The 50830-nt window shown below is 43.9% G+C and overlaps 1 protein-coding gene across 1 annotated transcript; it reads right to left on the minus strand.

Moving 5' to 3' along the window:
- Positions 1-16715: 16715 nt before the first annotated feature.
- On the minus strand, positions 16716-42909 carry LOC135533896 (smoothelin-like protein 2). Its single transcript, XM_064961097.1, has 8 exons — positions 42057-42909; positions 36559-36703; positions 36323-36427; positions 35326-35703; positions 34934-34979; positions 21660-21774; positions 21179-21330; positions 16716-21034 (listed from the first exon to the last, which is right to left on the minus strand). The coding sequence occupies exons 1-8, from the start codon at positions 42552-42554 to the stop codon at positions 20908-20910; spliced, it is 1566 nt and encodes a 521-aa protein (XP_064817169.1). The 5' UTR covers positions 42555-42909; the 3' UTR covers positions 16716-20907.
- Between the last annotated feature and the right edge of the window lie 7921 nt (positions 42910-50830).

Raw genomic sequence — 50830 nt, forward strand, 5'->3', positions numbered from 1 at the left:
GACACACCTCCTCCAATTTCTGACCTATCACAGTTCCTTCCCATGGTTTAAAAACCCCATTTGTTTGTTCAGCTCAATCTCTCTGTAAATGCCATGTCTGTAGGTCTCTGTGTTTCACTCTCGCTTTGTGTCGTAACCTCTCTCTTTGTTTAAGCCACCCCATAACTTATGCATCCCCACCTGGTGTGTGTTGTTTACTGGTTATGGTGTTTGTGTTTGGTTGTTGCCAGTGGGAAAAGGGAAACCGGGACAGTCGCCCATGGACATACACCACCCGTAGGTGAACTTTGTATAATACTGGTTAGAACTAGACGGACCACCCACCTGTATTTTGGCTGGTTGATTAGCTGTTGCTAAAGTAGGCTAGTCTAGCTTAGGGGTGTTTTTAGATACTTTATTGTTTCTTTCCTAGGTCCAACTGGCCCCTTTTCTCTATCTCCATTACCGGTGTGTCTATAAATAAACCTAGAGTCTGATGGTGAATTTCAGTTGTCGTGCTTATTTCGTTCCACTTTCCCTTTGTCACCAATAATAATTTGCATGAGTTATGTTAGTCTACATCTTACCATCCCCTAGACTGTCGGGTAGAAGGGATCCGTAAGATAAGTGGAGCCTCATCCGGGATCTGCTGCACTGGCCCTGCGCGCTCATGTAGATTGTTATAGTGGTATAGTTCGAGGTAGAGCGTCATAGCTGAAAGTAGCATTAGTGTTTGCTATTTCCTCTGGCACTTGTGAAGTAGTGTAAAAATGACTGCTTTTGATCTGAAATCTTTTTTGAGTAACCCTTCAGTGGAGGCTTTGACAAATGTCGTAGAGTTGATCTAATGACCTTGGCTGACCATTATCCAGCATCGATTCCGCAGAGTCGAGTTATGGCGGAGGTGGAAACGGATGAAAAGTAATATAAATGTACTGTTGAGAAGAGCAGGTTGCTTGTAAGTACGCATTGAGCCCATTTACCCCTGTGAGCGGATGTTGTGCTGCTCCTGTAAGACCATTGGTGTCTGATAATGAGGGAGAGAGTGCTAAAACACCAGCCAGCATTGTCCCATTTTGATCCACTCTCCCCCACCGTCAAATGGTGATGCCAGGAGGGATGTCTGTTTATGCACAGTTCCTAACTGGAGGTGGAAGAGAGAGCCCAAATTAGGCGAGTAGACTCTCCAGCTGGAGATGTGCAAAATAGAAGGCAGAAGAAACGAGAACAACGTGCATTTAGAGATGATGTAAAACTGAGTGCAGACAGAGAAAACAAAGGCAGTTGGGAGCCCAAAATGCGCCATGATGGAACTTGAGGCAGAGACATGCGAGGCTAGCCTCCGGTCCTTTACTGTGCCTGTTTGTAGAGCCGTCCCCACTCATGCTGTGTCCTCAAACACGTATTGACATTTAGTAGGCTGATTTGCCTTAGTACCTTTGTTCAGAGAGCTCAGAGGTTGACTCCTATTTCTTTTGTGCATTTGAGCGTATGAGCCGTAAAGCATTGAAATGGCCTGAAGGGTTTGGTGCCTATTACTTCATGTGCAAATTAACTGGCAGTGCCCGGGAGGGCTTTGTCATGCGCTACCTCTGGAGGAGAGTTTGAATTTTATGAAGTGGCTAAAGCTTACTGCTCCTCGTGGCCACATGAGCTTGTGCCTGAGGCAGCACCGACAGAGATTTAGGTCTCATAGAAAAAGTCTTCTAGTAAGACTTATGTGGAATCATGCTAGAGACAAGGGGAAATCTGTTTGATAAATGGCATGCTGCTAGTAAGGTAGCTGATGATTTCAACTCTCCGGGAGTTAATCTTATTGTTGGAAGAGTTTAAGGTAAAGTGCTTGCCCGAACGCATTTGTGGCGGTTTACCTAGAACGGACAGAAAGTATCCTCCTAGCCTTGGCGGAAGCGTCTGTGTATTCCTGTTGCAGATGGTGCGAGTTTGTGTTGACGCACAAGAGTGTGTTTCGGCTCAAACTGAGAGTAGAGCCACTGAGTTTCCTACCTTTAGTCCGTAGTCAGCCAGTAGTAGTATGTCAAGCACGCCAGAAGAATGAGCGTCCATGTTGCTATTCGTCATAAAGTAGGACATATGAGTATGATTGCTTCCTGCCTAAACGCAGACAAGGATGCCTCTTGGTGCCAAGCCACCAACAGGTGTTGCTCTAATTAAATGCGGTTGTAGGTCTGCAACAAAACAGGTGCCTCAGGTGCTGTAGTTTGAGAAGTCTCAGTCCGACCGCAGTTATGAGCCATTCTTTTTCGAGGGGTTTGTGTCCTAGCAGGCAAATCTCAGCGTCCGGTTAAAATCCTTAGAGATACTGGTGCGGCGCAGTCGTTTATATTGTCTGATGTGTTGCCCATATCTGATGATACATACTGTGGTTCCAGTGTGTTAGTGCAGGGTATTGAAATGGGGCGTGTCCCAGTGCCACTGCACTTTGTGAAAGTACACTCTGAGTTAATCAGTGGAATACCCAGAGTGGGGGTCGCCTATGTTGCCAGTGAAGGTGTGACCTTCATAATGGGTAGCGATATTGCCGGAGTGGCAGGTAGTACCCCTATTGGAAGCATTGGATAAAAGCGACCACTCTCTCGAGTCGAGCTGGCACAGAATTATGCACATGTGTTCCCCCGCTTGTGCTGTCACTCGTGCTCAGCGCATGACCTAAGAGTTGGGTGTATGTGATAGATTTCGTCGAACACTGTTCTGTTCAAGAGGTTGATCAAGAGGATGGATTGTGTGATACCTCTGAGAAGCATGGACAGGTGCGCCCTGTTAATGCCAAGGTCTTGGCTATAACTGCATTCCCTGCACCTACCATAGCAGACGGAAAGCTACGTGCCGCTTTGTAAGGGACGGTTGGACTACTACCGTAGCTTCTGTAAAAATTTATCTGCGGTAGTTGCTCCATTGTACCGATTTGCTTAGTCCGGCTAGATCATTTGAGTGGTCCCCTGATTGTAAAGAGAGCTTTTGAATCAGCGAAAGCTAACTCTTATGTGAGTACACCTGTACTTGCTGCTCTGATTTTGAACAACCGTTCAAATCCCGAGGTAGATACTGAGTTGCCAGAGGTGCTGGTGCTGTTCTTTACCGCAGCAGGACAAGAGTGGAGTGGATCATCCCAGTGCTTGTATTTTTCACGCAAATTTAATAAATGTCAAACAAACTATGCGACAATAGAACAAGAAGCTCTTGCTGTTGTTGGCTCTACAATACTTTAGTATATATTGGTTCCAGTGCCCTACCCGTGATTGTATATACTGACCATAACCCCTTAGTTTTCTCCACCGAATGTACAACAGAACCAGCGCCTTATGCGTTGAGGCTGATTGTACAAAATTATAATTTTGGAAGTCCATACAAAAGGGTTCTGATAATGTGTTGGCAGATGCTTTGTCTCGTGTGTGAATATGATTTCTGCATGTTTTGCAAGGTTGTTGCTTTGTTGGGAAGTATTCATTGAAATACTTTAGTTGCAACCCCTAAGTTTGCTCTTTTAAGTGGGGGTGGTGTTACGGATACAGTTATCCCAGTGTGTGTGTGTGTCCTGTGTGTGTGTTTCTTTTTCTCTCCTTCTCCCTCACAGGTGAAAATCATCACTCCCCATATCAGCAATCGATCATCAGTCAGAAGACACACCTCCTCATATTTCTGACCTATCACAGTTCCTTCCCCATGGTTTAAAAGCCCCATTTGTTTGTTCTAGAGCCCAGCTCCAAGCTCAGCTCAATCTCTCTGTAAATGCCATGTCATGTAGGTCTCTGTGTTTCACTCTCGCTTTGTGTCGTAACCTCTCTTTTGTTTAAGCACCCTCATAGCACTTTGTCATCACCTGTGAGTATTGTTTTTGGTTATGGTGTTTGTGTTTGTTGTTGCCTGGTGGAAAAGGGAGAACCAAGTTACAGTCGCCATGGGCATACATCTACCCGTAGGTGAACATTGTCAAATCACTAGTTAGAACTGGGCGGACCATCCACTGTATTTTGGTGGTTAGTTAGCTGTTGTTAAAGTAGTGGTTCATAAGTACAGTGTAGCTAACAAATTATTGGCCAACATAACGTGTACGGTAACTTATTTGAAAAGTCATTACATTCCTCAACATTTTCTTAACATTTGTCATAATTAGTTAAAGCACTGAATTTTTATCCGCTCTCGTACTTCGGCTGCATATTTTCCGCCATTTTCTTCAAATCTCTAAACGATGTGAAGCCACGCCCATTTCCTTAACAATTGCATTATGGGCCCTAAAGTACGGAAATAGTGTCCTCTGTGTGTATATTTCATATTTTGTTGAATTTAGCACGACAACCGGGAACTTTTGGCATACTAACTATATCCATACTATGACCAATAAGCTTACTATATTTTCAATTCACGTCACAAATAGTACGGTTAGTGCAGTTTGTATGTGTATTCAAACACAGCTCAGAACTATGTGTTTGTGCTTGTTGTTGTGACTCTACTTTCATTGATCTGATGACTGTTATTTAACTAATCAACTAACTATGTTTAATTGTTACTTGATTAAATTAATCATGTAATAATTAACTCATTAGGATTTGGGACACCACGAGAGCGGTTCTTTAAAGAGTTAACATGTCCTGAATTATAAAGGTCTTTACCTATTGCATCCATAAACAGTCAACTTATCAATCATAACCTCGTATCATATCATCATTCTGAACAGTTGTATCCTTTTTGCGCTTCTGCAAGAACCTGAGTCTTACTTATGATTCAGTACTACACAAATTGGTTTAATTATTTATTTACAAGCTAACTAAATGGTAACACAGGATAAACATACACACTTAATACATTAGAAACAGGTCCCTAGCGGACTGACAACAATATGGCGTCATGTTACAAGAGAGAGAGAGGGGGTGGATAGAGACACTTTACGTTGGTACATTTTGAAACTACTCTCACTTATACTTTGCACACGAACCGCCGCCCGCTTGGAGTAAAGAAACCGTGAATGTATTTACATGGAAATGCCTTGGTTCGCCATATATCTCTTTCGGAACCTGGCCTTCTTGGAAAGGGGGTTGGTTGGACCTTTTCGCAGCATGCTTGTAAGGCTCTGATTATCCAAAAGGGACCCGTCATCCACGGTTGTTCTCCTCTGCAGTCGTACGGTATCCGGTGACTTATTATGTAGTCCTGAACAGAACTACAAAGCTTATTCTACTTCCATTCGCTCTGGGAGATGCTTATTTGAAGATAGGCTAGCCAGCCGTGTCGATGGTTCTCAATGGGGTGATGAGAGTAGCGTACCACGGTGATTTGAGAAGAGTAATGGTTCCACATAAATTTGCTTTTCTAGATACTTTACTAATCAGCCGTACCAGTGATTATCTCAGTTCACTGGTCACGATGGCAACACCCATCCGTAGCACGCGCTCCAGCAGGTGTATCTCACTGATCATCCCTAAAGCCAACACCTCATTCGGCCGCCTTTCGTTCCAGTACTCTGCTGCCTGTGACTGGAACGAATTGCAAAAATCGCTGAAGTTGGAGACCTTTATCTCCCTCACCAACTTCAAACATCAGCTATCTGAGCAGCTAACCCACATATGTCAGAGTCAAGGCCCGCGGGCCACATCCGGCCCGCGAGAAGGTTTTTTACGGCCCCTGGGATGATCTTGATTTATTATTAGAACCGGCCCGCAGACCGCAGCAAGCCGGCAGCCCGCAGATCTTTTACACGCACCAATACTACATTTCCCACAATGCAACGGTGACGCACCGAGCAGTAGGCTGCTTCATTTCAATATTTATTGGCACAGCAGTCGTCAGCATCACAGTAAAATTAACTTTCAGATACCCATCAAAAATGGCAAAACGGAAGGTGGACACTGAGAACCGGGGTTTCAAACAAGGTGGGAGTCGGAGTATATGTTCACGGAGGTAGCTGGAAAACCTGTGTGTCTTCTGTGTGGAGAAAGTGTGGCGGTACTGAAAGAGTATAATCTGAGACGACATTATGAAACGAAACACGCGGACAAAAACAAGAATATGGACATGGAACAAAGGCTACAAAAGGCAGAGGAATTAAAACGAGGCCTCAAATCTCGACAGGCTCTGTTCAAAAAGCCAAATCACAAGGTATTTCAATCCAATTATATTTTAAAAATATTTCAGTTGAGTGGATGATAGAAAATTGCTATTATTGTTTTTTTCTTTGAAGTAAATTTAGCCCACTTTTGCTAAAATAGAAAATATAGGCTACTGATGGTGCCTTGAATACCGGTTTCTTTCATTTAATGTTCATGTTATGGGGATTTTTATATAAAGGAAATTTGTCTTTTGTGTCTGTTGAAAATTAAAGATTACTGACAGAGCCATAAGAAAATATTGCTTTATTTATCTGATCATATTGGAATATATTTGTTAGGTTTTCAGTAGGTTCAATTAGGTTCACTAGACTATATGCGTCATTTAAAAAATTTTCAATGAACATTCGAACAGTCCGGCCCTCGGCTTGTAGCTAAATTTTTTATTTGGCCCTCCGTCCATTTGACTTTGACACCCCTGAGCTAACCGATCGCTGCAGCTGTACATAATCTATTGGTAAATAGCCCACCCATTTTCACCTACCTCATCCCCACAGTTTTTATTTATTTACTTTTCTGCTCTTTTGCACACCAATATCTCTACCTGTACATGATCATTTATCAATCCAGTGTTAATCTGCAATATTGTAATTATTCGCCTACCTCCTCATGCCTTTTGCACACATTGTATATAGACTCCCCTTTTTTTTCTACTGTGTTATTGACTTGTTAATTGTTTACTTCATGTGTAACTCTGTGTTGTCTGTTCACACTGCTATGCTTTATCTTGGCCAGGTCGCAGTTGTAAATGAGAACTTGTTCTCAACTAGCCTACCTGGTTAAATAAAGGTGAAATAAAAAAAATAAAAAAAAATTGTCCGGAAGGTGACTTTATCATCTCTACCTCGTATTGAGTGGTTTCAGAGTTCAAACTACTTTAAACGTGAGCTGCAGCTCAACGTCTCTCTGGTCTGCTATGTTAATTCTTAACCCATAATTTTATACAGTTCATTCAAAAGGGTGGTTCCGTAAGGCTCACTAACCTCACTCAGGGGTGTGGCTTGTCACTTGTACAAAGTCACGTAAAACTATTATCTCTTATGGCTCCTAAAATCATATCCCTCTCTTAACAAAAACTCAAATCATTTTTCATATTTCATGCACAATTCAGAGGATGCAACTTTGTGCATGTAGTATAACTTTAAGTTACAGTATTTCCTCTACAGTATAACATTTTTATTTTTATGACATCACAAAATAACAACCAAACCAACATCAGTGTTCTTTTAGGTCACCTCTGACCATTCCCCACGTTCTATATTTGTAACGGTGTTCTTCGTTTGTCGAAAGAAAGTCGGACCGAAATGCAGCGTGTTGGTTACTCATGTTCTTTAATGGAACAAATGACGATACACGAAATAACTTATAAATACAAAAAACAACAAAACGGAACGTGAAACCTATTACAGCCTATCTGGTGAACACTACACAGAGACAGGAACAATCACCCACGAAATACAAAGTGAAACCCAGGCTACCTAAATACGTTTCCCAATCAGAGACAACGAGAATCACCTGACTCTGATAGAGAACCGCCTCAGGCAGCCAAACCTATGCAACACACACCCCTAATCAGCCACAATTCCAATAACTAAAAAACCCCACTAAGAAATACAACAAACATAAACCCATGTCACACCCTGGCCTGACCAACTAATTAACTAAAACACAAAATACTAAGACCAAGGCGTGACAATATTAGAAATATTGTTCCAGTATTCGCTTTAGAACGTGTTAGAGTTTCGGCAGGAAAATGTCTGTGAGGCAAAGGCACATTCCTGTGGTGAACATTGGAGATAGAGATGCTGAATGTTCTGTCCTTGATTTACAACAGGGTGTGAGCTGTCAACCCCCACCAGTTCCCTTCTCCCCCCTCTGCGGGTGAGAGGGGGTTGAAGTTATTTTTTGCAAAGCTGATCTGATCAGTTTGGATCCTCACAGTACAGTCATGACACTGTAGTGAATACGGTGTAGATTACACATACACAGTGGTGTAAAGTACTTAAGTACTACTTAAGTCGTTTTTTGGGGTATCTGTACTTTACTATTGATATTTTTGCCAACTTTTACTTCACTACATTCCTAAAGAAAATAATCTTAACATTCAGTGAAAGTTAAGGACGTTATTCAAAAAACTATAACCAATCATTTCCATTCTCAGAGCGTGAATAAAACTTTTAAGGATCCAGAGTAAAATGTTCTTAGAACCTCCCTGCAACCTAAAAATAAACATTCCCAGAACAGTTGAAATGTTCACTTCTGTTCTCAGAACGTTTAAAAAACGTTTGGTTTGACCGGTCAGGAAACGTATGACTTTGTTTCCACAACCAATGTGAAACTAAAAACATACGTTCCCAAAACTTCCAAAGAACCACATGTTGGGGAGACTGTCAGTTTCAAATCAAATCAAATTTATTTGTCACATACACATGGTTAGCAGATGTTAATGCGAGTGTAGCGAAATGTTTGTGCTTCTAGTTCCGACAATACAGTAATAACCAACCAGTAATCTAACCTAACAATTCCAAAACTACTACCTTATACACACAAGTGTAAAGGGATAAAGAATATGTACATAAAGATATATGAATGAGTGACGGTACAGAGCGGCATAGGCAAGATGCAGTAGATGGTATCGAGTACAGTATATACATATGCATATCGTTTCTCTCTTGGAGAGGTGGGTGTGGAGTCAGGCGCAGGAGAGAGCAAATTGCAAGAAAAGGGTGTTTTATTTACAAGTCCAAAGAACAGGAAAAGGACCACAACAGTAGCGACAAAACAACAGGAACGTGGTCCCGAAAAAACACATGCTCAACAGAACAATCCAAAACGCAACCCAAATAAATGACAGCTACACGAACAATCCCGCACAAAACCAAGAGGGTAGGGCGAGATTAAATACCGCCACTAATAACCTCAACTATAGTTGGTGCACAACAAGACAGACAAAAAAAAACAAAAAAGAAAAGGGATCGGTGGCAGCTAGTAGACTGGCGCGGACGACCGCCGAGCGCCGCCCGAACAGGGGGAGGAGCCACCTTCGGTGAAAGTCGTGACAGGGCGAGGCGCAGGGCGATCTGGATAGAGGAAGTGGAACTCACCCAGCAGAGATGGGTCCATGATGTCCCCTACCGGCACCCAGCACCTCTCCTCCGGACCGTACCCCTCCCAATCCACGAGGTACTGCAGGCCCCTCACCCGGCGCCTAGAGTCCAGGATGGAATGTACAGTGTACGCAGGCGGAGGGGCAGGTTTTGAGTCGAGAGCCAGACCCGGTCCCCCGGTGCGAACATGGGGGCCTCATTGTGGTGGAGGTCACCGCTCTCCTTCTGTCACCCACCAGCCCGTTTAAGGGATTCCTGGACGGATCTCCAGGTCTCCTTTGAGCGCTGCACCCATTCCTCCACCGCAGGAGCCTCGGTCTGACTCTGATGCCACGGTACCAGGACCGGCTGATAGCCCAACACACACTGAAACGGAGGAGTGAATTCTTATCCATCTTGGCCCATGGGACGAACTTCGCCCACTCTCCAGGCCGGTCCTGGCAATACGACCTCAGAAACCTGCCCACATCCTGGTTGTCTCTCTCCACCTGCCCATTAATCTCGGGGTGAAAACCCGAGGTGAGGCTGACCGAGACCCCTAGACGTTCCATGAACGCTCTCCAGACCCTGGACGTGAACTGGATCAGAAATGATGTCCTCAGGCACCCCGTAGTGCCGGAAGACGTGTGTAAACAGGGCCTCCGCAGTCTGTAGGACCGTGGGGAGACCGGGCAAAGGGAGGAGACGGCAGGACTTAGAAAACCGATCCACAACGGCCAGGATCGTGGAGTTCCCCTGTGACGAAGGAAGATCTGTGAGGAAGTCCACCGACAGGTGTGACCATGGCCGCTGTGGAATATGTATGTATTATGTATATCCACTATCATTAAAAAAACAATAGGCTGGGCATTAACTCCTACTGGAGAATTGATCTATCTACAGCTACCGTTTGATCTCTCATCCAGGGTTTTAACCAAGCCCAGCCCAATAGCTATGTGATGTCGTGAGAATGAATGTTGAGAAATATCCAACTAAATTGATTCATTGTTACTATCGAATTCATTCCAAAGGGTAGGTTTAGCAGAGCAGAGTAAATGTGACCATACTTTATCACTCATAAATCATCAATGATGCTATTTAGGCCTATATAGCATTTGCAAAGTCATGAACAGCTATTGTTTCAATTCAACCCAGGGTTCAACTAAAAAATAGACAATACGTTCTGCTCTCAGGCCTAGGGTTTAAAGCTCTGGTTGATTTCAAATGTAATGATATTTAGTGAAATCTATCACTATGGCCGGTAGTTCACACGCCTATCTCCTCAGAGGAGGAAGGGGAGGACCATCCTCCTCAGTGAATTTCATAGAAAATAAAAATTGTAAAACATTTAAAAAGTTTTCCTTTTCGATAAAACTATACTAAATACAAATCACATCACCAAATAATTGATTCAAACACACTATTCTTCAAAGTGGGTCTACAGTAGCCTCAGCAGCATTCTGTAGGGTAGCACCATGGTGTAGCCGGGGGACAGCTAGCTTCTGTCCTCCTCTGGGTACATTGACTTCAATACAAAACCTAGGATGGTTTGTATTTAATAGGCTAATGTATACAAATTAATAATTGATATGTTGAACTCACATATCCATCACATCCAAAAATCTAAGTTAAAGAATAGGACTTGCTTGGTCTCTCATCTAAAACGTGTATTCAGCAGAGTGTGAAGTCCCCACAGCATCCACTGTCTTCACCAACTCTCTATTCAGAGATCTCGAAAAAAAGAGTGAGCAAGCAAGAGGTACTGTACAGTACGTGATGAGTGCAGTACGTCTCTCTATCTCTCATTTTCATGTGCCAAGTTCTTTGTGTTCTAGTTGGGTGTGATGACCGACAAAATCACATGTTATAGCTTCCATTCCAGTTCTATCATACTGCAATGCACATTGAATACAGCTTATTCTCTGGTCCTAAATATGCTGCATACAGTTGGATCCATCCCACTTAGAGAGGGCATGGACACACAGGGCACATCAATGATACATTCAGTGAGTTGAAACGTCAAAACGTTTCATTTTTTTGTAATGATACATAGAGCTGACATGATTCCCAATTACACAAGGAAAAATCCTTTCTGTTCTACAAAATGCATTTTTATCAGAAAGTTTTGTAACGCTGCACCCTTCTGAACAGAACCCTGAAAGAACAGGGAGTCTAAATTCGCAATGTTCCCGGTAGAACATCGAGGGGAGCCCCCTGTAGAACATCGAGGGGAGCCCCCTGTAGAACATCGAGGGGAGCCCCCTGTAGAACATCGAGGGGAGCCCCCTGTAGAACATCGAGGGGAGCCCCCTGTAGAACATCGAGGGGACTAATACTTCTTCCCACTCAAACACCTCTGTGCGTACCCTATTCCCTACATAGTGCACTACTTTTGACCACACTACTTTTGACCAGAACCTCATGGGCCTTGGTCAAAAGTAGGGCAATTTGTAGGGAATAGGGTACGCACAGAGGTGTTTGAGTGGGAAGAAGTATTAGTGAGTGTTTTCCCCACCTGTGTGGCGGGGGTAGCTGCGGGGGTAAAGTGATGATCCATTAACCTGTGAAGAACTATTGTCGTATCTGTCTCTGAGCTCCCCATTGGTAGAAAGGATCAATTGAGGCCATGCCTATAACCAGACGAATGAGACACACACGTTTGACAGACTGTGTGTGTGTGTGCCTGCGTGAGTAAGTGACTGAGTAAGTGGATTCGTGAATGAGTGCATGCATGTGTGTGATGAGTGCAGGTGTTCTGTCATAGGGGCAGTGGCCTCACCTGGGCTGAGGATTGCTCTCCAGGAGCCCCTGCCTTCGCCACTTGGAGTGAGGGCTCAGGTGTTACATCAACTGATGACACACCTTCTCCATAGCACCCAGAGGCAGAGAGAGAACATTTAGAAGTGTGTCGGAGCATGTGATGGAAAAGGTTATTGTGTGAAGAGACTTTAGTCTTTTGTGTCATAAATAATACTTGGTTCCTGTCTGTGCTTGGTAAAGATATGGGGGGGACAACATGACCCCCTCCTTAGGACCATTTGGCAGAACGCCCCGATTATGTTTTATATGTTAAAATAGGAGACAGTGCAGATGCAGGAACCAACCTATGAACCATGCAAATATAACTTGTCTGTTTAAGCAGTATACTGTATAAGAGAACTAACGGGACTCCCCTACAGAGCTCACTTCAGACCGGTACTTTATGTATCCATGTTTGACTGACCTCTCCAGCTTGCTGTTCATAAACATTGATTCATTTAAGATTGACTTCAGGTGTCCCTAGAGGTCATTTCCACAACCAGCGAATGAGAGTGAGTGATGTTATTGGACCTTCCTTTTCATAACAGCCTTGACTTGTAGCATGTTTTCTTTCCATGTCTGTTGCCAGAGCATATATTGACTGGGCCTGTATTGATCCCTGAGGATCCCTCTGTCTTGACTGGTTCTGAAGAGGATTTACACACAGCCCAGCTAGCACATTTGGTTCCTTGGAAGTTCTGGGAACGTACATTTTTGGTTTCCGATTGGTTCGGAGAACAAAGCCATAAGTTTCCTGAATGGTAAAACAAGGTTTTCTTAAACATTCTGAGAACAGAAGTGAAAATGGCACCTATTCTGGGAACATTCATTTTTAGGTTGCAGGGACGTTCTGTGAACATTTTACTCTGGTTTAATTAACATTCTGAGAAGAGAAATTATAGGTTTAGGTTTTTGAATAACTTCCTTAACTTTCACAGAACGTTTCAATAAGACTTAATAACAGTCCTAGCTTAGGTTTACTATTTTGAAATCCAGGCACAGATAAGACATGGAAATGAATTTGCTTAGGCATTAATCATGCAAACACATTTTATTTTTTTGTGGCATGGAGTCAGTGATATTAGAACGTATGATCTTCTGTTCTCTATCCCTGGAATTAGTCCACTGTGCCACCAGGATGAAGCTAGCATGCCATGTTCTTTTTAAACTCAAACAAAGCTCTTCAGCTTAGTCTATTCAAACAGATCCCATTACAAAGGAAACAAATCACTTGTTAGGTGTGTTGGCAGTGCCCACTAATCTTAACAAGATAGAGGATAGAGAGTTTTGTTGACGCTGAGAACAGAATGTACAGTGCCTTCAGAAAGTATTCACAACCCTAGACTTTTTCCACATTTTGTTATGTTACAGCCTGAATTCAAAATTGATTACATTTAGATTTGTCACCAGCCTACACAATGTGAAAGTGGAATGATCAACCCATTTGTTATGGCAAGCCTAAATAAGTTCAGGAGTAAACATGTGCTTAACAAGTCACAAGAACTCACTGTGTGCAATAATTATTTTTTTAATGACTACCTCATCTCTGTACCCTACACCTACAATGATCTGTAAGGTTACAAAGTCAAGCAGTGCATTTTTAACACAGATTCAACTACAAAGACCAGGGAGGTTTTCCAGTGCCTCGCAAAGAAGCAATTAACATTTTGTCCTGAATAAAGTGTTATGTTCGGGCAAAATCCAACAAAACACATTACTGTTAATCAGTGCGCTGAGAATTTGGAAGCAAGTACAGGGAGTGAGTGTTTTAAAAAAATAAACAAAACTAACAACGCACCGACATGAAACAGAGTCAATAACACCTGAGGAAAGAACCAAGGGTAGTGACGGATATAGGGAAGATAATCAAAGAGATGGAGTCCAGGTGAGTGTCATGAGGCGCTGGTGCGCTTGACGATGGTGTCAGGTGTGCCGGATAATTAGCAGCCTGATGACCTAGAGGCCAAAGAGGGAGTAGATGTGACAATACCCACTCCCCGACGTGCGGCTTTGGCCGCAGGACGCCGACAAAGGACACGAACCCGGGGGGATCAAAAGCGGACGGTCCCTGATGCTTTTCCTGGAGAGAAGTGGCTTCTTTGCTGCCATTCTTGACACCAGGCCATCCTCCGAAAGTCTTCACCTCACTGTGCATGCAGATGGACTCACACCTGCCTGCTGCAATTCCTGAGCAAGCTCTGTACTGGTGGTGCCCCGATCCCGCAGCTGAATCAACTTTAGGAGATGGTCCTGGCGCTTGCTGGACTTTCTTGGGTGCCCTGAAGCCTTCTTCACAACAATTGAACAGCTCCCCTTGAAGTTCTTGATGATCAGATAAATGGTGGATTTAGGTGCAATCTTACTGGCAGCAATATCCTTGCCTGTGAAGCCCTTTTTATGCAAAGCAATGATGACGGCACGTGTTTCCTTGCAGGTAACAATGGTTGACAGAGGAAGAACAATTATTCCAAGCACCCTCCTTTTGAAGCTCCCAGTCTGTTTTTATAACTCAATCAGCACGACAGAGTGATCTCCAGCCTTGTCCTCGTCAACACTCACACCTCTGTTGATGAGAGAATCACTGACATGATGTCAGCTGGTCATTTTGTGGCGGGGCTGAAATGCGGTGGAAATGTTTTTGGGGGATTCAGTTCATTTGCATGGCAAAGAGGGACTTTGCAATAAATTACAATTCATCTGATCACTCTTCATAACATTCTGGAGTATTTGCAAATTGCCATCATACAAACAGAGGCAGCAGACCTTGTGAAAATGAATGTGTCTTTCTCAAAACTGACACTGGAGAAGAGAAGCAGGTACAGGGAGTTGGCCATTTAATGTGGGACAGACATTGATCATCGTCAGAACCAGGTAACAAAATGACAAACGAACATTAATCCTGAAGCGGAGAACAGAGCTAGGGAACAGACAGATATAGAGGAGGAAATGGCACAGGTGATTGAGTCCAGGTGAGTCCAATAATTGCTGATGCGTGTGAAGGGGGAAGGCAGGTGTGTGTAATTATAGTGGCAGGAGTGCGTAATGCCGGGGAGCGTGAAAGAGGGTTTAATTGTGTAAGAATGTTTGGAAGTATGAAATGACCAATTAAAAGTAAACCTGGGACAACTCGATTAAGCTTTTGAATATGTAAAACTGCATAATCACACATTGAAGTGCAGAAACAATACATGAATCGATTCACACACATGGACACACCCCTCATCCATTCACACACACACACACACACACACACACACACACACACACACACACACACACACACACACACACACACACACACACACACACACACACACACACACACACACACACAGGGAAGTAGTTAAGTCATCAGGAACTGCAACCATGTGCTATAATGTCCTCTGACAGCTGACACATGGGCCATACTCTTACAATGCTGTAACTTTCAACATTAGTTAGCAGTTGTGTGAATAGGACGCTCTGGCAGCATATTTGTCATCCATGTCATAAGTCTACTATCACGGAACACTGGCCACATGCCTACTTTATTACTTTCCCAAACTTTAACTGGCCAATGAGAACCACACATTAATAACATGGAAAGCATACATGGGAAACAGACAATCACTACAGCAGTGGTGACCCATCATTCAGGGCAGGTGGGGCAGCGGAATTATGAAGAGAAATTATAGATATAATGTATTGGTACTCGTCAGCCATTGGACATAAACATTACACAGTTGGAAGTTGGAAAATTGCAAATTCATCAATGAGTGGTTTGGAAGGAATCAGTGGCTAACTGCAAGCATTGCAAAGCAATCACTAGCCTGCTATTCAATAGAGTGGGCGTGTGGTCCAAGTCTGGGTTTAAGGGTCTCTTTTCCAAGCTTAAAAGGATAAACATTCAACATTGGTAATGCTTTCAATAATGCATTACTACTGCTGCATTCAAAACAACTGGAAACTAAGAACTGGGAAATTTCAGACTTCAGTGAGTTCAAGACAATTGGGAAACTGAAAAAAACTAGCTCCAACTGGGAAAATACGTTTTGTACTGTCATCCAACTCGGAACTCCAAGTAGGGAACTCGGGCCTCTTTCTAGAGCTCTGACCTGAAGATTACTGACGTCATGATTCAACCTTGTTTTTTTTCCAAGTTCCCAGCAGTCTTGACAGCACCATCTATCCACAGAATGGCAGACTTTAATGACAAAGTTTGATGATTTGCCCACGAAGGACCGCCGCGCCACCTTTCTGTTCAAGTGAGCACAACACAACAAGGTGAGTCCAAAAATGTCTTGTATGCAGCTGCATAAATTATGTGATATGCCAGGGAGATATGTATCCCATAGCTAAGAAAGCAATAGTAAGTGTATGTTGTGTAGTAAGCTGTTAGTAGCCCATGTGCCTCAACCTAATAATTTGGTCCCTTTTCCCCCTCATAACTTAGCCTACTGTCCTGACTTGGTGGTGCACATTTAGCTTATAGCCTGTTTTAGAGAAATGTCATCATCGAATACTGTAAGAGCTTTTATTGTCAGCTTTATATGCCCCCTTAGCTTTTATTGTCTGCTTACATGCCCCCTTTATTTATCGAATGGTTCTGACTTGGTGTACAGGGAGAATACTGTAAGAACGGACCATGTTATAAATTCTGCCACTGTACATTTCAAACGTGCTAAACAAATATTTATATTCACTACGTATGTACTAGCTCGCTCCTTAATGTCTTAATCGAACTTACGGATTGCCTCTTAACAAATAACATTTTATTTGTCACATGCACCAAATACAACAGGAAGACCTTACCCTGAAATGCTTACTTACAAGCCCTTGACCAACAATACAGTTCAAGAAATTGAGTTAAGAATATATTTACTGAAGTAAAAAATAAAATAAAATGAACACAAATAAAATAACAATAACAAGGCTATATACATGTACTGAGTCAATGTGTGAGGGTACAGGTTAGTCGAGGTCATTTGTACTTGTACAGTAGGTAGAGTTAAAGTGACTATGCATAGATAATAAACAGAGAGTTGCAGCAGTGTAAAATCAAAGTGGGGGAAGGGGTAGAAGCTGTTTTGGAGCTTTTTGGACCTAGACTTGGCGCTTGCCGTGCGGTAGCAGATTGAACAGTCTATGACAGTCTATGACTTGGGTGACTGGAGTCTTTGACAATTTTTGGGGCCTTCCTCTAGCACCGCCTAGAATATTGTTGTTAGCAATGTTACTGTACACTTATTTAAGTGATAATGCCCTCGAAGCTGGTGTTTGGAGGATGTATTGGAATGAGTGTTGTAAGGTCCTAGACAAAGTCGGACCTACCAGCATTCAAATGATGATTTAAATATTTTCACTTTTTTTTAAATGAATTTATTTATACTATTTCATCCTTCCACAAGATATAGTCCCGACACAAATCTAGGGTTGCAACCCAAGCCAGCTGGTCATTCATTCTATCGGTTCAGTTGCCAGAGATGCGACCCAGTCATTCAGTCTTTTTGTTCTGTATCTATGTTCACGACCCAGTCGTTCAGTCTTTTTGTTCTGTATCTATGGACGTGACCCAGTCGTTCAGTCTTTTTGTTCTGTATCTATGTTCACGACCCAGTCGTTTGTTCTAAATGTTCCATTGCCATACTGTCTGGCAACGTTCTTATCCCTTGCTTGGTAGCTAGCCAACAACGGGTAACTTACAGTCACGTCAAACAGTGCAGATAGAATAACAGCAGTAGCTGCCTTTGCATTTGTTTTAAGCTGTTTTCTAGTGACATTTATGTGGATACATCCATAACAATGAGCTAATGAGGCACGATTTCGCCTGGCATAGAAAATGTGCTCTCTTGTTGCTCAGAGGAGATAGCCAACAACACAGCTAACACAATCACATTTGACTGCATGTTGTTTCGTTTGACCTTTTTTCAACTGACATTTCTTTGTATATATCCATAAAAATGATACCATGCTTTTGACTGGCTGAGAAACGCTGTCTGACTGTCTGTCTCGTCCTGACACCTGACACGTTCATTACTGTTGGACAGCTGGAGATCTAATTTGAATATTGAAACAATGTTGCAAACGTCGGAAAGACAGACAGCAAGGCTTACACAAATCTCCGCTGTTGAAAACTAAATATTATTCTAAAAGAAGTGTGAGATAACGTCTAGATGCTTTTTATGGTGGAGAATCAATACATTACCTGGCTGGGCTGATAAGACCGTTTCACAGTCAGATGGAACACAGTAAATAGGCATTTTAACGTCATTGGTTAAGCCGGTGGTAACAAGTGATTGTTAAATACATTTGAACTATTTGGTTTTAATATCACCACCTCTTGAAGAGCATAGTCAGAACTACAAATTCCCGATTATTCCATGCAAAACAATTGCGCACATTTAGCTCTATCATTAGAATTATACAGCAAGGAACTGTATGCTTTTCATAAGCAGTAACAGTATATTGGAGCCAGGGTCAAAATTAAACTGTGGGTCTGGTGTTATACTATGTATTTCATGTTATAGAGAAGCTTCTCAGAAACACAGAACACTTCATTTCATGAGGATATGATTGACTTGAAGTTGCGGACTGGTCAACCTTAATCCCTAGTCAACTGTCTGGATTCTTCATTTCAACATGTTTTGTCCAATAATATGCAAACGAGGCAGTACTGAATGTATAATGACAGTAATTTAAGACCAATATGTTCATGCTTTATACAAAACTGATTTTGTAACTATTTGAAACAATTGATAAAACTAAAATGCATCTCTTTTTTTGCCTCTGCGTGCCTCCGCAATTGCGTAACACTATCTATACAGTGCCTCCGGCCACATTTTTGGATCAAGCATAAATTGTCTCGTATAGGCTGACCACACCGCTCGCGTCACATGTATGAGCGTTGCAAAATAAATGTCCAAATCTATGTTATTCCATTATTGCACCCACACTGCTCGCGCGCGTCTGCGTTGCCAAGTGCTAAAATAGAACTCCTTTCTATTTATGAAGCAGATCGCGCTGCAAGTCCTGCCTCTCCCGTCTCTTCATTGGTTTATAGAAGCAGGTACCCACGTGCCATCTCCTCATTGGTTATACCCACGTGGGTGATTGAAAGACGAACTGTGCTGCCGTAGTAATACTATGAAAGTTTAGATGCCAATCACCATATAAGTTCAAAGATGAAAAAGCCTGGAAGGAGGAGAGATGACTAGAAACGATTCGGTTGACCGTTTTATGTGTGGATAAATTATCGGGTAGAGGACCTTGTGCATTTCAGGTAAAATAACAACTCAATGTTTATATCCCAGGACAAATTAGCTAGCAAGTGCAAGCTAGCTAAATAGGGCAAATTAGCTAGCAAGTGCAAGCTAACTAGCTAAATTACCATAAATGTTTAATGCTTTTCAACCTCTTCCCAAATTAATGTAACGTGTTGTGATCGCGTTTGGTGTAGGGGGACAAAATAAATGTATGTACGATGGCGTACAATGGCGCACGATGGCGCACACGCGCAGCCGGTTTGGGTTCCGCGTTAGGCTCCTTGTCCAATATTGGGCTAACAGTTAGATAGCTAAGTTAGCTGTTATGTAATTAATTAACTAGCTAGCTGACTAAATATAAAGTTGGTATGATACAATGGATACAGTGACATAAGAGTAATTGGGAATTTGATCTTGCCATGCAGTGAGATTCCTCAACTGCAGTCAGAAAACAACCTGTTTGCTAACGAGTTAATGTAGCCAACCTAGCTAACTACTGCTATCTAACGGTATTACGTACACAGCGCATTCAAATGGGGTTGCAATGAAAACTAATGGAACTGTAGCGACTGTATTAGCATCAAAATCTGGGGTGTTAGCAACGTTGCTATTCAAGAGTTGATTGACATGGTAATGGACCAATAGTATTCAAGAAAAGACAAACAACCTAACCCCTCTGATGCTATATGTTGCATCATGGGGTGTCAATAAAATCTTTGAAATTGTTGCGTTTAATATTTTTTTGTATGATAATTATTTGTTTTTACCCCTTTTTCGTGGAATCCAATTGGTAGTTAGTCTTGTCCCATCGCTGCAACTCCCGTACGGACTCGGGAGAGGCGAAGGTCGAGAGCCGTGCGTCCTCCGAAACACAACCCAGTCAAGCCGCACTGCTTCTTGACACAACGCTGGCTTAACCCAGAAGCTAGCCGCACCAACCATACACCTGTTGACGGTGTCAGCATGCATTGCGCCTGGCATGCCACAGGAGTCGCTAGTGCAAGATGGGACAAGAACATCCCTACCGGCCGATGCTGGGCCAATTGTGCACCGCCCCGATTGCGGCCGGCTGCGACAGAGCCTGAACTCGAACCAGAATCTCTAGTGGCACAGCTAGCACTACCATGCAGTGCCTTAGACCACTGCGCCACTCGGGAGAAATGCGTTTCATATTTTTGTTGAGTATTTGAACCTCTTCTTATATTCACATAGGAAAGATCAATGTTATTCATTTCTCCACAACACAATAGTCGTAGTCACCAACTCAGATCTGGCCACTCTGGTACCAATGTTACATCATTGATCCTGGCACCTTTCTTTAAATTTACACCTTTCATTTGCATTGTCTCCTAAAGTATGTCTTTCAGGTGTTTTGCTAGCTTCATGCTTAATAAACACTGTTTTATAGATCTTGTTCTATTTCTTTTATGATATGCATCCATATCATACCACTAGAAAATAACCAGCATTTGGCTCGGAGTCAAAAAATATCTTTGTAAAACTACCAATACTGAAAAATAAATCCCCCAAACCATATGAATTCAAATAGAATTCTACAGGCACAAATGTCATATACAGTTATCAAGATTTGAACAAAGTAGGGAGTAGTGCTTTGGTTTGCTGACGACATGAGTCAATGTAACTGGTGATGATAGGGGTGCTCATCTCTGCATGGGAGTGTCATTCAAACTTCTTGAGGTGGTTGTAGAGGGACTGGACGTAGGTGAAAATACACATAGGGTCTGGTCTGCTACCCATCACCATCATATCCTCCACCTCTATGAGACGCACACAGTCGGCTTGCTCCCTGAGAGAGAGAAGGAGAGAGAGAAGGAGAGAAAAAGCCATGAACCAATAATTAAAAATAACGTTTCCAATAGATCTATATTATGATACCGTAATCCACAGAGCAGTCCCAGGATCACATGTGCACACACACACACACACTTACTCTGCTGTGGTGAAGGCCACTTCAAAGTTGTGTTTGCGATTGGCAGGGTTCAGTGTGTTGTAGTCAAACACCAGGGGGAAAAAGGAGTGGACCAGGGCAGCGAATGCCATCCCATCACACCAGCTGGACGAGAAGTTGTGGATGTCTATGTTCTGGTGGGTGAGAGAATGGTAGGAGCCAAATGCAGTGTTACTTCCATGGGAAAACAGTTAAAAACATGTGCATTCCTATACATTGACTAACTAAGGGCCAAATTTGAGAGCAGATCCTCTATTAACATAAATACATGAATAACACACATGGTCCAGTTACGAACCAAAGTGAATGGTATCAGAATATGGAGCCTCCTATGGTGTCTAAAGTCCTGGCAAGGACTGGGATGGACTACTCGCTGGAAACCAGAACCAAATCTCACGTTTGCTAACTAACATGTATATCACATTGTGAACAGTCCGTCACGAGGGACGAAGGCCGGACTCACCTGGTAGCCAATGGTTCTGGAGTGGCACCATTCCAGGAGCATTGCCTTGATGTTGCTGGCGCTGTTGGAACTCTGAGAGTGCTGCAGTTTGGGTTTGGGTCCTGCAGCCTTGAACCTGCAGAGTGGAACATGGAGGTGTTCAGTTGTTTGTGGCTGTGTAGCTCAGTTGGTGAGAACATAGTACCAGCAACATCAAGGTCATGGGTTCATGTATGCACCTGTTGTGCTGTAAGTCGCTTAGTTTGCGTTGTTTGCTAAGGGGCATATACACAGGACCCAACAGTCTGACATGTCACACAATAACTATGTTACTATCCAACTAGTGACAGATTTTCATGCAAATATTCTAAAATCTGCATGTAGAATTTTCCTGCGAATATTCTAAAATCTGCATGAAGAAAACATGCACATTTTCCCATCCGTGGTGTGTTTCCACCAAACAGATTTGTTGTGGATGACGTAGTGCACACAAAATTGACTTTTTCCCTTTAGTTTTCATTTACCAAATAAAAATCTAAATTTCAATGCGTTTCCATTTTCTTACTCAACAGATAGTTATGTAAAAAAAAACTTTTGCGTTAAATAGCGAACGTGCCCACTCTAGTCTTGGCACGTGCGCTCCAGCCAACAGCTCACAGATTGTGTGGGTAGGCTAGTCTACATGATGAGATTATTATGGATAAGAGCAAGAATATCAAGAATATCAAGCTCATCACTGTGCACTTTCACCACCCTGTGAAGTTCATAACTAAATTTAATCTGGAGCCTAATAAACTGCATAATTTCCCAAGTCATAGTGGGGGACCACACACACCAAGTCATAGTGGGAGGACCACACACCAAGTCATAGTGGGAGGACCACACACACCAAGTCATAGTGGGAGGACCACACACACCAAGTCATAGTGGGAGGACCACACACACCAAGTCATAGTGGGAGGACCACACACCAAGTCATAGTGGGAGGACCACACACACCAAGTCATAGTGGGAGGACCACACACACCAAGTCATAGTGGGAGGACCACACACCAAGTCATAGTGGGAGGACCACACACCAAGTCATAGTGGGAGGACCACACACACCAAGTCATAGTGGGAGGACCACACACACCAAGTCATAGTGGGAGGACCACACACCAAGTCATAGTGGGAGGACCACACACACCAAGTCATAGTGGGAGGACCACACACCAAGTCATAGTGGGAGGACCACACACCACGTCATAGTGGGAGGACCACACACCAAGTCATAGTGGGAGGACCACACACACCAAGTCATAGTGGGAGGACCACACACACCAAGTCATAGTGGGAGGACCACACACCAAGTCATAGTGGGAGGACCACACACCAAGTCATAGTGGGAGGACCACACACACCAAGTCATAGTGGGAGGACCACACACACCAAGTCATAGTGGGAGGACCACACACACCAAGTCATAGTGGGAGGACCACACACACCAAGTCATAGTGGGAGGACCACACACACCAAGTCATAGTGGGAGGACCACATACCAAGTCATAGTGGGAGGACCACACACACCAAGTCATAGTGGGAGGACCACACACACCAAGTCATAGTGGGAGGACCACACACACCAAGTCATAGTGGGAGGACCACACACACCAAGTCATAGTGGGAGGACCACACACACCAAGTCATAGTGGGAGGACCACACACACCATTTGTGGGAGGACCACACACCAAGTCATAGTGGGAGGACCACACACCAAGTCATAGTGGGAGGACCACACACCAAGTCATAGTGGGAGGACCACACACGAAGTCATAGTGGGAGGACCACACACACCAAGTCATAGTGGGAGGACCACACACCAAGTCATAGTGGGAGGACCACACACACCAAGTCATAGTGGGAGGACCACACACCAAGTCATAGTGGGAGGACCACACACACCAAGTCATAGTGGGAGGACCACACACACCAAGTCATAGTGGGAGGACCACACACCAAGTCATAGTGGGAGGACCACACACCAAGTCATAGTGGGAGGACCACACACCAAGTCATAGTGGGAGGACCACACACCAAGTCATAGTGGGAGGACCACACACCAAGTCATAGTGGGAGGACCCCACACAGCAAGTCATAGTGGGAGGACCACACACCAAGTCATAGTGGGAGGACCACACACCAAGTCATAGTGGGAGGACCACACACACCAAGTCATAGTGGGAGGACCACACACCAAGTCATAGTGGGAGGACCACACACCAAGTCATAGTGGGAGGACCACACACCAAGTCATAGTGGGAGGACCACACACCAAGTCATAGTGGGAGGACCACACACCAAGTCATAGTGGGAGGACCACACACACCAAGTCATAGTGGGAGGACCACACACCAAGTCATAGTGGGAGGACCACACACCAAGTCATAGTGGGAGGACCACACACCAAGTCATAGTGGGAGGACCACACACCAAGTCATAGTGGGAGGACCACACACCAAGTCATAGTGGGAGGACCCCACACAGCAAGTCATAGTGGGAGGACCACACACCAAGTCATAGTGGGAGGACCACACACCAAGTCATAGTGGGAGGACCACACACACCAAGTCATAGTGGGAGGACCACACACCAAGTCATAGTGGGAGGACCACACACACCAAGTCATAGTGGGAGGACCACACACCAAGTCATAGTGGGAGGACCACACACCAAACTTCCTGTTTCCATCACAGCTGTCGTGATTTCTTTTTTATATATGGTATGACTTTAACAACATAAAAACTGTGGCTGCAGACATGGTTAATGACAGTGATAATATACATGTAGTAAAGGGTTGGGGAACATATAACATGGTTAATGACAGTGATAATATACATGTAGTAAAGGGTTGGGGAACATATAACATGGTTAATGACAGTGATAATATGCATGTAGTAAAGGGTTGGGGAACATATAACATGGTTAATGACAGTGATAATATACATGTAGTAAAGGGTTGGGGAACATATAACATGGTTAATGACAGTGATAATATACATGTAGTAAAGGGTTGGCGAACATATAACATGGTTAATGACAGTGATAATATACATGTAGTAAAGGGTTGGGGAACATATAACATGGTTAATGACAGTGATAATATGCATGTAGTAAAGGGTTGGGGAACATATAACATGGTTAATGACAGTGATAATATGCATGTAGTAAAGGGTTGGGGAACATATAACATGGTTAATGACAGTGATAATATACATGTAGTAAAGGGTTGGGGAACATATAACATGGTTAATGACAGTGATAATATACATGTAGTAAAGGGTTGGCGAACATATAACATGGTTAATGACAGTGATAATATACATGTAGTAAAGGGTTGGGGAACATATAACATGGTTAATGACAGTGATAATATACATGTAGTAAAGGGTTGGGGAACATATAACATGGTTAATGACAGTGATAATATACATGTAGTAAAGGGTTGGGGAACATATAACATGGTTAATGACAGTGATAATATACATGTAGTAAAGGGTTGGGGAACATATAACATGGTTAATGACAGTGATAATATACATGTAGTAAAGGGTTGGGGAACATATAACATGGTTAATGACAGTGATAATATACATGTAGTAAAGGGTTGGGGAACATATAACATGGTTAATGACAGTGATAATATACATGTAGTAAAGGGTTGGGGAACATATAACATGGTTAATGACAGTGATAATATACATGTAGTAAAGGGTTGGGGAACATATAACATGGTTAATGACAGTGATAATATACATGTAGTAAAGGGTTGGGGAACATATAACATGGTTAATGACAGTGATAATATGCATGTAGTAAAGGGTTGGGGAACATATAACATGGTTAATGACAGTGATAATATACATGTAGTAAAGGGTTGGCGAACATATACCATGGTTAATGACAGTGATAATATACATGTAGTAAAGGGTTGGGGAACATATAACATGGTTAATGACAGTGATAATATACATGTAGTAAAGGGTTGGGGAACATATAACATGGTTAATGACAGTGATAATATACATGTAGTAAAGGGTTGGGGAACATATAACATGGTTAATGACAGTGATAATATACATGTAGTAAAGGGTTGGGGAACATATAACATGGTTAATGACAGTGATAATATACATGTAGTAAAGGGTTGGGGAACATATAACATGGTTAATGACAGTGATAATATACATGTAGTAAAGGGTTGGGGAACATATAACATGGTTAATGACAGTGATAATATACATGTAGTAAAGGGTTGGGGAACATATAACATGGTTAATGACAGTGATAATATACATGTAGTAAAGGGTTGGGGAACATATAACATGGTTAATGACAGTGATAATATACATGTAGTAAAGGGTTGGGGAACATATAACATGGTTAATGACAGTGATAATATACATGTAGTAAAGGGTTGGGGAACATATAACATGGTTAACGACAGTGATAATATACATGTAGTAAAGGGTTGGGGAACATATAACATGGTTAATGACAGTGATAATATACATGTAGTAAAGGGTTGGGGAACATATAACATGGTTAATGACAGTGATAATATACATGTAGTAAAGGGTTGGGGAACATATAACATGGTTAATGACAGTGATAATATACATGTAGTAAAGGGTTGGGGAACATATAACATGGTTAATGACAGTGATAATATGCATGTAGTAAAGGGTTGGGGAACATATAACATGGCTTTAACAATCGGTCCGCAGGTAGTATAACTTTTCATTACATTTCGTTATAGTACAACGGTTTGATTTGTCTAATCTTAGCTATTTCTTCTTAGCCAGCTACATAGCCGTCTTTGTATCAACGACAATTGCATAATTATCGTATTTCGTCGTCCTAACGTATCTGCCCAGCAGCTAGCTAAGCAGCTAGCTAACATCCACTGTCCACTAGCACTGTAGAAACTATTACACTCAACTGAACGACTCGATTAGCGTAGTGTCAGCTAGCTACATAGTTGTCTTCGTATCCAAGATAATTGTGCAGTTTAGAGTGTGTAGACTTAGAGTGATTATCTTAATTTACCGAGGTTAGCTAGCCAGCTATTTGTCGTCCTTAACGTAGGAAATGCTGCTAGCTAGCTAGCCAACAGCTAGCCAACCTCTACCGAATTGAACTCCAACTACCCGGTCAACATTCCGTCGCTCCACAGGTAGTATCACATTTTCATTTCACTTCATTACAGTACAACGGTTTGATTTGTTTGATCGTAGCTAGCCAGCTACATAGCCGTCTTTGTATCTAAGACAATTGTGTAGTCTAGAGCGATTTTCTAGGTTAGCTGGCCAGCTATTGTCGTTCTTCTAACGTAGCTAGCCAGCTAGCCCCCGAATAGCAGCACTGTAGTAACTATTACAGTACAACGGTTTGTTTTGTTTGATCGTAGCTAGCTAGCTACATAGCCGTCTTTGTATCTAAGACAATTGTGTAGCCTAGAGCGATTTTCTAGGTTAGCCAGCCAGCTATTGTCGTTCTTTTAAAGTAACGGAACGCAATCAACCTTGCTAGCTAGCCCCCGAATAGCAGCACTGTAGAAACTATTACACTCGACGGAACGACTTGATTAGTGTAGTGTCAACATCGCAGCCACTACCAGCTAGCCTACTTGTTACGGATACAGTTATCCTGTGTGTGTTTCTTTTCTCTCCTTCTCCCCTCACAGGTGAAAATCATCACTCCCCAATCAGTCAACAATAAATCATCAATCAGAAGACACACCTCCTCATATTTCCTGACCTATCACAGTTCCTTCCCCATGGTTTAAAAACCCCACCATTTGTTTGTTCTAGAGCTCAGCCCAGCTCAGCTCAGCTCAATCTCTCTGTAAATGCCATGTCTGTAGGTCTCTGTGTTTCACTCTCGCTTTGTGTCGTAACCTCTCTTTTGTTTAAGCACCTCATAGCACTTTGTCATCACCTGTGAGTATTGTTTTTGGTTATGGTGTTTGTGTTTTTGTTGCTGGTGGGAAAAGGGGAAACCAAGACAAGTCGCCCATGGGCATACACTACCCGTAGGTGAACTTTGTTAAATACACTAGTTAGAACTGGGCGGACCACACACTGTATTTTTGGTTAGTTAGTTAGCTGTTAAAGTAGGCTAGTCTAGCTTAGGGGTGTTTTTGAATACTTATTGTTTCTTTCCTTGGGTCCAGCTCAGCCCCTTTTCCTGCTCCCCCCATTACCGTGTGTTTATAAATAAACCTAGAGTTTGACGGTAGATTTCTGTTGTCGTGGTTATTTCGTTTACACTTTTACTTTGTCACAATAATAATTTGCATGAGTTATGTTACGAGTCTCATTACCATCCCCCCTAGACTGTCGGGCCAAAAGGGATTCGTAACATAAGTGGGGGCTCGTCCGGGATCCTGTCATAACTGACACCCATGCCGCTCATGTAGATTGTTGTAGTGGTATAGTTCAGTGTTGAGCGTCATAGCTGAAGTAGCATTAGTGTTTGCTATTTCCTTTGGCACTTGTGAAGTAGTGTAAAAATGACTACTTTTGATTTGAAATCTTTTTTGGATAACCCTTCGTGGGAGGTTTTTGACAAATGTCGTAGAGTTGATTTAATGACCTTGGCTGACCATTATTCAGTATCGATTCCGCAGAGTTTAGTTAAGGCGGAGGTGAAACGGATAGTATTAAATGTATTGTTGGAAGAGCAGGTGCTTGTGTTACCGCTGCCTGAGCCTACTACCCCTGTAGCGGATGTTGCTGCTCCTGTAAGACCATTGGTGTCTGATAATGAGGGAGAGGCTAAAACACCAGCCACATTGTCCCATTTTGATCCACTCTCCCCACTGTCAAATGGTGATGCCAGGAGGGATGTCTGTTTAGCACAGTTCCAACTGGAGGTGGAAGAGAGAGCCCAAATTAGGCGAGAGACTCTCCAGTTGGAGATGTGTAAAATAGAGGCAGAAAAAGAACGAGAACAACGGCATTTGGAGATGTGTAAAATTGAGGCAGACAGAGAACAAAGGCAGTTGGAGTTCAAAATGCGCCAGATGGAACTTGAGGCAGAGACAGCGAGGCTAGCCTCCGGTCCTACTGTGCCTGTTTGTGAGCCGTCCTCACCTGCTGTGTCCTCAAACACGTTTGACATTAGTAGGCAGATTGCCTTAGTACCTTTGTTCAGAGAGTCAGAGGTTGACTCCTATTTTTGTGTATTTGAGCGTATAGCCGTAGCATTGAAATGGCCTGAAGAGGTTTGGTGCCTATTACTTCAGTGTAAATTAACTGGTAAAGCCCAAGAGGTTTTGTCAGCGCTACCTCTGGAGGACAGTTTGAATTATGAAGTGGTCAAAGCTACTGTTCTTCGTGCCTATGAGCTTGTGCCTGAGGCATACCGACAGAGATTTAGGTCTCATAGAAAGTCTTCTAGTAAGACTTATGTGGAATTTGCTAGAGACAAGGGAAATCTGTTTGATAAATGGCATGCTGCTAGTAAGGTAACTGATTTCAACTCTCTCCGGGAGTTAATCTTGTTGGAAGAGTTTAAAAATTGCTTACCCGAACGCATTGTAGTTTACCTAAACGAACAGAAAGTATCCACCCTGGCAGAAGCGTCTGTGTTGGCAGACGAGTTTGTGTTGACGCACAAGAGTGTGTTTTCGGCTCAAACTAAGAGTAGAGCCACTGAGTTTCCTACCTTTAGTCCTAGTCGTCCAGCAGTAGTATGTCAAGCACGCCAGAAGAATGAGCGTCCATGTTTCTATTGTCATAAAGTAGGACATATGATTAATGATTGCTTCCTGCTTAAACGCAAACAAGGGATGCCTCTTCGTGCCAAGCCACCAACAGGTGTTGCTCTAATTCGTACGGTTGTGAGGTCTGCAACAAAACAGGTGCCTCAGGGTAACTGTAGTTTGAAAGTCTCAGTCCCCGACCGCAGTTATGAACCATTCATTTTCGAGGGTTTGTGTCCCTAACGAATGACGAAGCGTCTCAACGACCGGTTAAAATCCTTAGAGATACTGGTGCGGCGCAGTCGTTTATATTGTCTGATGTGTTGCCCTTATCTGATGATACATACTGTGGTTCCAGTGTGTTAGTGCAGGGTATTGAAATGGGTTTTGTCCCAGTGCCATTGCACTTTGTGAAAGTACACTCTGAGTTAATCAGTGGAATATTCAGAGTGGGGGTACGCCCTATGTTGCCAGTGAAAGGTGTGACCTTCATAATGGGTAACGATATTGCCGGAGGAAATGTAGTACCCGTATTGGAAGTATTGGATAAAAGTGACCACTCTCTCTCGAATGAGCTGGCACAGAATTATCCACATGTGTTCCCCGCTTGTGCCGTCACTCGTGCTCAGGCACGACAAGAGGGTGATGAGATAGATTTGTCGAACACTGTTCTGTTCAAAGAGGTTGATCAAGAGGATGGATTGTGTGATACCTCTGAGAAGCATGGACAGGTGCGCCCTGTTGATGCCAAGGTCTTGGCTATAACTGCATTCCCTGCACCTACCACCAGACGAGAGCTACGCCGCTTTTTAGGGATGGTTGGCTACTACCGTAGCTTCTGTAAAAATTTCTCTGCGGTAGTTGCTCCATTGACCGATTTGCTTAGTCCGGCTAGATCATTTGAGTGGTCCCCTGATTGTAAGAGAGCTTTTGAATCAGCGAAAGCACTCTTATGTAGTACCCCTGTACTTGCTGCTCCTGATTTTGAACAACCGTTCAAACTTGAGGTAGATGCTAGTGCCAGAGGTGCTGGTGCTGTTCTACTGCAGCAGGACAAGAGTGGAGTGGATCATCCCGTTTGTTATTTTTCACGTAAATTTAATAAATGTCAAACAAACTATGCGACAATAGAACAAGAAGCTCTTGCTTTGTTGTTGGCTCTGCAATACTTTGAAGTATATATTGGTTCCAGTGCCCTACCCGTGATTGTATATACTGACCATAACCCCTTAGTTTTTCTCCACCGAATGTACAACCAGAACCAGCGCCTTATGCGTTGGGCGCTGATTGTACAAAATTATAATTTGGAGATCCGCCACAAAAAGGGTTCTGATAATGTGTTGGCAGATGCTTTGTCTCGTGTGTGAAAATGATTTCTGCATGTTTTGCAAGGTTGTTGCTTTGTTGGGAGTATTAATTGAAATACTGTAGTCGCAACCCCTAGGGTTGCTCTTTTAAGGGTGGGAGTGTTACGGATACAGTTATCCTGTGTGTGTTTCTTTTCTCTCCTTCTCCCCTCACAGGTGAAAATCATCACTCCCCAATCAGTCAACAATAAATCATCAATCAGAAGACACACCTCCTCATATTTCCTGACCTATCACAGTTCCTTCCCCATGGTTTAAAAACCCCACCATTTGTTTGTTCTAGAGCTCAGCCCAGCTCAGCTCAGCTCAATCTCTCTGTAAATGCCATGTCTGTAGGTCTCTGTGTTTCACTCTCGCTTTGTGTCGTAACCTCTCTTTTGTTTAAGCACCTCATAGCACTTTGTCATCACCTGTGAGTATTGTTTTTGGTTATGGTGTTTGTGTTTTTGTTGCTGGTGGGAAAAGGGGGAAACCAAGACAAGTCGCCCATGGGCATACACTACCCGTAGGTGAACTTTGTTAAATACACTAGTTAGAACTGGGCGGACCACACACTGTATTTTTGGTTAGTTAGTTAGCTGTTAAAGTAGGCTAGTCTAGCTTAGGGGTGTTTTTGAATACTTATTGTTTCTTTCCTTGGGTCCAGCTCAGCCCCTTTTCCTGCTCCCCCCATTACCGTGTGTTTATAAATAAACCTAGAGTTTGACGGTAGATTTCTGTTGTCGTGGTTATTTCGTTTACACTTTTACTTTGTCACAATAATAATTTGCATGAGTTATGTTACGAGTCTCATTACCATCCCCCCTAGACTGTCGGGCCAAAAGGGATTCGTAACACTACTCCAGCAGTACTGTATCATTTCAATCATTTTAGTCAATAAGATTCTTGCTACGTAAGCTTAACTTTCTGAACATTCGAGACGTGTAGTCCACTTGTCATTCCAATCTCCTTTGCATTAGCGTAGCCTCTTCTGTACCCTGTTAACTATGTGTCTATCTATCCCTGTTCTCTCCTCTCTGCACAGACCATACAAACGCTCCACACCACGTGGCCGCGGCCACCCTAATCTGGTGGTCCCAGCGCGCACGACCCACGTGGAGTTCCTGGTCTCCGGTAGCCTCTGGAACTGCCGATCTGCGGCCAACAAGGCAGAGTTCATCTCAGCCTATGCCTCCCTCCAGTCCCTCGACTTCCTGGCACTGACGGAAACATGGATCACCACAGATAACACTGCTACTCCTACTGCTCTCTCTTCGTCCGCCCACGTGTTCTCGCACACCCCGAGAGCTTCTGGTCAGCGGGGTGGTGGCACCGGGATCCTCATCTCTCCCAAGTGGTCATTCTCTCTCTCTCCCCTTACCCATCTATCTATCGCCTCCTTTGAATTCCATGCTGTCACAGTTACCAGCCCTTTCAAGCTTAACATTCTTATCATTTATCGCCCTCCAGGTTCCCTCGGAGAGTTCATCAATGAGCTTGATGCCTTGATAAGCTCCTTTCCTGAGGACGGCTCACCTCTCACAGTCCTGGGCGACTTTAACCTCCCCACGTCTACCTTTGACTCATTCCTCTCTGCCTCCTTCTTTCCACTCCTCTCCTCTTTTGACCTCACCCTCTCACCTTCCCCCCTACTCACAAGGCAGGCAATACGCCGACCTCATCTTTACTAGATGCTGTTCTTCCACTAACCTCACTGCAACTCCTCCAAGTCTCCGACCACTACCTTGTATCCTTTTCCCTCTCGCTCTCATCCAACACTTCCCACACTGCCCCTACTCGGATGGTATCGCGCCGTCCCAACCTTCGCTCTCTCTCCCCCGCTACTCTTTCCTCTTCCATCCTATCATCTCTTCCCTCTGCTCATACCTTCTCCAACCTTTCTCCTGACTCTGCCTCCTCAACCCTCCTCTCTTCCCTTTCTGCATCCTTTGACTCTCTATGTCCCCTATCCTCCAGGCCGGCTCGGTCCTCCCCTCCCGCTCCGTGGCTCGATGACTCATTGCGAGCTCACAGAACAGAGCTCCGGGCAGCCGAGCGGAAATGGAGGAAAACTCGCCTCCCTGCGGACCTGGCATCCTTTCACTCCCTCCTCTCTACATTTTCCTCCTCTGTCTCTGCTGCTAAAGCCACTTTCTACCACTCTAAATTCCAAGCATCTGCCTCTAACCCTAGGAAGCTCTTTGCCACCTTCTCCTCCCTCCTGAATCCTCCTCCCCCTCCCCCCCTCCTCCTCTCTGCAGATGACTTCGTCAACCATTTTGAAAAGAAGGTCGACGACATCCGATCCTCGTTTGCTAAGTCAAACGACACCGCTGGTTCTGCTCACACTGCCCTACCCTGTGCTCTGACCTCTTTCTCCCCTCTCTCTCCAGATGAAATCTCGCTTCTTGTGACGGCCGGCCGCCCAACAACCTGCCCGCTCGACCCTATCCCCTCCCTCTCCTCCAGACCATTTCCGGGGACCTTCTCCCTTACCTCACCTCGCTCATCAACTCATCCCTGACCGCTGGCTACGTCCCTTCCGTCTTCAAGAGAGCGAGAGTTGCACCCCTTCTGAAAAACCTACACTCGATCCCTCCGATGTCAACAACTACAGACCAGTATCCCTTCTTTCTTTTCTCTCCAAAACTCTTGAACGTGCCGTCCTTGGCCAGCTCTCCCGCTATCTCTCTCAGAATGACCTTCTTGATCCAAATCAGTCAGGTTTCAAGACTAGTCATTCAACTGAGACTGCTCTTCTCTGCATCACGGAGGCGCTCCGCACTGCTAAAGCTAACTCTCTCTCCTCTGCTCTCATCCTTCTAGACCTATCGGCTGCCTTCGATACTGTGAACCATCAGATCCTCCTCTCCACCCTCTCCGAGTTGGGCATCTCCGGCGCGGCCCACGCTTGGATTGCGTCCTACCTGACAGGTCGCTCCTACCAGGTGGCGTGGCGAGAATCTGTCTCCTCGCCACGCGCTCTCACCACTGGTGTCCCCCAGGGCTCTGTTCTAGGCCCTCTCCTATTCTCGCTATACACCAAGTCACTTGGCTCTGTCATAACCTCACATGGTCTCTCCTATCATTGCTATGCAGACGACACACAATTAATCTTCTCCTTTCCCCCTTCTGATGACCAGGTGGCGAATCGCATCTCTGCATGTCTGGCAGACATATCAGTGTGGATGACGGATCACCACCTCAAGCTGAACCTCGGCAAGACGGAGCTGCTCTTCCTCCCGGGGAAGGACTGCCCGCTCCATGATCTCGCCATCACGGTTGACAACTCCATTGTGTCCTCCTCCCAGAGCGCTAAGAACCTTGGCGTGATCCTGGACAACACCCTGTCGTTCTCAACCAACATCATGGCGGTGGCCCGTTCCTGTAGGTTCATGCTCTACAACATCCGCAGAGTACGACCCTGCCTCACACAGGAAGCGGCGCAGGTCCTAATCCAGGCACTTGTCATCTCCCGTCTGGATTACTGCAACTCGCTGTTGGCTGGGCTCCCTGCCTGTGCCATTAAACCCCTACAACTCATCCAGAACGCCGCAGCCCGTCTGGTGTTCAACCTTCCCAAGTTCTCTCACGTCACCCCGCTCCTCCGCTCTCTCCACTGGCTTCCAGTTGAAGCTCGCATCCGCTACAAGACCATGGTGCTTGCCTACGGAGCTGTGAGGGGAACGGCACCGCAGTACCTCCAGGCTCTGATCAGGCCCTACACCCAAGCAAGGGCACTGCGTTCATCCACCTCTGGCCTGCTCGCTCCCTACCATTGAGGAAGTACAGTTCCCGCTCAGCCCAGTCAAAACTGTTCGCTGCTCTGGCCCCCAATGGTGGAACAAACTCCCTCACGACGCCAGGACAGCGGAGTCAATCACCACCTTCCGGAGACACCTGAAACCCCACCTCTTCAAGGAATACCTAGGATAGGATAAGTAATCCTTCTCACCACCCCCCCTCCCCTTAATGATTTAGATGCACTATTGTAAAGTGGCTGTTCCACTGGATGTCAGAAGGTGAATTCACCAATTTGTAAGTCGCTCTGGATAAGAGCGTCTGCTAAATGACTTAAATGTAAATGTAAATGTTGTCCGGACCACCAAACTTGTCCAGGCTCCTATAGATTATGTAACAATTTACATAATTGCACTTTTATAGTATGTAATAGTATGTTTCTAGAATGTTAAATACTGACCTGTCTGTGCCAGGGGGAGGCACTTTCCTGGGTGGTAGGAGTTTTTCTGAGAGCGAGAAACAGACAGACGGAGGGGTGGGGGAGAGAGAGAGGACAATGCTAACCTGACAACGAAGAAAAGACTAGGAGAGGCAAAGGCAAAAAGAACACAATGAAGAGCAGAAGACTACTATGCTATGCCTGGAGACCAGCTCCTACTTTTACCTGTGGTTGCTGTGAAGCTCATGCTCCAGGTAAGACTCGCTGCCTTAAATGCATGTAAAAGAAGGAAGGGAAAGAAACTGGCATAGAGCTGGAGGTCAGACAAAGAAATGGGAAAGAACAGAGACGGGAAAGATGAAAGATACTGTAGCAGTGAGAGAGAGGAGTCCTTGTGTCCCTGTGGTACTCACCACGTTCACTACGTTTGGAAGGAAATTCTCCTGATGCTTTGGGTTTGGTCTCCTCAAATACTGATTGTCTAGGTGTTTTGGGGGCAGGAGATGGAGGGACTGCAGGAGACTGAGATTGGGCAGCAGAAGACTGACTTGGGGCTAAAGAAGACCTGGTTGGGGCTGCAGGAGACTGAGTTGGGGCGTCAGGGGCCCAAGATGGGGTGGCAGGGGACTGAGTTGGGGCTGGTGCAGTTGGTACCTCGGGGCTAGTTTTGCTCATGGCACTGACAGAGGCATAGGACGGGGCCAGAAACACAGGGGTGGGGTGCTCTTGCTGAGCTGCATGACTGCTGACTGGTGACCTCACTTCCTGATGTTGTCTAGGCAAAGTCTCTGCTTTGGTGAGAATAGACAGAAGAGGAGAAAATGTTAGCTGGTAGGGTTTAGCTAGAATGCAAAAATTAGGTTTGGACGAGAGGGTGACATCAGGTCAGATGGACCGTGTCAATCAGACCTGGGTTCAAACAGTATTAATTTTCTTTCAAATTCTATTTGAAATTGGACAGGTTTCAACGAGTGTGGCTGACAGACACATAAAATATATAAATTGTTACACAATCTCGGGCAAAATGCTGATCTTTAAGCAAAATGATTATGCATCTGATCCTTGTAATAGGCCTGGAGGGGTAAATGTATGTATTTGCACAGGGTCTCTCTCTTTAATGCTGGTGCTGAAACAACCAAGACAAGTCCACAAAGTCAGCCATGGATATGTTCCTTAATTTAACTTTAGATTCTTCAGAGCACAACTTAAAGAGATATTCAATTTTGAATTAACTACAAAATTACCCAGAAGGGCTGCATACAAGTTAAGGAAACAAAAATGTAATTTGGGTGAACTATCCCTTAAAGAATAGAGAGCTGAGTCCGGTCCATGTTCCACTCACCGGGACTAAACAGAACATCAAGTGCTGTTTTGGGAGTGGTGAAGTCTGCTATTGGATAGGCAGGACACTTTTGGGCCAAAGCAGGAGATTGTGCTGGCGGTTTGGGGCGAGTGGGGAGTCCGTTTTGGTCATGGCAGTGCAGGGAAGATGAGGATTGCCGAATGACGAGCCCTCTGATATGTTAGGAGTGTACATACAGTAAGAGGAAAGGTGAGAGTCAAAGAAGGAAGAAAATTGTGTAAAAAGATGTCTTGCAAAATTGTCCACAGCCTGGAAACAAGTATGTTACATGTATTTTACTCACCAGATTTATACAAATAATCCGATTTTGCTTTGGGTGAGGTGACATCTACTAATGAATGACCAGCAGACTTCTGTTCTTTGTCATGTCCATTCTCCAACACAGCAGCAACATTTTTCTCTTCCATTTGGTCAACAACCTTATGTCCCTAAATAAGAGAAACAGAACACACTAAGGTGCCCATTATTACACTCGAGGCAATCTAAAATACCATAAAACAAACCTGTACAATAAATGTAAGTTGCATCAGAAACAGTAATCAAATCAAGCTTCATTGGCACAGCACATTTCTATATATTTATAACACAACAAACATAAGAGGATAAAAAAAACGAAAGAATAAAAACTGATTGATTAAAAAGCACCCTAATGAAAAGCTCAGCTAAAAAGGAGTTTTTTCAGATTTATTTGAAACATGTCCACAGATTAGGCCCCTCAGGTTCTCTGGCAGGCTGTTCCAGAGGCTGGGGCTATAGTAACTAAAGGTTGCCTCTCCATGTCTCTTGGCCCCCCTCAGGTTCTCTGGCAGGCTGTTCCAGAGGCTGGGGCTATAGTAACTAAAGGTTGCCTCTCCATGTCTCTTGGCCCCCCTCAGGTTCTCTGGCAGGCTGTTCCAGAGGCTGGGGCTATAGTAACTAAAGGTTGCCTCTCCATGTCTCTTGGCCCCCCTCAGGTTCTCTGGCAGGCTGTTCCAGAGGCTGGGTCTATAGTAACTAAAGGTTGCCTCTCCATGTCTCTTGGTCCTGGGCTTTGGGATAGTTACAAGGCCAGTACCAGAGGACCTGAAGGACTAACTTGGTGCATCATTTAAAAGCATGTCTGACATGCATTGGGGTGTAACAATCATGGATTGATTTAAAAACCAAAAGAAGAATCTCAACATGAATTCGAAAACTCACAGGCAAAAAGATCAGTGCACCCACCACTCCAATCTGTCCAGAAGGACATCATGGTCAATAGTGTCAAATCCAGCACTTAAATCCAAGAGTACAAGGACAGAGAGCTGTTATAAATGATGCGGACACGGCTCATGGCCCTGTACCATTTCACTGACACCGGCCCAAAATGGTCCAGAATTGCCAGGGCCGGTTTATGGTCCCTGTCCACCCCTGAGTTGCATCCATCCAGAAAGAAGAATCTGATGGTCCCAGGAATCCTCCATCTAAAACCATTCCAATCTTTATCGGAGTTTTCCTTGATATGTGTTTAGAATCAGTGCAGGCGTCTTGTCTTATCACTTGTTCAATCCTGATAAAGGTTCTCAGCTCAGCTGACTGCCTCAGTGTCTGTATCTAAGTACAGGTCTGTGCTTGCCTTAGTGACTCTGGTTCTCTCTGGCTCGCTCTGTCTAGCTGTATCTGAAGTTTGAGATCTCCTGCACTCTACTCATCCTCTGTCTATCTCTACCCTCCTCCGTGAGGAAAGTGGATGATCTCGATCACAACCACTGGATGGATATGTGACAAAATGCTCTCTTTCAAACTTGTTTGAATTTCATAACAGCAGAGCAACAACAACCGTAATGTCTTTATGACATGGCCGTTATTACGGCTGCAGTACCAAACCCATATGCAGGGACCATTGGTGTTAGCCATAGATCCACCATAGTAAGACTGTGTGTGTGTGTGTGTTCAAGTGCAGCACTACCCTCGTGGCAGACGGCCTTTGGCTTCGTGCAGCCAGCCCAAACACCCCACCCCGGAGGGAACCAGCAACTTATCAAAGGCCAAACCAACTGGACTCTGCTACAGGCTCAAAATGTCACCAGGAGCATAGCCTTAGAATCTAGCATAGCCTTAAACGTCCAGATTAGCAAATTGAAAACGGGGTCCAACTTGTGGAAACAAACGTAAGAGCAGCTTTAGGTCTTTTAGGTGTCCCAAAGAAAAAAAACAGCCATTTTGACTCCCCTTGACAATAACAAAATTGGACATTTGGTCTGGAAATGGTATTATTCTTACTGGTCTTTGGGTCTCCATAAGTCCCCATTGTGACTCTGGTCTTTAGTGGCACTGGGGCTCAAAGCGTGGCTCTAACTGACAGGTGTGGAGAGACCAGGCTTAAATCCTGAAGCTATTTTGGATTTGTAATCAATCCCCCACTCTTCTTAGATCCTAGCATAGCCCCAAAAGGGGCCTTTTGAGATCAAGAGTTAGCATTGGAACGGTTTGGCTTTCCCAATACTATCATTCAGTGCCAGAGCTCCGTACTTCAGAGCCTGCTGGACTGGCAGTCTCTCCTGCTATCCCCCCATGGCTGTGTCTGCCAGCGATAGAGCCACAATGAGAGCCCAGTCAAGACCACTGGCTCTACTTCAGAGCCTGCTGGACTGGCAGTCTCTCCTGCTATCCCCCCATGGCTGCGTCTGCCAGCGATAGAGCCATAATGAGAGCCCAGTCAAGACCACTGGCTCTACTTCAGAGCCTGCTGGACTGGCAGTCTCTCCTGCTATCCCCCCATGGCTGCGTCTGCCAGCGATAGAGCCACAATGAGAGCCCAGTCAAGACCACTGGCTCTACTTCAGAGCCTGCTGGACTGGCAGTCTCTCCTGCTATCCCCCCATGGCTGTGTCTGCCAGCGATAGAGCCACAATGAGAGCCCAGTCAAGACCACTGGCTCTACTTCAGAGCCTGCTGGACTGGCAGTCTCTCCTGCTATCCCCCCATGGCTGCGTCTGCCAGCGATAGAGCCACAATGAGAGCCCAGTCAAGACCACTGGCTCTACTTCAGAGCCTGCTGGACTGGCAGTCTCTCCTGCTATCCCCCCATGGCTGTGTCTGCCAGCGATAGAGCCACAATGAGAGCCCAGTCAAGACCACTGGCTCTACTTCAGAGCCTGCTGGACTGGCAGTCTCTCCTGCTATGCCCCCATGGCTGCGTCTGCCAGCGATAGAGCCACAATGAGAGCCCAGTCAAGACCACTGGCTCTACTTCAGAGCCTGCTGGACTGGCAGTCTCTCCTGCTATCCCCCCATGGCTGCGTCTGCCAGCGATAGAGCCACAATGAGAGCCCAGTCAAGACCACTGGCTCTACTTCAGAGCCTGCTGGACTGGCAGTCTCTCCTGCTATCCCCCCATGGCTGCGTCTGCCAGCGATAGAGCCACAATGAGAGCCCAGTCAAGTCATCAACTCATAGCAGGGGAACAGCAGAGGCTAGGGATTAGCAGTAGCAATGATCTGTGTGTGTAACTCGCATACAGTATATCACAAAAGTGAGTACACCCCTCACATTTTTGTAAATATTTGAGTATATCTTTTCATGTGACAACACTGAAGAAATGACACTTTGCTACAATGTAAAATAGTGAGTGTACAGCTTGTATAACAGTGTAAATTTGCTGTCCCCTCAAAATAACTCAACACACAGCCATTAATGTCTAAACCGCTGGCAACAAAAGTGAGAACACCCCTAAGTGTGTTTTGTTACATTACAGCCATATTCTAAAATGGATTAAATACATTGTTTTCCTCATCAATCTACACACAATACCTCATAATAACAAAGCAAAAACAGGTTGTTAGACATTTTTGCAAATGTATTAAAATTAAAAAACAGATACCTTATTTACATAACCCTTTGCTATGAGATTCGAAATTGAGCTCAGGTGCATCCTGTTGTCATTGATCATCCTTGAGATGTTTCTGCAACTTGTTTGGAGTCCACCTGTGGTAATTTCAATTGATTGGACATGATTTGGCAAGGCACACACCTGTCTATATAAGGTCTTACAGTTGACAGTGCATGTCAGAGAAAAACCAAGCCATGAGGTCGAAAGAATTGTCCGTAGAGCTCCGAGACCAATTTCTGCAAAATTGGAGGTCCCCAAGACCAGTGGCCTCCATCATACTTAAATGGCAGAAGTTTGGAACTGTAATGCTCTGGGTGTTGTGGGTGTGGAGTCAGACGCAGGAAACAGAGAATGCTGTGCTTTTTAATGCACAAACGCACCACAGGGTGCTCACAACAATAACGGGCCCCAAACACGGGGGACCAAAAATGTACAACTGAAATATACGACCAACATTATTTGTATTTAATCAATTTTACAATATGGCTGTAACGTAACAAAATGTGGAAAAAGTAAAGCGGTCTGAATACTTTCCGAATGCATTGTACATGCAGTGGTGTAAAGTACTTAAGTAGTACTTTAAAGTATTTTATTTAAGTAGTTTTTGGGGGGGTATCTGTACTTTACTATTTATGGTTTTGCCAAATTTTACATTACTACATTCCTGAAGAAAATAATGTACTTTTTACCCCATACATTTTTCCTGATACCCAAAAGTACTTGTTACATTTTGACAGGAAAATCTAAATTTCACACACACTGAATAATTTTGCACTCCCAATTTTTCAGTTTTTGATTTGTTAAAAAAGTTTGAAATATCCAATAAATGTCGTTCCACTTCATGATTGTGTCCCACTTGTTGTTGATTCTTCACAAAAAATACAGTTTTATATCTTTATGTTTGAAGCCTGAAATGTGGCAAAAGGTCGCAAAGTTCAAGGGGGCCGAATACTTTCGCAAGGCACTGTATGTCCGTCTCTTCTTCCAGCCTTTCTCTCTGTGACATGTTTATATTATATGATTCAGGTAGAGAGGATGGGTAGCTTGCCCTTGTCCCATTACTGCCTAACGCAATTAGGTTTCACAGTGAAGCTGCAGAAATGCTGTAAAACCTATTGTTATTCTTAGATCATTTTTCCCTTGACATGGTCAAATAACTCCAAGCATAGATTGGTTAACTCTTTTTTGTAAACTAAATCACATCACTGCAACCTTAGATGACTGCAACAGAGCAGTTGGTGCCACTATCGATGTCATTGGCACCATAGGATACTAGAGCAATAACTATCAATCAAGTGGACTTTGTCTCACGCAAATTAATGTTAGATGAGATACAAATTATGCAGATTAACAATGTGAAATATTGTGATTAGTACATCTGTATAATCGCATATTGTTGCCCTGTTATGTGGTCTGAACGTAGTGAAAAGTGGATATTTTATTCTGCAAAATGAAAAACCGGAAGTCCTGCCACTTGCACAGTCAGTGTATTACAGCTGTGAAAGTGTATTGAAGTATTTTGGAACGCTAACGTGGATTGTACCAATTAAGATTTATATCAGCATGGTAATGCTTTCACAGATGGCACATACAGGAAGATAGTTCCTACATGATAGAGTCCTTGCTTTGTTATCCAACTGATCTTGTGTCCTTTCAGGTATCCTGTAAACCGAATATATTGCTGCTCACAGCTATATTTCATTAGTACCGACGAGAGCTGTAGAGTGAATGACCAGGGGTAACACTTTCCCCGGCTGAGAGACAACAGATTTACAACTTAGCACTGTCTCAATCTCTCTTTCACACAAACACGCACACAAACGCACGAGCGAGCGAGAGGCTTTCAGTTCTCCCAGATGACATTCACTTGCATTCTACCAAATTATACTAAAATGGGACAATATCTTCTCCAGCAACAAGGTAATACTCACATTAGACATGCTGGTATCCCCCATTGGCTCCCTGATGGAGAGAGAGGCTGATGTAGAACTAGAGGCATCAGAACCAAGACCAGAAGAACCAGACTCCGACAGTCCAGAGGGGACCGTGGTGGAGGGGATCCCCTGGCTTATGTTCACCGTCCCCTGGGTAGAAGTCATGGGGATCCATCCCCTACTGGCCCTCTCCTCGAGGGCGCTTCTGTCCACCACTCTTCCCGTCAGACCCTCCATCAGGCAGGCCAGCACCTCCAGCTGGCTTCGGAGCTGCAGGTTCTCCTGCGTCAGCCGCTGAAGAGCCTCGGCCAGAGGTCGCTGTGCCCGGCACACCTCGTCCACCCGCCGCTCCACATCCCGCTTGAAGGCGCTCACGTCCACATGCACCTCGCGCACCGCCGCCGCCAGTGTGGCTTCGAAGTGGCCCAGTGCCTCGCACACCGTCTTGTCACACACTTTGTCCCCGGCAGCCAACACAGGTATAGAAGTGTCCATGTCCCCACTAGCAACAGTAACCCCCAGATTACATGAAATTAAGCGGTGGATAGGTTCAATGGATGGTGGCGCCAGCTCTACTGTTCTTTCCTCCTCTTCTCCTTCTCTCCCACGGTTTGTCCTGCCTGGACTGCTCAAAGGAGGAGGTGATGAAGGGAGGGATAGATAGGTCTCCCTCTTTCTCTGCTGTTTAGTCCACAGAGAGGTCTTAGAAGGGGGAGTTTTAGGTGTTCTATAACCGTTTCCCAGCACAGTTAGAAGGGTTTTAAAGGAATGTGCATTAAGGTGGCTGCTTAGGAATCTAAGCCATTTAAGCCCAATTAAAGTCCATAGAGGACAAGAGCTGTTAATTATAGGCTCCGTGGCTCTGTTCAAAAAGAGAGGAGATGCAAAATGATACCCTGCAAAATCAAGTTATCATTTGAGGAGGTAGACGTATCAACAAACCTTTCGTAGGGTACTGCTGAGTGAGAGGTCCAGTAGTGGAGCAGTCCAGTCCACACATGTGTATGTTTATATGAGTGTGTGTTTATGTGTTTGTGTGGAGTGCATCCACATACCTCTAACGTAATGTCATGAGACTTGCTCTACTGTGTGTGAGTGTGTTCTGTATGCTGTGCAGCTCCTCTTTAAACCAACAGCCTCATGAGCAGGTTCATTTTCGTATCAGGGGAATAAGGGGGAGGAGGGAGTAAGAGGGGAGGGTACAGACTTCATGCAGCACCCTGCCCTTCTTCGCACTCTGCTTGAAAAAGTCTGTGTGTGTGTGTGTGTCTGTAGGAAGGAGAGGGAAGTTTACATTGCCTTAATGTGCCCAATGTAAAATAAGGGAATGGCAAGCCTGAACAAGTGATTTCACATGACTGTGCCCTCAGAAAGCATTTACATACCATTGACTTTTTCCTCATAATAGTGTTTAACATGAATTTTGAATGACTACCTCATCTCTGTACCCCACACATATAATTATCTGTAAGATCCCTCAGCCGAGCAGTGACTCTTAAACAGATTCAACCACAAAGACCAGGGAGGTTTTCCAATGCTTTGCAAAGAATGGCACCTATTGGTATATGGGTAAAAAACAATCAGACACTGAATATCCCATTGAGCATGGTGAAGTTATTATTTTTATGGTGTATCAATAGACCCAGTCACTACAAAGATACAGGTGTCCTTCCTAAATCAGTTGCCGGAGAGGAAGGAAACTGCTCAGGGATTTCACCATGAGGCCAATGGTGACTTTAAATGTTACATAGTTTTATGGCTGTGTTAGGAGAGAACTAAGATTGTAGCTACTCCACAATTATAACCTAAATGACAGTGTTAAAAGAAGGAAGCGTGTACAGAATAAGCCAAAACATACGTCCTGCTGGCAATAAGACACTAAAGTCAAACGGCAAACAATTTGGCTAAGAAATTAACTTTTTGTCTTGAATAAAAAGTGTTATGTTTGGAGTAAATCCAATACAATACATTACTGAGTAACACAATCCATATTTTCAAGCATGGTGGTGGCTGCATGATGTTATGGGTATGCTTATCATCGGCAAGGACTAGGGAGTTTTTGGGGGATTCAAAAAAACGTAATACAGCTAAGTAGAGTCAAACTCCTAGAGGAAAACCTGGTTCAGTCTGCTTTCAAAAAGAGACTAGGGAGACAAAGACACCATTCAGGAGGACAATAACCGAAAACACAAGGCCAAATATACACTGAAGTTGCTTACAAAAACGACAATGAACTTTCCTGAGTGGCCTAGTTAAAGTGTTTCATTAAATCTGCTTGAAAATCTATGGCAAGACATGAAAATGGCTGTCTAGCAATGATCAACATTCAACTTGACAGAGCTTGAAGAATTAAAAAAAGTATAATGTGCAAATATTGTACAATCCAGCTGCCAAAGTTATTCTAAAATGTATTGACTCAGGGTTGTAAATACTTATGTAAATGAGATATTTCTGTATTTCATTTTCAATAAATGTGCAGAAATGTTAACAACAAAAAATGACTGTCATTATGGGGTATTGCGTGTAGATGGTTGAGAGAAAAAAATCAATTTCATCCAGGCAGGGATATGAAAACTTTCTGAAGGCACGGAATAGCTAGCCTCCCATGATTCCTACTCTTATCTGATGGGGCACATAGACGTACATCAGAAGGAGAGTGCAATCTCACCACTGGGAATGAACAGGCCCCAGATATCACTGATCTCTGTAGGTTCAGCTTCACTGTGAAAGCAGAATGGGATGTTATGGAGACAAACGCTTTTTTTTATAGCTATATCTAATGTTTCATATAGCCCCGATGTCTACCCACCAGGCCATGCCAAGTTCGCATATGATACAAACAAACGTGTATAGACACGCGGGTGCTTTAGGAGAATCACACAGTCAGGTAGATACACACTGGAGACACCAAAACACAGCTTCCTTTGATGTGCTGACAAACCGCTATAAAATATGTCTATCAATGACGGATTGATGTTGGTGTCTGTTCTGTCTCAGCCATTACATAACGGTTGCCATGAGAACTCAAGGTTAAGCTCCTTCTCTGATATTATGAGTGAGATACACTGGTCTCCCCTTTGCTGCTATAATTACCTCCACTCTTCTGGGAAGGCTTTCCACTAGATGCTGGAACACTGCTGCGGGGACTTGCTTCAGCTACAAGAGCATTAGTGATGTTGGGCGATGAATAGGAAAAATGCCAAGGGGATGAATACTTTTACAAGGCATTGTAATTGTCTATGTAGGCGGAGACTCTCAGGGGTGCGAGAGCTGCCTCTACACATTTGATGAACATTCGGGAAGCTAATGCTAGCATGAGGGACACTTTGGGGGTAGAGTGGGCTCCCTCAGTGTTGTGAGCGAAATTAGTTGCTACACGAAGGGAAGGATTCTAGGAGCACAGATGCCTCTTCCCCATTGTGATTGGGGAAAGGGGAGTTTGTGCTCCACCTGAGAAGTGTCAGGCCAGGCTACCCCTCTTCACAGGGGAATCAGCTGGGCAGGACCTCAACTCTGTTCTCAGTCTTGGACTGTGAACTTGCAGCCTGCTGCTCGTGGTCGCTCAGTTAGCAATAACGCTAGTGAACTGCCACTCTCCCTGATCCAAAGAGTGAGTGGAGACCACGATATCTGTGTCTGCCGGGCAGGTGATGGCAAGGCTTGCCTTGACGCGGTAGTTGACCACTTGCTTGCACGATTTACATTGCACTCTGTTTTTGTACTTACCGACTCCACATACTAGGTTTTCCAGTCCAAGCCTGTTCAGGGTCAGAATGACATACCTTGTCAGCTAGGGGTTTGAACTTGCAACCTTCCAGTTACTAGTCCAACGCTCTAACCACTAGGCTACACCACAGCCTGACCCAACTCTTTGAACTAACACGCAGACTGTTCGTGGTGGGGAGTCGACTCCAAAATAATAGATTCCTCGACTCCCCGTGTCAACTCCCATTTCTGGGTGTCAAGATTCGATTCTGTTAGGAATCATCTCCTCGAATCCTATGATTCAGTATCTTTGCAACGGAGGAAACTTTTCCAAATAAGCATGTGGTGTTACTATGGTTACTGTGGCGCATGTTGCTAGGAAGGACGTCGACCACGGATGGATCGCTAATATAATGATTATGAACACACTTCATCAATTTAAATAATATGGGGAGACCTATACATTTGGCAGCCAAGCGCGAGTTATCGGTGTAACCTATTATCGTCTAGACATGGCGTTGAAATATCTTCACGCTTGCAGTTTGGAAAAAACGAATCCCGTGTGAATCATCTTGTGGAATAACGCACATGCTTGGAAAATAATTACAAAACCTAGTAATACCTGTCCCAATAGGGCTATAACATGGCAAAGAATAGGCTTATCAGTGTAGAGTGTGCCACGTCATCTCATAGGATCGTTCAAGGCTGCACACAGCAGAAATATCACTGAGCAAGAGTCGAATCCCTTCGACTCCAATCACAGGAGTTGGAATTGACTCCAAAAATCATGGAGTCGTGCACCACTATTGACACGCACCGAGACACAAGATAAACTTACATCACATAGGTGTCGTTCCACCTCAAAATGCACAAGGATTCACACCCACTATCTTGGATTGTGCGGAAATCGTTTTTGTAGTTAGAAACAAAATAGATAAGCTGAAACATTATTTTGTTATCTGAGAAATTAAGATAATTGATTGCACCCAAATTGGCCACTTTAATGTATAAGATTCATATAATCTTCAATAAATATAGTTAACTTACATCCGATGTGGACCATAATTCTTCTAAACAAGGAGTAAGACATTAAGAATCCAATAAAAAGGGTCAAAAGCCACCAATGGATCCTCCACGCCAATCCCATCCCAACAACCAGTACACAGTATTCGTTATTTGTCTAACAAGTAGTTTGGAGCTGCGTCTTGGAGTATTGCTGCTTTTTTTAAATGTATTTTACCTTTATTTAACCAGGTAGGTTAGTTGAGAACAAGTTCTCGTTTGCAACTGCGACCTGGCCAAGATAAAGCATTGCAGGTCAACATATACAACAACACAGAGTTACACATGGAATAAACAAAACATACAGTCAATAATACAGTAGAAAAAAAGATCTATATACAGTAGAGGTCGACCGATTATGATTTTTCAATGCCGATTATTGGAGGATCAAAACAGAAGCCGATGGTTCCTTTTAACATGAGTCTTCAATATTCCCGGGTAAGAAGTTTCAGGTTGTAGTTATAGGAATTATAGGACTATTTCTCTCTATACCATTTGTATTTCATATACCTTTGACTATTGGATGTTCTTATAGGCACTTTAGTATTGCCAGTGTAACAGTATAGCTTCCGTCCCTCTCCTCGCTCCTACCTGGGCTCGAACCAGGAACACAACGACAACAGCCACCCTCGAAGCATCGTTACCCATCGCTCCACAAAAGCCGCGGCCCTGGCAGAGCAAGGGGAACAACCACTCCAAGTCTCAGAGCGAGTGACGTCACCGATTTAAACGCTATTAGCGCGCACCCCGCTAACTAGCTAGCAATTTCACATCGGTTACACCAGCCTAATCTCGGGAGTTGATAGGCTTGAAGTCATAAACAGTGCAATGCTTGAAGCACAGCGAAGAGCTGCTGGCAAACGCACAAAAGTGCTGTTTGAATGAATGCTTACGAGCCTGCTGCTGCCTACCATCGGTCAGTCAGACTGCTCTATCAAATATCAAATTATAGACTTAATGATAACATAATAACACACAGAAATACGAGCCTTTGGTCATTAATATGATCGAATCCATATTTTATCTAACGGGTGGCATCCCTAAGTCTCAATATTGCTGTTACATTGTACAACCTTTAATGTTATGACATAATTATGTACAATTTTGTCAAATTAATTACGGTCTTTGTTAGTAATAAATGGACTTCACAGTTCGCAACGAGCCAGGCGGCCCAAACTGCTGCATATACCCTGACTGTGACACAATTTCCCTAATTATAAGAAATTCATGTTAGCAGGCAATATTAACTAAATATGCAGCCTTCAAAATATATACTTGTGTATTGATTTTAAAGAAAGGCATTGATGTTTATGGTTAGATTCAATAGTCCGGTGGCCATTTGATTAATTATTCAGCAGTCTTATGGCTTTGGGATAGAAGCTGTTAAGGAGCCTTTTGGTCCTAGACTTGGCACTTCGGTACCCCTTGCCGTGCGGTAGCAGAGAAAACAGTCCGACTTGGGTGACTGGAGTCTGACAATTTTATGGCCTTTCCTCTGACACTGCCTATTACATAGGTCCTGGATGGCAGGAAGCTTGGTCCCAGTGATGCCGTATGCACTACCCTCTGTCATGACGTAGGATCATAGCCCCACTATCTCTCGCTCTCTCCCATTACAGGTTTATGATGGACGTAAATACCAAAACTCCTTTCCCCACTTTGCCAAAATGAAAGTTGAGAATCCCTTTGTTACCACAGAGAACGACTTTGCAGTACGGTCACCTCAAAAGGCTGAATAATGCAACAACATTTATGTATTCCAAACAGTTGAAATTGTCCATGGGTATTTAAAGAACAATCCTGTCAAATGTGTTAATAATTTGTGACGCAACTAAAGATGGTAGGACAAAATAACTTTTTCTTAATGTTAATATTTCCCAGTTGTCAGGGTCACAACTCTAGGGGAACATATATGATTAAATATGAAACTATTTGTGAGAAGATGAAATGAGATGTTAGTCTTCTAAATGAGAAAATATTTTTTCATGTAAAGTTTATCCAGTTAGTGGCCACGCCCCCGTGAGCACAGACATTATACCCAAATGTCATGAAACACTCCTTTCCACTGAGTTAATAAAATGACTCATGACAAAATGTACATTTAGTCAAGAGAATGCAGGGACAAGGTCTCCACATTGGAATGGCTACCACTCCACAGACCAAGCAGACTAAGGCATGAGCCGGATGTTGCAAAATGGTTGAAAATACAACTCCAACAAAGGACAAGACCAGAGAACGTGGATATCATCCCCACGCTGAAATGGTTAAGAAATCTACAAACTAAAGACCAATTATTCAGTCTGCAGCTGTTGAATTACTTTAGTCTGTTCTTAGATCGAATGCGTTTACCAATGGTACTCTGAAAGATCCATTCACTATCGAATGACCAAATTATTACTCTGAAAGATCCATTCACTATCGAACAACCAAATTATTACTCTGAAAGATCCATTCACTATCGAACAACCAAATTATTACTCTGAAAGATCCATTCACTATCGAACGACCAAATTATTACACCTGACGCATTCATTATAACAAGCTACAACTACGAAAGACTGATCTCTGCTGGACATCCAGAGACTTTCTGTCCACAATCCAGCAGATCTACAACCTAAATCTTTCTGTTTCGACAATCTATCCAGCAGATGGACCAGCGACCAGAGAGACAACAAAGGCATACACTCGTAAATATGTAAATTGCAATTTATATTCGAATGAGTGGCTGTGCATGTTCAAAGAATTAGCATTTCCATGAGTGTAGTCAACTGTATGTCCGTGGGTCCACTGAGTTTCCCGCCTTTGAGCTGTCCCCACCTTTTCTTTGTCTACCAAGCCCTCATATCAGTTTCGTCAACTAGGGACTTTTTTTGTGTCATGTTAGTAACCAATGTATGACCTACTGTGTGTGTTTAATAGGAATGAGACTGATGAGGTAATAATACATAGAAGACCGTAATTGATAAGATATGAACATCCTTCAAACATAGATATAAAAATGTATTTTTTTGTGAAGAATCAACAACAAGTGGGACACAATCATGAAGTGGAACGACATTTATTGGATATTTCAAACTTTTTTAACAAATCAAAAACTGAAAAATTGGGCGTGCAAAATTATTCAGCCCCTTTACTTTCAGTGCAGCAAACTCTCTAACTCTTTATGTTTGAAGCCTGAAATGTGGCAAAAGGTCGCAAAGTTCAAGGGGGCCGAATACTTTCGCAAGGCACTGTATAAACCCAGTAGCCATCAATAGGGTCAAACTGACAGAGACATATGAGGCACATGATAACAAGGGCTTCTTCCTGGCCCAAATAGAGCTGCCTTATGGGCTCCACCTGCTCCCACAACTGTACAGGACATAGAAATAGCCTCTCCCATAGCATGGGTAATAAGAATCTGCTCTATCAAACACCGATACTCACCCGACGGTAGTTTGACTGAAGATCCATGCGCGACGCAAGTAAATCATCCATTGATGGCAATTGGAGACCTGCGCCAAAATGTGGAGATCTGAACGTCTCTTTAAAAAAAAAATGAAGCAATTTATTGCTGGGGGGACGACGACTCATAATACAGGAACAGAGTAAATGTAATGTCGTCAAACATATGGAAAGTATGTGTTTGATACCATTCCACTCCAGCCATTACCACACTCATAATACAGGAACAGAGTAAATGTAATGTCGTCAAACATATGGAAAGTATGTGTTTGATACCATTCCACTCCAGCCATTACCACACACATAATACAGGAACAGAGTAAATGTAATGTCGTCAAACATATGGAAAGTATGTGTTTGATACCATTCCACTCAAGCCATTACCACACTCATAATACAGGAACAGAGTAAATGTAATGTCGTCAAACATATGGAAAGTATGTGTTTGATACCATTCCACTCCAGCCATTACCACACACATAATACAGGAACAGAGTAAATGTAATGTCGTCAAACATATGGAAAGTATGTGTTTGATACCATTCCACTCCAGCCATTAC

The sequence above is a fragment of the Oncorhynchus masou genome, unplaced genomic scaffold (genome assembly GCF_036934945.1).
Source record: "Oncorhynchus masou masou isolate Uvic2021 unplaced genomic scaffold, UVic_Omas_1.1 unplaced_scaffold_2782, whole genome shotgun sequence".
Classification (NCBI taxonomy): Eukaryota; Metazoa; Chordata; class Actinopteri; order Salmoniformes; family Salmonidae; genus Oncorhynchus; species Oncorhynchus masou.

Coding starts and splice junctions, on each gene's coding strand:
- LOC135533896 (XM_064961097.1), bottom strand. CDS start 42,554: ATGGACACTTCTATACCTGTGTTGGCTGCCGGGGACAAAGTGTGTGAC. Junction 34,980..35,325: donor TTCCAAACGTAGTGAACGTG/GTGAGTACCACA, acceptor TCTCGCTCTCAG/AAAAACTCCTACCACCCAGG. Junction 21,035..21,178: donor GTGGCCTTCACCACAGCAGA/GTAAGTGTGTGT, acceptor TCTCTCTCTCAG/GGAGCAAGCCGACTGTGTGC.